The 60,948-nt window shown below is 43.5% G+C and overlaps 1 protein-coding gene across 1 annotated transcript; it reads left to right on the forward strand.

Moving 5' to 3' along the window:
- The first annotated feature begins 10,447 nt into the window (after positions 1–10,447).
- Positions 10,448–44,994, forward strand: LOC118221695. Its single transcript, XM_035406996.1, has 2 exons — positions 10,448–10,472; positions 42,290–44,994. Exon 2 carries the CDS (start codon positions 42,432–42,434, stop codon positions 44,673–44,675), a length of 2,244 nt encoding a protein of 747 aa, XP_035262887.1. The 5' UTR covers positions 10,448–10,472; positions 42,290–42,431; the 3' UTR covers positions 44,676–44,994.
- Positions 44,995–60,948: the final 15,954 nt, after the last annotated feature.

The following is a 60,948-nucleotide window of genomic DNA, read 5'->3' on the forward strand; positions in this document are numbered from 1 at the left end:
AAGTGCACTCTTTCTATTATATTGCTTAAAAACGATGATTACATGAGACACAAAATGGGGCTAGTGCTGGGCAGCATGTGTAGCCAATGCAATTACTATATTTATTTTGGTATTTATTTGTATAGCATGCATTGATGGAAAAACATTGTGGCTCTAATAGTTTGGGTCATCTTGCTAGGTTACCACAACAAAAAATGATCAGGCAATGTAACATTGTCAAGTCATTGGAAACAGGTATCATAACTTTCGTTCAAAACGTAGCTATAGCGTATCAACTACTAGCATTGATCTAACATTTCTGTGTATAATTTATACAATGTTAGCTACGTTTAGCTAGCTAGCTAGCTACAATCAATTTAGTTAGCTAATTGTTCATAACTATTGAAGGCTTGTTACTGGTCAGCTAGCTATTAGCTATTGCTTATCATGAGTTTGTTACCTGAAACAAAGTCAGTGCTAGTGAGAGCACCTATTCGACCACCTTCGTTCGACAGACAGGAAAACGTAAACTGATTTGCAACTATATATGAAATAGGTGAAATATCGGTAACAACCTGTACCTAGTTAAGTAGGAAAAAATGTCCTTGTTATCCTCCCGTGGTTATTTTTTCAACACTTTCACGATTTTTTTCTGTGCCGGCAAATAAGTCAGAGGTGGTCCAGCGCTAGCTTTTGGTTGCTAAGGGGACGTGTATCCACAACCCTATATAAATGAATGGAACTTAACATAAATTTGCTAGCATACTGTATAAGTGTCCTGTCTTGCGTATTTGAGGTTAATATGAGAAAGGGTGATCCCTATCAGCACGTCTAGAAATCTGTACATATTCACTGTTGTAACTCAAGTCGCAGTACGCAAAATAGCCGTTGGGAAAGCAGTTTGAAAGTATGAAGCAACGTCTGCGCCATTGGCTTTAATGGGTCACGATGAGATAATTACGAGCGTGTTGCTTGTCTTAAAGTTGATATAGTAAATAAGTATTAGTATTACTAAATGTGTATGTATGAAGTTGGCTCATTTATTTATACAGTTTATTATGTGTATTTTTACAGGACTTACATTTTAATAGGTAACGATGTGCAGTTATTTCTCAAAAATACGAAGTAACAATGGGCAAGCACCAGCTATAATAATCGCAGGGATTCAAGCAATTCGTTTCACAATTCCCTAGTGGGGTTACAAAGTTAATGTATTTTTACAAATTTTCGAAATGGCATTTGTTCCAAGTTGCACCCCACAGCACAACAACCTGAGCCCAACGTCAGTCTGCTCATCAGTTTAACTTTCACTCCGTTTGTAATCGGTGCCATATTAGCCAGTAAACACAAACCCAATAATAAACAAACACAGACCGGAAGTTAATTTAGGGCCAAGCGCATAACCTTGACAACGCGCGTGCGTCCGATGAAAGCGTCTATAGCCTGTCAAGGAAACTGCGTGACTGCCTTTCTACAGCTGCTGGAATTCTTTTCCATGTTCGTGCCAGAAGTAGATGTTTTATACAACATTATCCAAAAGCCAAGCATTGATGCAGCAGGAATCAGCGACGCACTCATCATGTTCATAGAGAGTGTGGAAAATGCAAGACGTCAGATTGACACATTGACCAAAACTGTGCATGATGGAGGAAACAAGCCAGACCGAAGAGTCACAAATACAGCACAGGTGATGCATGCAATATCACCACTTCACATGTGGACCAGTGGTTTTCAGAGAGTGAACACCTTATTGCTACCAAACTGGTTTTCACCTCACTTTTCCCCCACTTTGACAAGACTTTCCCTACAGCAGAGCTTGACTGTGCTGTCAACCTATGGCCTTTAGAGCATAACTGAATTGAGCACTCTGTACCATAGTGGGAGGATGGTTCTTATCTCTCTGTTATCATCCTTCCACCAAAATCACACTACTGATGATCATTAAAACAACCCCTGTAGGAGCCGTTTATGAACTTGTGGGTTATTGTAAATGAAAATTATTTATAATGAATGAATTATAGGAAATTCTTTATTAGGAAAAATTTGGTTTCAATGCCATCTAACCCAGGACCTAACCCATCTAATTATGAAAATGTAAACATTAGATTTTGATTTTGTAAACTTATGATTTATTGTATTATAGGCATTTATGCCTTATACTTACCATTTAAGAGACCTTACCTGGCCTGGTTACGTCGTGCTTACCCATATGTCTTACCTGGATATGAATGGTTACTCATGTGGGAGGGGGCAAGACCGGGGAAAGAAAAAAGTTTTCTACCGCAAGAACGTATGCACCTGCACGGAATGAAGGGTATTCATTTGTTTTGTTTTGTAAACACCTCACAGCTAGACCAATGAGGGTTTGTAGCTGGAGGGGAAGGCACCGCGTGTTCTCCCTTGGCTGGTGTGATTCAAAACCGGAGATGTTAGTTATTTTTCCTCTGTTCGTAAGAACAGGGCACAATTATAATTAAGAATGCACTGGTTCCCTTGCCACGGGTTAGATATGAAGGCGCTGCTTCATATCCCGCTTAAAACTGGCCTGAAACGGATCAGTAGCATTCTGGTTACTCTCCGTTCGTAAACGGGGCTATGCTGTCATCAGAGATATATCCGATCTGTCGCCGGACTGTCAATATCCCAATGGGAGCATCAAAATATTCACAAATGCGTGGAACAACACATCAAATATATCCATGACCACAGCAAGAAAGCGTAACAGTTAATAGGTTTTACCCTCGTGATAATCTGACTCCATATTAATTAATAAGTTATGTTCCAAATTAGAATTTAGGCTTGATTTAGAATGGAACTCAGTTCGTCTGAAGTTCTACACCGAGGGTCAACGCAGTTTCACCCGGTACGCACCGCGGATGCGCCCGTAACGACAATTTAACTAGCTGTTTGCAGACGACACAGCGGTTGTGAGATTTCCCTCATGGGGAGTATAACCTAATTAGGGTTCAGGGACTCCGAAAGGGCCAATATTGGTCATCCCAGGATCAACTTGGTTCTGCTGACGGTCCCGCCTTAACTGAAAACTTGGTGATCAAACAAGTCCAACGGGCAGTTCCCTAGTCATAATTGGGGGAAACCGACTTAGAGGGCTGTTACAAAAACGAAACATTGACCAAGACCACACAAATCAAGTCATTAACAGTTTTAATGTCAGGTAGGTTATACACTTAAAATAGTCAATTTGTGGTTACAGAATTTAGAAAATAGTCTAACAATCAAAGATAAAGATGAGCATACCTGACAGCAGTCTACACACAGAAAGAGTCTTGTGTGGGAAGTCTGATTGCAGACTCCCAGAGGGCCCTGTTCCTCTCCTATAAGAACCCAGCGCAGGCAGGTGGATGTTGCCACAAAAGGGTCATAAAACCATAAATTTACTTGGAGGGGGGAAGATTGGAATTTGGTTCAGACAGGATCAGACAGATGGATTTACCAGGAGGAGTGTCCAAAAAATACAGTTGACTTCCAAATTTATTAAAATAGATTTTCTCTAGGTTTGCTGGTTTTAAAACCTAAACCAGAGCATCACTCGCACAGAGACCATAAAAACCATACCAAATATGAATATTTGTTCTCGTGATTGTCATGAAAACTCTGAAAAACATGAAATAACTGTACAATCTTTTACATGAACCAACTGTCAACTCTCAATGTCTTTCCACAGTGTATCAAGATTGCATAGTGTAGTGTATCAATGTATTCGACCCAAATCGGGATTTATTTCCTAACAAAAAGTGTGCGTGAGTAAATTTCTCTCCTTATGAAGGTTGGGAGACAAGTTACCCAGTGACACCAGGTGAGAGCACTGTGACTGTCCCTCAACTGTCCTGAGCAATTTGCCCCATTTCCATCATGTGATTTTATTACTTGCCATCTGAAACCTCCAGGACGTTGGGATAATTTTAGAATTGCTTTCCCATAGAAAAGAGGTGTCACCTGTTAACTGTCGCAAAACCAGATGCCAAGGTCTTATGGGTCACTCTGTCCCGACAATATCAGACTCTGCACCTGGCGAATTGCTTTACGACAGTCAGAGAGGAAATTCCACTCTATGCCTGTTCCCGTGGGCCTTACAGTTTGTTTAAACTTAAAAAAAGTAATAAATGATTGTTTCATTTTACCTTCGGATCGGAACTCTTCATTTGGAATGCACATAGACTTCTGGCTATCCCAGGTCTGAAGTGACTATTACAGTTTTAGAATACGAAGTCACTACAATCCCTATGACAACATCTGAGTCAGAGAGGAATTTTTCCACCTTGGAAAGAATAACAACTTTCACGCAAAACATCATTGGACTACAACAGCTGAACGCTCTGGCCATGCTGTCAATAGAAAATGAGCTGATGCAGCAACTGTAGGACTTCAGCACTAGAATAATCAAAAGGTTTGCCAAGACGAAGACCTGCCGTGCCAACTTTCTCTTCAAGTGAGTCTCAGCATTGGTGAGTGCATTTTTTAATTAGCCTTGCTGTCTGAACACGATGTGCATTTGTTTTCTTTAGTTTATTTTTCTGATGTTTTCTTTTATTTGGATTTTGTATTAGATGAATGAAATGTTTTGTTGTTGAATTCAGGCAAGCTTTTTGTTGTTGTCGGCAGACATTTTGCGTAATGTGATTTGTTAACCTTTTTTCCTGAAGCATTTATAAAGGCAATTTTCACCTGGGTGTACTACTTTTAAATAAAGAGTTACAACTTGACAACACACAGCAGAGAGCTTATGGCATTATTTGAAGGGCACATGTGTGCCATCAAAATTATTTATCAAAATTTAGGAAATATGTGAAAATGTACATAAAAATCCAACTGTACTGTTTATTTTACAAAATTCACATCAGCTAGAATCTAAATTATTATATAAAATTCACCCCCAAAATTTCCCACCACTGCAAAAATAATTGCGTAGATAACTAAAAGTAGTGAAATCTTATGGGTTAATCAATGGGAAACTATTCAATGTGAAATCTTAAACATCTAAAAAAAATATCTGCACTATTTGCACAAAAATCACACGCAACTAGGTGAACTACTAGCCAAACTTTGTAGGTCTTACTGAACAGCTGTTGGACAAGTGGCATCCAGAGTGCTGATGTGGAATAAGAACAAATAAGGAGAACATTTATTTTTTTAAATGCCCTCCAGAGGGGTCACGACTTTGTCTAGGACCCATCTTTCAGCAAACCTCCACTTTATAAACATAAAAATGAAGCCTCTAATTGAGATCTGCTTTTTAATGCTCTTCAAATACTTAGGTCACAGCGTAAAACCTTTTTCTCCAATCCATCATAATTATGAATACTTTTATAATAATAAGTAAATAATAAATAATTTTATTGCACAATGGCAAGGAGAACTAGCTGACTTTTTGACGGCACGCATTTACTCACCATCAGTACAAGCTTTGTGACAGAGACCCCCCTGGCAGTATGCAGTTAGATTACTTGGGAATGGACCCATCGACAGAATGAGGGCTCATTTAAAAGGTTACAATCTTGTTTACTTTCTTTTGTAAATTAATTGACTTAAAAGTAAACCTATCACTGTTCAGATAAGCAAACGTCTGCTATACAAAATCCATACTAAAAAGAACATGGGGTGGTCGGATAAACCAGCCATGTTCTAAATGGGTACTTGTCAGATTGAGTTGAAAATAGCACCTGACCTAGCTAACAGAGTTAGCTAGAATACAAGTAGAGGCATTTTGGATTATAGACACATGTACATTGACAAAAGAGCCAGTATTGTATGTACCGAAAGTGAATGCTGTCATGGTTTCGTATTCCTTTGTGCTATACAGTCTACTCATTTGGAGAGCTATTCTCTTTTCAGCAAACGAGCACGAGTAGTCAGTTGATACACGTGCAGTACTCTTCCTACTACTACGGAGCTTATTAGCGGAGCCCTAATTATGGTCAATTAGTTCCAGCTGGTGGTCATTCTATATAACTCCCCTCTAAGAGCACCTTGTTGCGTCTAATTCTCATTTTGCAAAGAGTCGGTAAGGTGCTTGGTAATTCAGAAAAGAAAAGACTTGGTAAGTCGGTATAGCTTAGAGCAAAGTTTTGAGTTAGCTGTGATACTGATAGTGGGTTTCTGGTGACTTGATTCACACTACTATCAGTCAGCCTCTTTTGTTTTGCTCCTATCTTACCTTACCTCAGTGTGAGGTGGAATTTTCTGTTCATTTATCTTACTTCATTTTGTTTGTTAATTTCCTTTCCCTGTCTCTCACGAGACCTAGTGGTTGAACATCCCCCCTGTTCAACTTAAAGAGCCCCTCTTATATTCTGAATATTTGTTTGTGTGCGGTCGTATCCTCCCCTCCCCAAACCGTTACAGAATGCAATGTAACTACATTCCATATGGACATTTAAACCTTTTTTATAAATGATTTATTTGGTGATCTGAGGTACTGCTCTGAAAGCTGAAAGGGCATTTTTCACAAAAATAAATGAGACCAGGTAACTGTAGAAAGTACAAAAAAACGTTTTATGATGTTCACCACTGTGTAATAAGTGATTGGGGGATGGGGAGACTCCTTTTATTTTACTGCCATTTATTGCCCTGAGTGCTGATAAGGGAATGAGTGGTGTTGATGGCCAGAAAAGAGTCTGCAGGTGCTGAGTCTGCAGATTCAGATTTTTTGTGGTCCATTTAAAAAAAATAAATAGTGTATATTTGCTTTATTACCATTCTGTGGCCACGGGCACCCATACCACTAGGGGGCAGGAGGGATAGGGCTACGATGGAATATAGCTTGAGAAGTTGTGGCTAATAGGCAATGACGTTATTAGAGGCTGGATCTTTAAGAACACTTCTCTAGTGCTCTCTGCTCTTCCTCCACTCTCTTCCATATTTTTCATTCATTAAATGCACAGACACACAGACACACACACATGCACACAGCCTCCTAGCTCCTCCTGCAATAGCCCAAATAAAAATATTTTTGGGAAGCCATTGAAATGTGCTCATTTTACTTACCTCCATGATGTGCAGGTAGTGCATTTGATGAAAGAAAACTCAAACATTAAAGTAAATAGCTGAAAATATTCAGTTGAATGAGAGGTTGTAATCTTGGCACCAAACTGCATTGTTATCCTGTGGTAGGCTATATAGGGGAGAGTGGGGCCAAATATAATACAGTCTTTTTATGTGATTGCATCAGAGCTTGAGTTACTAAGGTTAAACACTTGACTAATCAAGGTTAAATTAGCCTCTCTTTGTCTCCATCGGGCTGCGGGAGATTTCAATAGAAATATTGGGAGTTATTGCCAAATGTCTTGGGTATATGCAAGTAAATTTTTTTACCGGAAATTTTTTCAGCTTCTGTATTGTGTAATACAAATTTATGTCATCGTAAACAGACTTTTAGTTACTAGCAGATTGAATAGGTTTGATATAGCCTGCTAGCTTGCTGAGGTTGCTGTTGTTGTCAAAAGTGGAGACAGACGCCAGCTGGGTTATACCTAATGTAGTGTTTAATCTATGCCGCTAATGATAGAAAATACTAGTAGTAGCAGAGTGTGCTAGGCCTATCTCTCAATGTACTGTGTAGAAACACCGTGTGTGAGTGAGTGTGTGTGTGTGTGTGTGTGTGTGTGTACGTTCGTGCACTTGAGAGAGGGTGAGTCATTGAATCTGCCTCCTGCTCCATGCTTCAGTGTAATTAGTTATCAGAATGAACAGGGGTATATTAATAATTTAATTTATTCAACTCTTCCTCCCTCATATGCACACACACACACACACTCACACACACGCATTTATATATGAGCAAGTGAGCACAGACTCACAACACACACAAGCACACACACACAGTCCCCCAATAGTCCTTCTGTCACTGCCTTTCTTCCTTTGCCAAGCTGAGCTAATTCAAGTGCACACTTCAAGCAGAGCTATCCAGAGTGGCACAAAACATATGCCCACATAAAATGTCCAAAAAACCACTCCTGCCACAGCTGTGCTTGACAAACGCAGAACCCTGCTGAGCACGGGTCGAGAGTCCAGTCCACAGAGTAGAATTTTGGGTGTTGCAAGGATGGATGCACTCTAGCCTGTTAGCCTAAGCGCTTTGAGAGAGGTGGCTCACTGATTGGGCTGTACTTGGCTACCTGAGCCACGGTAATAGGAGAAGGCCTGACATGCACTGCTCTGTTCTTTCATCGACATACAAGCAGGCACATATGAATGCTTACACCTAAATGTAGACACGTGAACATGCAGCTACGTGCACACATACACACACACAAACACACATATAAGGTGTTAAATGCAACAAAAAAAGTATTGAAACAGTGACATAATTTTTGTTGTTTTTGGTTCTGTACTCCAGCATATTTAATGTGGAATAAAACAATGAATGTGAGGTTAAAGTGCAGAATGCTAACTTTAATTTGAGGGTATTTACATTACATTAAATTACATATATTTGGCAAACAAAGGCTTTTATCCAAAACGACACACAATAAGTGCATACCGAAGGTCATTGGAACAACTACAAAATGCCGGTCCAATACTCATTACATAAGAGTTATCCATAGCCATGAACATTAAGTCCAGTTCACACAGTAAGCATAGGCTAGGTCAGTAAATTACGGTACATGTCGATGAGCTACAACATCAAGATAACTATACCAGTTAAATATAGGTACTGGATGGAGATTCAAGTGTAACATGGAAGTTCTAGAGGAACAAGATAGAACGATATAAGTGATAAGAGTGATCCTAGATTGGAAGTGCCCTGCAGAGTAGTGATAGTTAGTCCAGGTATAGTCTGAAGAGATCTTCAAACCATGGTGAAATATAGGTAGGTCTGATATCAGGTGATCCATTTTTATAAATAATCCCTCCATCTTATGGTGGCAAAAATCATCTTATTTAGTGCTTGGTTGCAAATCCTTTGCATTCAATGACTGCCTGAAGTCTACGAACCATAGACACCATCAGACGGTGGGTATCTTCTCTGGTGATGCTCTGCCAGGCCTGTACTGCAGCAATCTTCAGTTCCTGCTTATTTCTGGGGTGTTTTGCCTACACTCTTGTCTTCAGTAAGTGAAATACATGTTCAGTTGTGTTCAGGATGGGTGATTGACTTAGCCAGTCAAGTCCAATGAGTTTTGATGCATTGGGTTAGATTTGAGGGATGACATGTTTCATTACACTTCATTCTGCTGCTGCCGTCAGCAGTCACATGTGAGCCAGTTCCAGGGGCAGCCATACATGCCTAAGCCATAATATTCCCTTCACCATGTTTCGTAGATGGGAAGGAAACTTTGGATCATGAACAGTTCCTTTCTTTTTCCAAACTTTGGTACAGGTTAATACTAATCTCATCTGTCCTTAAGACTTTTGTTTCAGAACTCTACAGTTTTTTTAAAATGTACTTTTTAGAAAACTGTAACCTGGCTATTCTGTTCTTTAGGCTTACTAGTGGTTTGTATCAAAACCCTCTGAGGTTTTGCTGAAGTGATCTTCTCTTTATGGTAGTCTTTGACACATCTATGCCTACTTCTTGGAGAGTTTTCTTGAAGAATGACAGTTGAGAAGGGTTTTTTCTTCACAATTGAAAGTATTCTTTGTTCAGCCACTTCAGTTGTATTTTGAGGTGAACCAGGTAATTTGCTACTGATTATCTCACGGTGAATTCCTGATATCTCACAATGTATTAAACATTGACCCACCCAATGTTTTAACTATGTCTCTGATTTATTCAGATTTTTCGAACTCATGATGTCTTACATTGCTTTACAGACAACAGTAACAGACTCCAAATGATTTCATGGGCATGAAATAATTATGTACAGACATGACACACAGCTGGCCAAGAAACAGCTGAGCAGCCAATTGCCCAATTACTTTTGCTCCCCTAAAATAGGGGGACTATCTATAAAAAGGGCTGTAATTCTTACATGGATCCCAATATGGATGTAAATACCCTCAAATTAAATCTGAAAGTCTGCACTTGAACCTCAAATTCATTGTTTTATTGAAAATTCAGTGTGCTGGATTACAGAACCAAAACAAAAACTGTGTCTGCTTATATGCCACACACACACATACAGGTGTCCTTAGTCGGCCCTTAAGCACGGAAGTGCATGGATGGAATAATGCATGGAACACACACACGCAGACACATTCTTACATTCACATCGTAATAACCATGACTTTGCATGTCATGGAAGCACTGGTGAGCCGATAGCAGCCCCCGCACATTCATGAGGAAATGGATGAGCATAACTCCCACAGGTATAGGCCTATATGTTGTGGAGCATGTAATCTGCACTGCGAATACACTAACAATACTTGTGCCGTCACTACAGTCTATCACAATGGCTGCTTTATTTCTTTTGCTGCAGAGATCAAAGTCTGTGTCGTGTTTTTCTTTTCAATCATTCGCTGCAGGTGGAAGTGATTTGACGTGGTGAATGAGCAGGACCTCGGTCACGTTCAACATTCATGGCGAGGGACAAGTAAGTCTAGGCCATGGCGCTCATGTCTGGAATCTCTGAAATAATGTGGAGTGTTCCCAGGTCTCTCTTTTCCACTAAGCCTATCTGTTTCCACGCCCCTCTGTCAGTCTTACCTCCATCTCCCAGTAGTGTGTTTGTTATTTCATAACTCCTCAGAATTTATATGAAAGCCATAAAATGAGTTTTAAAACTTCAAGGTCAAGCTGTTCTCTGTTCCCTGCATTGACTGTGTGTTTTGTACACGTAAACAAAAGCCATCTTGTAGCTGAACAGCTATGGCAACATTCCTCATGAAAGTACAAGGTACACTGAAGAATAGCTTCAAACATGAAGGATGCATTAAGAAGACCCATTTTACTTAGGCCTCTTTTGTCCCAAAAATGTCATTCAGTCTCACAAATAAACAGGGAGCTGTGAAAAAATGCAATGAATAGTCTGTGTTCATTACACGCAGTCTTGTAACAAAGTTACAGAAGCATTAAGCTTAGACTTGGAGTTTACCACATGCTCAGAACCCTTCCATGGAAACTTGCTGTAAATTGATTTGTAATACAAAAGGAAAGAGTTTGTTGCAACTAGTCCCATCATTAGTCCAATCAAGCTTTATTTTCAATAGAAGTATCTTTATATGAAGGGAAATTATATAGTTTTCACTTGAATTATAAATGAACTTCATTATATTTGTAAATATGAACTGGGAAATTATACATGGGTAAATGGAGGGTGTCCAGAAACTAACCCCAGGCCTTTGATTAAAATGAAAAAATGCATCCGACAGAATAGAAATGAGTGTGTCAAAAAGAACATAAAGTAGGACAGAGTGTGCGTTTCTTCAGCTTCCTTTCAAAGTGAAAACAAAGTAAAGCCAAGAGTCGCATGGGGGCAAATAACTCCTCCAGGAGGAACAAAATCTTGAATGCTTGTCAGTACTCATGTACAACAACACAGCACCAGATTTATGATTCTCTGCCTTGTTTTCATCGCATCATTTTTCTAGGGGGTGGCTCAAAAGTTAAGGATGGGATGAAAAAAAGGGGATTAGTGAAACAGTGCAGCTCACAAAGCCAGGAGACGCGATGTGCATGACTGTTTTTACAAATGACCTTCATCCAGTAACCGTGAACACCTTTACTCTTTATTGCAAGAGACTCTTGGGTATACAAGCAATAAATTCATTGGAGTGAGTCAACAGCCTGCTGTTTCTGACCCAAGTCACACTCACAGTGGGCATGAATGAGACCCACTAGTGCGAATAATGCAGACTCTCTCCAGAGCATAAAATGTCTGACCCACAGATATGCAATGGCTGGATTGGTCATAAATTCTATAGATTTTTACATAGCAATCACATGGAATTCTAACATCTACAAATTATCTACATAATTGCTTGGCATGAGAATGAAAGACTTCCAAAAGAACATGGCTGCCTGGGTTTTGCTTATATTCACCAGTAGCTAATAATGAATAGAACCATTCTAAGAAAAGATGCACTCTACATTGACGGTTATGCTGGATTTCAGCTGCAGGTTTGACTGTGTTGCAGTTTATCTGGACACCTGAGCAGCCTGTGCCAGCTGCATCTGGCAGCAAAAGCTCAGCTGATAGGTTGCAAAGCTAACATGTCTTTACAGCATGTTTTACTGATGTTTTGTTTTGATTAAAATAATTGTAATTTGTCCTGGAAATTCACCATTTTTTCACCTCAGTTATGTCACATTGTTCAATCAATCAATCAATCAAACTTTATTTATAAAGCATATTTCCGACAGCGGGTGCAACTCAATGTGCTGTACATAAAAAGACAGAAAAAAAACATGGTGATTGACGGATACATTTTTTAAAAAACATTTAAGACCTAGGACAAAACTAAAATCAAGATAAAAAATTAGGGTAAACGGCAGCAGTAGAGAAAGTGGTGCAGCAAACACAACAGATAAACAGGGTTGGATAAATAACTGAGTAAATAGTTTAAAATGAATAAAAATATATTTTTTTAAATGTATAAAAACAGAAGTAGTACAAATAAAAATAAAAGTATAAAAAGTAAATCAGGGAGGGTAAGAAGCCATGCTAAGAGAAATAAAAGAATTAAAAGAAATAATAATAGTAATAATAAAATAAGTAGAAAATAATAATATAAAAAATATAATAAAATATGGATAAAACAGTGCTATAAAACCTAGGTAAAAGCAATGCTAAAAAGGTGTGGCTTAAGATTTCTTTTAAAAATGTCCACAAATTCAGAGACCCGAAGGTCTTCTGGCAGGCCGTTCCAAATTCTTGGGCCATAATAGCTAAAAGCTGCCTCTCCATGGCTTTTTGTTCTGGACTTTGGAACAGTTAAGAGACCGGTGTCAGAGGACCTAAGGGCTCTGCCGGGGACATACTTAAAAAGCATTTCCGATAAATAAGTGGGTGCATTGCCATTTAGTGACTTAAAAACCAATAAAAGGATCTTAAAATCGTTGCGTCTTTACAAATGTGAAATGTTAACTATATTAAAACAGTTTTCCCACTGTCATTGGATAAGCGATTGTTTATTGAGCCACTGACTTCAGCAGACTAAAACAGATTTGTGATATTTTATAATTGGTTTAATTTTTGTCAAGTAAGTCACTTCTTGCTGTCAGCGGCAATGTGCCAAGATGTTCTTATCTCCTGTTGGAATGCATGTTACAGACTTAAGCCAGGCTTCTCAGTACAATCACATGTATTTTTGCTAGAGACCATTGTTGCCATTTATCCCAGACTAAGTCTTTCTGGTGTTATCTGTGTTTATGGACTATTGGTCTACGTTAGTGTCCCCATCTTTCCCCTCTATAACCATCCACAGCCTCACTAATCTAGTGTGTTGGAGAGGCTGGATGGCAATCGCTTTACTGCTTGGATCAGGCTTCACACGGAAGTGGGTGAGGAGTTCAGCCTCTGATCTCACACTGTGGAGGGATCACTGCAGGATTAGCTTTTGATCATTTTGTATTTTCCCCAAAGAGGAACCATGTCATTTCTTAGAAAAATCTGGAGCCACACAAATCCTGCTTGAATTTCAGTGATTTCAATGTGTGGAACAGAGGTGCAATGATAACATCATTGAATTCCTCAGCAAACAATTGGCATCATCGCTCGTCTGAATTGGTTTCTGCAGCATGTAACTTTGCTTTTGCCCTTCATGCCTTGCCCTTCATGCTTGTCTTTGGCAGTGATCTAGCCAATAAATTTGTCCAACCTTTAGAAGGCTTTGACCATCACTGTCCCCTGAATATGGTCTTGCTCCAGTAATCAACAGTTCAAGACATGATCTAAGCAAAAAAGTGAAAGCAAAGCAGGCTGGCACTGGTGCTGGTCTTCACTGGGCCTCATAATCTGGCCTGGTTAGGTCTGCCTCATTTTGTCCACCTTCCAATATATGCAGCAAAATATTTTCATGTAAGTATATTTTCTCCTTAACAGTCTACAATCTCCCCCACCCCCCACCCCTTCACCCCAAAAGCATGTAAACTGCAACAGTGCATTCTTAGAATGTCATGGCTGACATGCTTCATGACCCTTGCTTATATTCTCTTAACTCATACTGGAGAAATCCCAACACCATTCTCAGACAGATAAATCAGAGGGTCTGTCCCTGCAATGCAGGGCTTTTAAGAGCTGTATGTTCCAGGGCTCTTATCTTGGATCTAGTCCAGTTTCTGTACAGTGGGGGTACTCAGTAAATCCCAGCAATGGGCTAATAGCAGTTTATCAATCAGCGAGAGAGTATTTGGAAAAGACTCAAAATGAAGACGCAAAGAAGCTCTGTCAGTCTGGCTCCCTTTTTCCTTGCATGCACTTTGCAGTAGCTGGAGTGCCTGAGCCCCAGAGGAGTGGGCATCATAAAGAAAGGATTGCCTCAGCTTCATTGGAGATATCCCCAGGCTCCAAATCCTTCTGTCCTGTCGTGATCCTCCTTGGTGAGCTCGGTGGTAGGAGGGCCCCGCTGTATTATTAACTCTTTTTTCAGTGTTATTTTTTTCTGGGCGTATATATTCAGTCACTCTCTTTGTAGATCCATCCATCTGAGAAAATCCCCTTGACATTTTCTGTAACCACTTCTTCCATCACTATTTTTGCAGGGATGTATGTTGAAAATATTTATTTTTTTCATTGATTTGGTAGAGGTCGGGGGGATGAGGAGGAGGTCGGTGGGGCACACCAAAAGCTCCAGTCAGTGTGCAACCAAGCCCCCAGCTTCATTGTCAGAGACTAGAACATTGACAATGTAGTGCTACATTGTTGCAAAAATGAACAATGAAATCCTTGAGAATGATAACATCGGAATGTGTCCAACCTGAAAATGAAATATAAAATCAGAGAACAATATGTCCTGAAAACTAAAGGTTTGAGTTTGGAGACATGCCCTAATCCTGAACCAAACAGATTCCATTATCATCTGGAGTTTATGTCCTATAAAATACAGTACTGTGCAAAAGTCACCTGTAAAAAAATGCTGTACAGGTAAGATGCTTTCAAAAATAATGAAATGAAAGGTTATAAATATTGAAAAAATAATATAAGAGCAGTAAATAATTAAAAACTAAATAAAATCAATGTTTGGTGTGACCACCCTTCACCTTTAAAACTACATCAATTCTCTTAGGTACACTGTCCTGCAGTTTTATAAGAAAATCAGCTGGTAGGTTGTTCCAAGCATTTTGGAGAACTTGCCACAGTTCTTCTGCAGATTTTGGCTGTTTTGCTTGCTTCTGGCTCTCCAGGTAATCCCAGAGACCCTTGATCAAGTTTTTATCTGAAAAGTAGTCTATTACTTAAAATAGTACTTTATTTTACAAAATACAAAAATGTATCTGTAAAATTTCATTTTTTTGGAAAATTCATGTTTGGAAATCTCAAATTTGCTCTTTTCTACTGACACACTAATGCAGAAATTAAAGCATAGAACAAATAAACATTTGGAGATTTAAAAAAAAAAATCATGGAATCGTTCTGTTTAACACAATTTTTTTTTTACTCATCAAAGTAGCCACCTTTTGCAGATATAACAGCTGAACACACTCGTGGCATTCGTTCTACAATGGAAATCAAATATCATTCAGAAAGATCTTCCCAACACTGTTACGAAAGTTCCCACAAATGTGTTGCACTTGTAGGTTGCTTTGCTTTCACCCTTCTGTCCAGTTCAACCCAAACCAGCTCGATGGGTTTAAATCTGGAGACTGGGCTGGTCATTCCATGATTTGAAGTCTACCATCTTGTTCTTTTTTTCTAAGATAGTTCTGACATAGCCTGGAGGTATGTTCTGGGTCATTAGCTTGCTGTAGGATGAACCCCTGAGCAACTAGGCGTTGACCAGAGGGTATTGCATGGCGCTACAAAATGCTGTGGTAGACCTTTTGGTTCAGGGTGCCAGTCACTCTGTGCAAGTTGCCAACTCTGGATCCAGCTGAAGAGCCCCAGACCATCATGCTTCCTCCTCCATGTTTGACCGTTGGTGTTACACACTGAGGAACCATCCTTTCACCTACTTGACGGCATACAAAAACTCTGCATGATGAACCGAAGATTTCAAATGTTGATTCATCAGTCCATAAGACCTTCTTAAAGTCTTCAGTAGTCCACTGCAGGTGCTTCATGGCCCAGGCAAGCCTCTTTTTCTTATTTAGTCATTTTAGTAATGGCTTTCGTACTGCCACTTGACCTGTCAAACCTGCAGCTCAAAGTCTTCTCTTCTTGTTGAAACTGACACTTGCTTACTTTGACCACTGTTAAGCTGTGCTTGAAGCTGTTGTCCTGTGTGCCGCCTACCACGCAAGCTGTTGACTCTCAGAAACTTGTCTTCTGATTCTGTTGTGGCTTTGTGTCTGCCTCACCTCTTCCTGTCAGAGTTTCCTCCAGTTTTTTGATGGTGTAGGACCCTGTACTCATTGACACCTTGGCTTTCTTTACAATTTCTCTAAAGGAAACTCCTACACTGTTAAGGGTTATAATGGACTGTCTGTCTTCCTTTGTTAATTGCCTTTTTATCACCATTATGATAGCAATATACTACTTCCTGCAGTGCAATATTGTCCAAATAAAGCTTCAGAGGGTGTAGTAATGCAGTCTGTCCCAACACTGATTTTATACAGACAGAGGGTTTGTGAGTAATCGACAAAAGTTGGGAGACCTGTAGGAATTGTTTGAATCAACTTCCATGGCTTTATTTACTTACATTGCTGCAGGAAAGCTGTAAGTTGTTAAGCCATTACTTATTCCCTGAAAAAGGCCTTGAAAGGCTCTGAAATTTACATAAGTTTTCAGTTTTTGGTAACCTAAACTTTTTTTGTTAACCTCTGGCAGTTTACCACTTACCTTTGTACCATTTCAGGTCATTCACTGGACTTGAACTGCTTAAATTTCAATAAAACTGGAAAAATGGGGAGTTCTAAAACTTTTGACAGGTAGTGTAGATTTGACTTGTATTACTTACTCATAGACATTGACATGAGGAGTGAAGCAAGTCTATCCCCATGCAGCATGACTGTCACATCTACATACAGTATAGAACACACAGTACATATAGAAGGGTATTGAAGAGGAAAAACTGGTTTCCACCTCACGCATGATTAGTAACTGGCCAACAAATGATATAAAGCCAACAGAAAATCAAGATTGGCTGAACAAGGTTTCTTTACTCTTCCTTATTGACCTGACTACAAATAAGATAATAAGTGTATTAAAGCATGATGAAAACATAGCTCCAATGCCGCATATTTACCGTTGTTGGCAATAAACGAAAAATAGCATTACCTTCCTAATTGGTCACTGGTTTAAGCATCCATGCACAATATATTGTTTATAACCAACACCGTTTTTGTCCTGTGGATATTGCAGATATTAACGTTTCATGCAGTTATTTTTCATTAACTGTTATAACGGTTCCGCACATACTTTGCAGTTGAAACATCAGACTATGTTAACATTTGTTTAAATGCTCTTTATAGTGTAATTCAGCGTTTCCCAACCATTTTCCTTCCGCAGCACACTTTCCAAATTTACAGAATCTCGTGGCACACCACTCTCAAAAGGATAAAAAATATTCACCCTGCAGCCCCCCTCCACACACACATGCTTAAATGTCCTTTTGGGGTTTTAATTAAACTATATGCATTTTAATGACATTTATTTTGGCCTTTTGGCCTGTTTTTTTTTTTACTTCATTTGACCTCGCCTGACGGCACACCAGACTAGAGTGCCGCGGAAACGCTGGTGTAATTACACAGCTTTTGATCCCATACTTCTAATTCAGTGAAAAGTGAAAATTATTACAATTCTGCTGGTTTTGCTGTATATATCTTATTGACTACGAGTGGTAATGGCATACTGTGACCATCAGTAATATGAAATAAAGTATACATGCCAAAAAAATTGTTTTATCTTTGCACAAATATTATTTCCTGTAGAAAAATATTGGACAAGGCAATACATGCTCAAGCTGATTTAAAAGATCAGTTAGACTGCTCAATTATGTTGGTATGGGCTAATACATATAGGAATTTTTAATTATTATTATGTGTTTCACTCAAATGATAATTATTTATACATTTTTGTTTAATGTTGATATTAAAATGAAAAGATTGTTCAAGTTGCATTTTGTTGTAGTCTGTATTTCCCGGTCACTTGTCTCCCCAGTACTGTCTCTGTGTCTGTGTTCCCTGAGCTGCTTCACTCCCCTGTACTTGTGTGATTTCACTATTCGGGTGGTTCCGGGTTTTCGTGGTTTCCCCCCTTCTTTCCAGTCTCGCTTTACTTTCTTCCTGCTGATTTCTAGTTTTACTAATTTCTACTAATCCCTACTAACTTATAGATTGTAAAGTACTAACCTCACTAATATACTAACATGTGAATATTACTAATGGACTAACACACACTAGTTTTGGGTTTTTGATAGTTTAGATCACTATACTAATACATTAACCAGTCTCCCCTTTTCCATGCTGCGCTGTAGCTCCGCCCCTTTTCTTTCTAGCCTGCTCTAACGCTGAGTTCTGCAATTGCCTGCACCTGTCTCTTGCTCTGACTGCACCTCTCTCTCTCTGCACGTGTTTTACCTGCTTCACCCAGGCCGTCTATTATCATTGTTGTCTATGTGATTCCAGTCCGCGTTTTGTCAGTCCCCTGTCATTGAATTAGTTTTCCTAATGTTCTTCACCTGGATGTTGTTTGTTACTCCTCCCTCACTCACTTAACCCCTCCTTGATTGTTATCTTCCCCAGTGTATAAATGTCAGTCTTTTCCACCTGTTCAGTGTCAGAACGTTGATCATATTCATTGTGCCGATTATTCGTAAGCCTTTGTTTATTGAGATTCCTGCGACACCCCTTTGCCCGACTTCGAGTTTGCCTGCCCCTTTTGGTTTTGTTTGCTTCTGGTTCGACCTTCGCTTTTCTTTGACTTCTCTTTTGCCTGCCCCTTTGTACCTTCGCTATTTCTGATCTCCTGGTTTTTGACTTTTTGCCTGTCTTTTTACTATTCTTTTGGAAACTCGATTCGGCACCGCCCTCTCTCTGATCACCTGGCTTCGAACTCGGACTGAATAAAGACAACGTTTTTTGGATTTCCCTGGTCTGCGTGTGGGTCCTTACACAGAACATCACAGCATTTATTGTCATTTTTCTCATTGCAGAGGGGTGTAAGAAAAATAATGAAATACAGGACCACAAAGAACGGTGATAAGCAATTAAAAATAGAAATAAATACAGGAACTATTTTTTTATTTTTTAAAAATTAATGAACAATAAATGCAGTTGTCCTACTTCTGGAATTTATATCAAAGTCAAACTAGACAGCATATGATCCACAAAAATTATTGATTGCCTTTTGAGTAGACTGTGAATATGGGCATTGCATGACAAAGCAAAATTACCAATTCGCCATATGATGGCCTGTGCCACATGTCATACGCCATAGATGTGGTCTAGGCAGGAATGACTGGAATGTCCCAGAAATTCCAACGAGCTGCCAAAATTGGACTGCGATATTTACTGACACACCCCCTGCAGCAGTCCCCTCCCACTTCAGTGCACGCCAAGTCACGATATTACCAAACTGTTCAGGTGCGTCAAAATATATGCCGAAAATACCATTTTGCCAGAGCGACTGCTCGCAGCCCGCCGGAAAATAGAACCCTAATTCTTATCAGCAGTGAGCACAGCAAAATCTGTGTATGTACCATACGGGTGTTCGTCTGATAGGATGGGTGACAGATTAGCAAGCTTATTTTCTCCCTGCAGTGTTAATTGGCCTACCAAACACAGATTCAGGGGGTGTTCTGTTGGCATGGTGACAGCATGAGAGCAGCCCAGAAGAGGGCACTGGTCAAACCAGTTCAGGCCCTGTATAGGCACATTAACCTCTTAACGCAAAGCCCCTAGTGGTCGGCACACCGGCATGCCTAGATTGCTCAGTTCAGACACTCTGTGCTCCTGCAACCAAATTATGAGTTGAAAACACAAACTTGGTGTTCTAGCTTTATTAGTAGACGATTCAGGACAACTATGCCGAAGACGTAGTTTCAGTGTCACCATTGTCAGGCTGGTCGTGCATTTACTAAGCACCCCCTACCTGCAGTCTCATCTGTAACTACACCCCGCCCGCATGACACACTGGACAATAGTGTTGATCTGGGCATATGTAAAAACATTCTTTTACCACTAAAAATTTGTATTCCGTCGTAGCAAAAAGATAAAGCCAACAATAGCCATAGGTATGCCAGTACAGCTGTGAAGAAACGCTGCTCACTGAACACTGAAATAAACAAGATTAATTTTTCAAAAATTATACCATGTCATTCTACTGTCAATATCTGTGACTCAGTATGGAATAAATATACAACCTTATCACTGGTTTTACTCGTAGAGATGTCCCTTTCCTGACAGAGTGGTCATATATTGTCTTGGACAATCTGTTTGTGAAATATATGCTCATTTGTGACTCCTGGGTACCTTCCAAAATAGCTGGGCGTAATACCACACGTGTTGTTTTTGGTGCTGTCATCCTTTGTAGTACAAGCTGGCTTGATCGACAGTTAATCGATCCAACAGCTGACAGAATAAGCTTTCTAACAATGTATAACATTTTTAATTTAATTTTTGGAACTGAAACCGAAAGTCTTGTCTCATTACAACTGCATTACGCATTCAATCTGTGGTAACAGTAAAAGTCACTGCACCTGGCGAAATTCTATCGATGACTTTCGTTATTTCTTGGAAAACACTATTATTCTTGAGAAATTCAGAGCATGGCTAAGGCATATGTTTGCTGATAGATCTAGCTGATATACTGTTTTCTGGGCTAAGTTAGAACTGGGGAGCGACAGGATTCATTTTGTCTCTGTCTCTAGCTACTGAACACAGATACGATTTCATTGTCCAAATGTAAGTGTTACTGCTGAAAATATTTTGGTTATATATGTTATTTTTGAAATTGAGTGTCTTTAAATAGGTTAGTGGTATTTTAGAATGAGGATATTTCACACTGTAATGTAAGCGTTCGCTGGTTTGATTGTAGTTTGTGTTTAATATATGTACCGGATATGACCTCAGTTGGAACATTGCCAAACGTCGTGGACGGTTGAATATTGCTGTAATGTTGTCGCATCCCCATTCAAGAAAACATCACATACTGTGGAGTACAGAAAAACATACGCGAGTTAATAATTACACATTTAGGTACTGTATCACAGCGTGATCATGATTTTGCAGAACAGGGCGAGGCAACATGAATGTAGAAACGTGGCGTTTGCTGATAAGAAGGTTTTGTACGGTAGCCAAGTGAAGAAATATAGTTAGTAGAAATGGCACAGTGGTGAACTGGTGTAACTTTTTAATAAAAGGAATACATTTGCCGTCATGAAATGCATATGGGTGGCCGTGAGTGAGTTTTGGTAAAGAAAATATAAAAGCGTAAGAAAACGTTAGTGTAAAAGAGAAAATTATCTGCCTGAGGGCAAGGCGGGATTCATCCTTCAACCGGAGGTTTACCAGTCTGTGACTTTGTTAATGCACCACCATGACATAGCTATGCAATGCGTGAAATATCATTAGCAAACCTATCCGTGGTTTTAAAGAAGAACACAGGCCAGTAAGCACAGAAGAGCTCCCGTTGAATCCATATGGCTTTGCAATATTGTAGCCGGTTAATAACTGAACGTGCAGACGGTACGTCATAATGCAGTGTATACGTTCAGTGAACGGCGGGTAGATATGGTGCAAAAGCAATAATTGAGAAGTAGTAGACAATTATTAGTGAGGGTAAAAGAAATGTGTCCGTAGCTGGGCTTGAACTTAAGACCCCATGTACTGAAGACTGTAACCTTACCCACTAGGCCACAGGCAGATTAGCAGTTTAAACTAGAAATGTTTCAGAGTAAAAAGGTATGGGTATTTTGCGTGTGTATGCCAGTTTTTGATTGGGTCGTGAGGGTGAGGATTTGGCTGAGGTCGGTAAAATGTCCAATGGGGAGACATGTTGTTCGTGGGATAGGCAGCAGGAAAAATAAGAATGAGAAGAAGAAGAAGAAGAAGAAGAAGAAAGAGAAGAAGTAGGAGAAAACGCAAAATCTCCTTAGTTTGGGGCTTTATTGTGTGGACATGCGAACTTGTTTATGAAATCTGTCTGTTGAAATGGGGTCAGAATGTACAGAATGTAATGTTTTTAAGGGCTGAGTGTCTGTGGCTGTTGTGGTTATTTCTGTGGGGAACCCTGAAAAGTGCCAAACTCTCGGTGCTGTATGAAGTCAAAGTCAAAGTGTTTTTATTTGTCAAGTGCACAGTATAACACAAGGTCATTCTGAACAAAGAAATTCTTATGACATGGCAGGCAGCAACTACATAGAAGCAGAGCAAAAATATCAAACAATATCTAAAATATACATAATATTAAACATAATATTAAATATTAGCAGCAGTACCAGCCTGTACAGATGGGGGATATGGACAGTGAGAATTGGATTATTGAATATTTAAATATTAAACATATAAAGTGCAGGAGTGCTGATGAATATGTGCATAAGATTGTGATAATGTACATTGAACGTACATTGAACGTACATAGGAAGTGAAGGAGGTCATAGGAGGTCATGTGATCAATGTGATCCCTGAGATTAATGTTGCTGGTTGAGAAGCCTGATGGCCTGGGGAAAAAAACTGTTTGTGAGTCTGGTTGTCCGTGCTCGGATGCTCCAGTAGCGTCTACCAGACGGCAGCAGCGAGAACAGACCATAGCCTGGGTGGCTGAAGTCTTTTATGATTTTCTGTGCTTTCCTAAGGCATCGTGTGTGGTAGATGCCTTGCACAGAGGGGAGGTGGCAGCCAATGATGCGCTCCGCTGTCTTCACCACCCTCTGGAGGGCTTTGCGGTCAGCAGCGGAGCAGCTGCCATACCAGGCAGTAATGCAGCCAGTGAGGATGCTGTCAATTAAATTGATGAGGGTTTTGGCAGACATGCCAAACTTCTTGAGTCTCCTCAGGAAGTATAGGCGCTTTTGGGCAGTTTTCACTGCTGCACTTCACACCGAGGAAATTGAAGCAGGAGACTCTCTCCACTTCAGCTCTGTCGATGTGAATGGGGGCGTGACCCCCCCCCCCCCCCCGTCGCTTCCTGAAGTCCGCGATCATCTCCTTAGTCTTGCAGACGTTGAGAGAGAGGTTATTGTCCTGGCACCATGTTGCCAAGACGCTGATCTCCTCTCTGTAGGCGGTCTCATCGTTGTTGGAGATGAGACCCAGGATGGTGGTGTCATCTGCAAACTTAAAGATGGCATTGGAGCTGCGTGTGGCCACACAGTCGTGCGTGAACAGGGCGTACAGGAGGGGACTGAGTACGCAGCCCTGAGGGGCTCCGGTGCTCAGGATCAGTGCAGAAGAGGTGAGGTTACCCATTCTCACCACCTGGGGTCTGCCCGTCAGGAAGTCCAGGATCCAGTTACAGAGGGAGATGTTAAGACCCAGGTTCCTGAGCTTGGGAACGAGCTTAGCAGGCACAATTGTGTTGAATGCTGAGCTGTAGTCTATAAACAGCATCCTCACGTAAGTGTCTCCCTTATCCAGGTGGGAGAGGGCGGTGTGCACTGTCAGGGCGATGGCGTCGTCTGTAGATCTGTTGGGGCGGTATGCGAATTGAAGGGGGTCCAAGGTGTCAGGAAGAAAGGAGCAGATGTGGATCCTGACTAGCCGCTCGAAGCACTTCATGATGATGGAGGTCAGTGCTACAGGGCGGTAGTCATTCCAGCAGGAGATGGCAGGTTTCTTTGGTGCAGGAACAATGATGGTCTGTTTGAAGCAGGTGGGGACTGCAGACTGGTTCAGGGAGAGGTTGAATATAGAGGTGAATACCTCCGCTAGCTGGTCGGCGTACGCTCTGAGGACACGGCCTGGAATGCCATCTGGCCCTGGTGACTTCCGAGGGTTTACTCTTTTAAAAGCTCTCCTCACGTCAGCCGTAGATAGGGACAGAGTGCAGTCGTCCTGGTCCTCATCTAGCCTTACAGTAGGGATGGCGTTGCTTGCCTCAAACCGTGCATAGAAGGTGTTGAGCTCGTCCGGAAGAGTATAGGTATAGGTATGGGGCATGCCCCCGCCAAGGCGTAACTTGGCGGGCTGGCATACCTGCCATCCCAATCCACAACCGTTTCTTACACGGTTTTCAACATACAAAAATGCCAAGTTACTCACACATACAAGACATACACCGTCTATAACTCATTCATTCAGACTGCCAAAATCCAGGCCTGCCATTAAAAGTATTGATATCAAAACGCCAACTTACGGTACTACAAACAATATAGGCTATCTTGCCTGACCAAAATGAAATAAGATGTATTCCAAAGCAATGCTACCCAATATTTCCTCAATTCTTTAAAGTCACTTGGCCCTGTGTGTATGAGCATGCAGTACATGGACAGGCCAAACATATGTGTGGATGGCTTTCTCACAGTCAAGATTGATTGAATAGGTGTGTATATGTCCAATTTGTATTGGTATGTATGTATTTCGCTGTCCAGCCTTTCTGTTGCATGAATGATTGTATGTTTCTTGCTATAAATGTCTGTTCGTAAATATGAATGTAACATGCTGCGAGGGAAATGTCCCCATGGGGATAAAGAAGTTCTCTATGTATGTATGTACAATATGTATTTTACATGCAGTATTTATTGTACGTAGGAAATATACAATCAGTTGTACATTTACTCAAATTCAGTTCAGAAGGAAGTATAAACATATGTTTTCTGGAGAAATATGCTTCCTGTAGTTACTCACCAGAAGTTTTCTACATGAATTTCAATGTGATCCATGAGGCAATTCGAAATATTTGACACTTTGATCTGACACGAAGTTTGCATGACATTGTAAAATGGTAAGATTACAAAACACAGGGCCAAGTAACTTGAAAGAATTGAGGAAATATTGGGTAGCATTGCTTTGGAATACATCTTATTTCATTTCGGTGAGGCAAGATAACCTATATTATTTGTAGTACCGTAACTTGGCGTCATTTTGATATGAATACTTTTAATGGCAGGCCTGGATTTTGGCAGTCTGAATGAATGAGTTATAGACGGTGTATGTCTTGTATGTGTGAGTAACTTGGCATTTTTGTACGTTGAAAACGTGTTTTTTAAGAGATACTAACCGTACACTAGACAGAATGAGGCTAACTGTGTCCCACAGAATGAGGCTGTGTCCCGCTGCAGACTCCATAGCTGGCTGATGACATAGTTATCAAAATGTTGTGTTATATCCGAGTCTTGTTCAAATTTCCCACGTGTTGAAATGAGGAAATTAACTCTTTTTAGCGACAACTCTTGCACTTCTTTGGCCTGCCACTGTACATCATGAGAAGCAAAATATTTTTTATGTGTATCAACAGGTGAAGTCTTTAGCCTTTTTTCCACTGTAGGGCTGAACGGTTCTGAGCACGGAGAGGAACGGTTCCAATGGTATTTCCACCTGGAAACGCTTAGAAACCGTGCCCAGCACGATTTTCTCATTACAGTTAGACAACCGTGCTCAGTGCAGCAGAACCGTTCGGGTGGGCGGGCTTAATGATGTAGGTATTCACTGATTGGTTTCACATTTACGTCAGTTTTATGACTTGGCGCTGATCCACTGCGTAACTTGCTGTCGTCACTAGTTTTTCTTAGATACTTCCTAGTCCTGGTTTTAGCAGCCCGACAGATGGAAACAGAAACGGTAACCGTTCCCACGAGTCCTGAGCAGCGCGGAACGGCACTTAGCGCCCGTTCAGCCCTACAGTGGAAAAGAGGCTTTTTTTCACCTGTATAAATTGAACATACTTGTATTTCATGCCACTTTCAGTCAACCATTGAATAAGTTTGATGATTATGGCCATACATATGCACATTTACAGTAGCTGTTGAATTCAGCCATTTCATGACAACAACTTGACTATTGTTCAAAATTGTATACTCTTTTACAAGTACCTCATATTATTATAAAATGGAAGTTGGAAGCTCAAATTCTGTTGGACATTAACACTTTCCACACATTTGCATTTTCCACATGGCAAAATGACTGTCACTTGAATTAAAAGTAAACTCTGCAAGCCTTTGCTTTGGTGACAGCTGACATTCTGAAACTGAAATGAGGTCAGGAATATCCAGATTATAAAATGACTAATGATTGACAACACACAGTCACATTGTGCAGCACATGAAGCCTCTCTCTCTGTACCTAAAATATTACTGTCGATATTATACATACTGTACCTTACAGAAGCATCTGTTCAATGCTGACTGACATGATTTAAATCATCGTCTCTGCCTTCTGAATTTTTTGAGTGTGCATCAGTAGGGCATGGTTACATAATAATTGTGATCCTAGTGTCCTTAGTGCATTGTAAAAATGTAATAAAACGCTATGCATCAACGTGGCGTCTGAAATAATAATATTGTGCTGTCATGTAAAGCACTTACACTGCGCTTCCCATTTGACTGCATTTACTGGAAAGTATTGGAAAATATTGTAAATTTCACAAATCTATAATAATTTACATTTCACAGCAAGAATGCCCTGGGTTCAAATCCCAGCCTGGGCCTTTCTGTGTGAAGCTTTCATGTTCCCTCCCAGTATCCACGTGGGTTTCCTCAGGGTACAGTTTCTTCCCACAGTCCAAAAACATGCAGGCAGGTAATTGGAGACAAAAATTGCCCATAGGTATGAGTGTGTGAGTGAATGGTGCATGTGCTCTGCAATAGATTGGCGGCCTGTCCAAGTTGTATTCCTGCCTCTCATACAATGCACGCTGGGATAGGCTCCAGCACCCCACGCAACACTGCTCAGGATAAGCGGGTATAGGTAATGGATGGACGGACAATACTATAGAATAAGTTGATTTTACGATCTGTATTTCAGCATATAGAGTGAGAGCACAGTAAAAAGATCAAAATATTATTATATAATGCAGGACACTGTATTTTATTCTAATCTCCCACCATAAACAACTATTAAAACCATAAACATCAATTCCCTCTTATTTTGCAGTAAAGATGCATTGGGTTGGCTCAGATAATATTTTAATTTAAATCTCATATACACAACATTTACATTGTGACTCCATGTTCCAACTACAAAAATAACATTTATTTATTGATTCTTTTTGTCTGAACTAAATGTCATCAATGCCTACTATTATGAATAAAAGTAGAATGCAATGTTGGATAACAAAGTAGCTAAAAGGAAGAAGAAATAAATTGTAAAAACAGGCTAACATTTACTGTCAGGTACAACATAGGTGCAATATATGTTGTTTTGTCCAGAACAATACGGAGGTGCAGAACAAAATTGCTATCATCAATCTGAGCTTTATTTCAGACACTAAGAGAGCAGTGATTTCCCAAAGCTTGTTGATATATCTTATGAAATCGCCTGCACAGCAGGAGATCGAGATGAGAAAATAAACTTGTCAGATTTTACCTCCTGCAAAACTGGGGGAAATGCAGTGTTTTTCTACAGAACGTACCATATCATTTTGGCTCATCACAAATTCAACTGGAAAACCAATATGTTACATGTTTAGAATGACATTTTGGATGAGAGAAGCACAGAAAAAGGGGGGATGAGGCAGTGGGGGTGGGGTATGGGCCTGTGCCATATGTTAGTCGTTTCCTGTTTACTGAAGTTGCTTTGGCAAAATCTCAGTAATTTTATAAAGTCAACAAAGTCTCCATTGAATGTAAACAGTGGATGTGATATAAGCAGAGGGAGAGGGAAGGAGTCCAATGATGACGAATTGCAAAATCTGAGTTGGAGACATTTGGAAGAGAAAAACAAGTATGGGGGACTTGCTAAGCTTGAAGAGTATGACTGATCTCGGTTGCACTTAAACAGGGCAACTCTCCCACATTACCACATTACCTACAGCCAGGGGGGAGAGACAAAGGGGAGGAAGACTACCTGCAAATGAGGCAAGTTGCGGCATATACTGTATGTGGGAGAGCTCTGAGTGCAGGTTCTATGATGCAGTGAGATAATCCCTCTGCAGCAGGACGTGTGAGGGAGAGGTGACATTACAATTCGGTGTGTTCTGTGTGTGTGTGTGTGTGTGTGTTTGAGTTGGGGTGGGGGCAGGGGGGTTATTTCATGCACTCTGGGGCTCTGCCAGGACAGGAGGATTAGTGAGGAAGAATAATTTTGTATTCACAGTATCTGTGGCTTCAAAGTCTTAGGGGATAAACAGATAAAACAAATTATAGGTAAAAGATGTTCACTAAATTATCATGAAGAACAGGCAAATGTCACTTATACGATCATATCATTTTAATATTTTTTTTATAATTTTATAATATTGTTTTTATTTAATATATGATCATATAACATTCCTGCATGTTTGTGGCTCAAGAGATGGAAACAGCTGATTAATGCTAAATTCTCATGGAACTAATCATGCCAATGTCAGAAACCTCAAAGAGCGAAATACGTCTGTGCATGCACTATGGATACATTTCACATTTCTGTCTGAAATCATCTCAGAGAGATCATCTCTACAGCTCTCCTGCACTGTAGTGCACCCTCTCCCACATGTTCCTGTGGGAAAATGATCAGATCCACCATGGGCTTATGCAGCTGCACAATCAAATACTTACCAAACGTTCATCATGATGAACACATGGTAGGAATTAATCACAGCAATTCACTTGTTATAACTAACATTATAAATGTACTCTATCCAGGTTTGTTAACAAATCTGTCATATTGGGATGGCAGGTATGCCATCCCGCCAATTACGCCTAACAGCCACAGACACTCAGCCCTTAAAAACATGACATTCTGTACATTCTCACCCCATTTCAACAGACAGAATCCATAAACAACTTCACATGTCCACACAATAAAGTCCCAAACTAAGGGGATTTTGCGTTTCCTCCTTCTTCTTCTTCTTATTTTTCCTGCCGCCTATCCCACAAACAAAATGTGTCCCCATTGGAACTTTTACCGACACCAGCTAATCCTTCAACTACACGACCCAATCAAAATCTCGCATACACATGCAAAATAGCCATATCTTTTTACTCTAAAACATTTCCAGTCTCAACAGTTAGTCTGTTTGTGGCAGAGTGGTCAATGTCATATTCTATGGATCATAAGCTTCCAGGTTCTAGCCCCAACTGGAACAAGTTTATATAACCTGCTTTTTAATAATTGTCTATTACTTCTCAATTATTGCTTTTACACCACATCTACAGAACGTATACACTGCATTATGACATACCATCTGCACTTTCACTTAACCAGCTACAATATCGCCAGGCCATATGGATTCAACCAGAGCTCAGCTGTGCTTACTGGCTTGTGTTCTTCTTTATAACTATGGACAGGTTTGACCATGAAAATTCACACATTAAATAGTTATGCCATAGTTACAGACTGAGAAGCCAGAGGTCCAAGGTTTGAATCCCGCCTCGCCCTCAGGCAGATATTTTCATTTTTTATGCTAACGTTTTCTTACACATATTTGCTTTACCAAAAGTCAATCATGGTCAGCCATATGCATTTTCATGACGGCAAATGTATGAATTTTCTTAAAAAGTTGACCACTGTGCCATTTCTACTAACTACATTTCTTCACTTTGCTACTGTAGAAAACTGTTACCTCGCCCTGTTCTCTATCTACATTACATTACAGGTATTTAGCAGATGCTCTTATCCAGAACGACTTACATTGTATCCAATTATACAGCTGGACATACAATATACTACAGCAATGCAGGTTAAGTACCTTGCTCAAGAGTACAAAGGGCAGTGTCCTACCGGGAAATTGACCTTTAGGTTACAAGACCAACTCCATAGCCATTATACTACACTGCCACCGCCATTGTACTCTATCTACCCAGCACCCACATACAAACAATTACTACATAAGTACTGTCTGCAACTCCCCATTAAAACATTACATTTAAAATCATGACTCAATCATAATTATAACTACTAGTACTGAACATGAGAAAGGTACATCAGTGCAATACATTTCCTACACATTGTCACACGTTACTTCACCCATCACTCAAATGAGTGAGTCCTTATACCGTCTCTTATATATACTGTTCAATAAGGAAACTTTAGGTTACTAAAGTTTAGGTTACTACCCTACACACCAGCCAGACCTCTCCGTTCTGCCACCTCTGGACGCTTGGCACCTCCCCCTCTTCGCATCTGCACTTCCCGCTCCCGTCTGCTGTCTGTCCTGGCCCCTCGCTGGTGGAATGACCTCCCCGTGACGGTCAGAACAGCAGAGAATCTTACCACTTTCAAACGCAGACTGAAGACTCATCTCTTCAGGCTGCACCTCTCCCCACCCCTCCCTAGCCTATAGTTCAGCTCACTGTACCTAGCTAGGATAATTTGTTTGTTAGTGTATCTGGCAGGATTGTTTTTGTATGATTAGGTGTGATTCCAGTGCTAGTTTGTACTTGGTAGGATTCTTGCTTGCTGATCAAGCTTACTCTACAGGGTTGGAGTCCTGATCGATGTGGTCACTTCTGGCACTACGATCCTTACTTCACTCTAGTGTTTCTTTTGCGCCTCTACATCATGAAACCTATGCACTTGTTGTACGTCGCTCTGGATAAGAGCGTCTGCTAAATGCCTATAATGTAATGTAATATAATGTACTATCATAACCCCGGTTCTCTGAAACATCGAGTGGAGAGATCCACCTATGGGGGAATGACATCCGGTCATGACTCCTCAGAAGCATCCAATTACACCAAGTCTGGCTCTGACAGACAGTAGCGCGTCGAATGCTACAGGAGGCAACACCCTCTTGTAAGAGCATATAGGACGCTGCAGCGCTACTACTCATCAGTGAACATATTCGCTTCTCGTGCGCGGCAAGCAGGGCAGTGTTGGTGGATCTCTTCACTCGATGTTTCAGAGAACCGGGGTTACGATAGTAACCTAAAGTTCTCTTTCATCATCTCGTTTCGAGATCCACCTATGGGGAGATATGGACAACTCCCAGATTGCCCTATGCTCACAGCTGAGAACTGTCAGGGCAGCAAGGGCAGCCTCCCCCCTTGAGGGGAGGGCATGTCTGGCACATCCCATGTAAGGAAGTACTAAACACAAAGCAGGTGAGGGGAGATGCGTGAACACACACCCCCAAAACTGCGTGGGGTACCGGAGTCCTGGTGACGTCCAGGCGGTAGAACCTAGCAAAGGTATGTGGAGAAGCCCAGACTGCAGCTGAGCAAGTCTCCTTCAAGGAGACCCCATGGAATAGGGCCCACAATGCAGCCATGCCCCTCGTAGAATGAGCCTTCAGGCCCGAGGGGGGTGAGTCATATGGCCCCTTTGAATCATATGCCATAGCAATAGCTTCCACAAGTTAATGAGACAGCCGCTGCTTAGAGATGACTTTCCCTTTGCAGGGCGGGCCCCAGGCGACAAAGAGCTGGTCGATCTTTCTGAAAGCCTTAGTCCTTGTCATATACATGTGGAGAACACACACAGGACATAGCATATGCAGCCTTTGATCCTCTTGAGAGGAGTAAGGCAGTGGGTGAAAAGCAGCAAGCTCCAACACCACACACGTGAAAGCTGGGAAGCTTTTAGGCATGAAGGCTGGATTGGGATTGAGAGAAACCCTATCCATATTAGGGGAGAATATTGCGCACGAGGGATGCACTGAGAGCGCATGGAAGTCACTGACTCGCTTAGTCGATGCTAGAGCGAGCAGCAATGCTGTCTTGAGAGACAGCAATTTTAACTCGATCTCATTTATAGGTTCGAATGGCCGTAGAGACAGAGCCTCCAGCACCAGTGATAAATCCCAAGAAGGGATGTGCTTTTTAGCAACAGGCAGAGAATGGCGAGCCCCCTTCATAGACCTGTGAATGAGGGGGTGTTGCCCCACTGCATAGTCTTTGAAACAAACATGACAAGCAGTGATAGCTGCCAGCTAAACCTTAATGGTTGAAAAGGATTTCCCTTTATCCATAAAGTCCTGTAAAAAGCACAGCACGTCAGTAACAGAGCACTGGTAAGGCACTGACTGACGAGAGGCACACCATCCTTCAAATACCTGCCACTTATTTTCATAAAGTGACCTGGTAGAGGGCGCTCTCGCGCATTGGATAGTAGCAGCCACACGAGAGGGGACCCCCTAACTCAATAAGGTTACAGTATGTCTACACTGCGAGACCACAACATTTTAAAAAGCGAGACAGAGCTAGGGAGATTAATTTGATTCAGTTATGGTTTCATGCAGTTTTCTTAAATAATGTAATGACAAAAATGTCCAAAATTGGTGGTAATTGTATGGTATAAAACTAGAAGGAACTATTTTTCTCGATGGAATCGTTGTTCTCGTGGAATTAACGACCATAGGTTTTTGCTTATCAACGGTGCAAATAGAACTACCAAACAGAGTTTTTGAATAACAACGGTCCAAATAGAACTACCAACCAACGGTAAAATAATATGCCCAAACGACCGCGGAAGAATATTTCACTTTCAGCTGATTAAGTCGATAAAAATCAATAAATATAAAGTAACCATATGTAGTCATTGTTGGTAGCCCGTTGTATAAGTGGAATAAACCCCTCCAGGCTGTCCCGTTATTAGAAAATAATGTACTTCGGGGCTGGTTAAGAGACACTCGGCTTCACCTCGGGCACATCACCACCGCCGCCATACATTATTTTTCAATAACAGCACGTCATGATTTATTCCTTACGTAAAGCATCCCTTAATGGTAGAGTTCATACAGATACCGTGGGGCTACCCTCACTGGCCTGTAGGAAGCCTTGCTCTTCAGTGACAGGAAACCATTTTCTGGTACTGAAACACAGCATTCCCTATGCAATGAAAACTGCACTTATGTTTTCAGCTTGCCTTTAGGCTGTGAAAGCCAGGCGTTTCTTCTCTGTCCCTGCACTGTCCCTGATCTATTCTCCCTTTTGATTTATTTACCTCTTTTTATTTCCATTGTCCAAAGACTTTCAATATAGTCATCCTTGCAGCTCAATCCCTCTCTTTCTCCCCCCCCCCCCCTCCCCCCCAGTGGGTAGTGGGTTTCAATTCTGTGAAAGACCAAAAAGTTCTGACAGCCAGGATGATCATTACAGAGCACATTATGGCTGTGGTTAACAGCTCTTAGGTAATAACATTTTTATATCAAATTTCTATTAAGGATGCCCACCCCTGAGGCTTCCAGCCATTCACTGCAATGCCAATTGACTTGTGGCGTATGGTAGGCCCCCAGATTTGCTCTGACATTGTTGTCTCTCTCTAAAGCAAAATTCTAATGAGCCCCAGTGCAATCAGCAGCCACCATTAGTGGCTACATATTTAACCCAGTGGTGCTCGCCTTGTTTAGACTGACCACAGAAAGGCATCTAAGGGGTTTCAATGGGAATACACCTTAGGAACATGCTTGTATTTTCAAAAGATTTGACTCAGTAAAGTGCCATTGTCACTGTATGTTTTTTAGTTTTTCTTTTTCTATTAATATTTCTTTTAAGCTTAAATTAGATTCACAAGATAGAGGTTTTTACAGATGGAAATTTATAATTGTATAGTGTAAATATCTAAATGCTATTGTGAAGGTTAAAGAAATAATGGGGGTCATTAAAAGTCTCATGAAGAGGTGACTGAATAACAGTTGGGTAACTCCTGCCTTTAGAAATGATTAGGTGTAAATCTTCTGCGTACACAGCTTTATTTTGTCTGTGTGGGGCCTTAGATGGCGTTGAATGATTGTTCTTGGTCTTCTGTGGTGGGCGAAACTGTTTTATGATGAGCCCTCTCTGTTGCCCATAGCAACAAGAACATAACAGCAAGAAAGGGGGTCAGGGAGGGTCACTTTACCCTGAGATGCCTCTGCTATGTAGTTCTCCTTTCCTTTCCATGCATGGCTTTAAGCTGCCATGTTTCAAGATCTGGGTTGAAATATCTCAGATGGCATTTTTCCAGGAAGGAGCTGATATTTATTTTTGAGCCAGCCTCTCTTGGTGACCAGAAATCTCAAGCAGCTGGTGACGAAAAATCCACCGCAGCTGTAGTAGGTGAGGGGGTGGGCGGTCACAGCAAAGTAAATGAAAATTCTAAGCAGAAAGCTCTCTCTACCTGCACTAAAGAAGCAATTGAACACACCTGACTGATAATGTTAGATAGATCTGTCAAGCCATTTGTCCCAAACGCTGTGGTGCCCTATATGTGAAAAGTCCTGTAATTTCCACATGGTGAAACCAATGTATAAAAATTATATTTAATAAAAGGAGAGAATCAGCATGTTGACAATGTGTGAATTGTCTGATTACAAATCTAAAATTGTGGCGTGCCAAATCAAGAAAAAAATGCCTTTGTCCCAAACATTATGGAGTTCAAGGTATATGCTTTGAAATGGGACATTTTGCTTAACAAGCTTTGTTTTCCAAAAAGGTATTCATACTCCTGTTTTTGTCTACAATGTTTAATGAAACGGGTGAATATAGTCAGAAGGGAGGGTGTCTTTGACCAGGTCTCCATAAAGAATCTGTCAAGGTCCTTCAAATCCTTCAGTATGTGCTTGTAGGTTTCCCTCTTTAATTCAAACCACAAATTCTGGATATTGTGATGGCCATCACAAAGCAGTAATTTTGTGGTCAGTTAACCATTTATTGGATGATTTTGAGGTATGCTTGGATTAATGTCTTGATGAAAAATGTATTTGTGGCCAAGTTTCAGCTTCATAGCACAGATATACCAGGTTTCTGACCAAAATGTTTAGGTACTTGCAGGAGTTTGTGCTGCTATTGAGATCCGGTGCTGAACATTGATATGAACTGGATGTTATGGTATGGTGAGACCAAAATTCAGCTGTTTGTCCGCCAACATCGGAATCAGAAAGAGGACACAAATGTTGAAAAGGATGTCATAGCTATGATGGAATATGGTATTGGATCTTTGAAGTGATTTTCATTTACTGGTCCTGGAAAATATGGTATTATGGTATTGTGGCAATATAGAGCCAATGACGGGTGACCCCCCTATTCCCTATTTTCTTGTTTTAGTTTACATTGTTTAGATTTAAGTATAGCGGCTGTGGGAGGTATTCTTTTATTTTACTGTTAGTATTCATGTATATTTGTCATCTGGGTCAGGTATCTATGGCTATCTGAGTATGCAGTACTCGCAATGCACAGCAGAGGGCAGTAGCGGAGCTGCTTGGGAAGGAAATGGGATGTCTCGGTGCGCAGAGTTCTATGTTCGCCAAAGCAGTGAAAATGAAACATGCTACTACAAAGTGATCATTCTTTTGTGCATTGTATTGTATATTGCAGGTGAGATAATGGTTTATAAGTGATGCAGCGCTACTGTATTAGGAGGGAAATGTGTATAATGTGTTTTGAGGAACTAGAGTGTATATTTGGAGTGTTATACTGTAGTTCGTGGTACTTTTTGACTAAGTTAGCTAACGTGGCGCATGTGGAGTGGAGCCTAGCAATATGATTAGCCATAGCAGGGATGTAGCTAGCTACTTCGCGGGAATATCGTTCGCCTACCTGATGTGAGTGATGAATGTATGGGATAAGATCAGTGTAAATGGGTTATTGAGATAATTATTTTAGTTAACAGGAAGCGTCAAAACGCAACGTCAGCGTGTCCGACCACGAAAGTTAACCTGAATCGCAGACAATCCGTGGCGGTAGCTCGCGACCGAGTACTAGCCCTTATAACGTATACAGTAAATGGTACTAACGTTAGCTAGTAGGTTATGTGTTGCAGGGCTATGGTAATAGCAGCTGCCAAAGTTTTAATTGTTTCTTCTGTTTGCGATGAAGGGGGCAAATTATCAAGCGAAGTGTGATGTTCTGTGTAAGGACCCACACGCAGACCAGGGAAATCCAAAAAACGTTGTCTTTAATCAGTCCGAGGTTCGAAGCCAGGTAGTCAGAGAGAGGACGGTGCCAAATCGAGTTTCCAAAAGAATAGTGAAAAGACAGGCAAAAAATCAAAAACCAGGAGATCAGAATTGCGAAGGTACAAAGGGACAGGCAAAAGAGAAGTCAAGGCAAAGCGAAGGTCAAACCAGAAGCAAACAAAACCAAAAGGGGCAGGCAAACTCGAAGTCGGGCAAAGGGGTGTCGCAGGAATCTCAATAGACAAAGGCTTACAAATAATCGGCACAATGAATATGATCAACGTTCTGACACTGAACAGGTGGAAAAGACTGACATTTATACACTGGGGAAGATAACAATCAAGGAGGGGTTAAGTGAGTGAGGGAGGAGTAACAAACAACATCCAGGTGAAGAACATTAGGAAAACTAATTCAATGACAGGGGACTGACAAAACGCGGACTGGAATCACATAGACAACAATGATAATAGACGGCCTGGGTGAAGCAGGTAAAACACGTGCAGAGAGAGAGAGGTGCAGTCAGAGCAAGAGACAGGTGCAGGCAATTGCAGAACTCAGCGTTAGAGCAGGCTAGAAAGAAAAGGGGCGGAGCTACAGCGCAGCATGGAAAAGGGGAGACTGGTTAATGTATTAGTATAGTGATCTAAACTATCAAAAACCCAAAACTAGTGTGTGTTAGTCCATTAGTAATATTCACATGTTAGTATATTAGTGAGGTTAGTACTTTACAATCTATAAATTAGTAGGGATTAGTAGAAATTAGTAAAACTAGAAATCAGCAGGAAGAAAGTAAAGCGAGACTGGAAAGAAGGGGGGAAACCACGAAAACCCGGAACCACCCGAATAGTGAAATCACACAAGTACAGGGGAGTGAAGCAGCGCAGGGAACACAGACACAGAGACAGTACTGGGGAGACAAGTGACCGGGAAATACAGACTACAACAGTACCCCCCCCCCTAGGAAACGCCTCTTGGCGTTTTCACCGGTGGCACAGGGTGTTTGACATGAAAGTCCTTAATAATTTGCTTATCCAAAATGAAGCGAGAGGGGATCCAGCTTCTTTCCTCGGGGCCGTAGCCTTCCCAGTCCACCAGGTACTGAAGGCCGCGACCCCGACGACGAACATCCAACAGTTTGTTCACGGTGTAGGCATCACCACCATCAATGAGTCGGGGGGGAGGGGGGGGGCTCAGGGCCAGGGCAGAGGGGATAGGTAACAACGGGTTTTAAGCGGGAAACATGAAAAGTGGGGTGAATTCTGCGCATGGTGGAGGGTAACTTTAATATAACAGCAGTGGGGCTGAGGATTTTAACAATAGGGAAGGGGCCAATAAAACGAGGAGCTAACTTCTGGGACTCAACACGTAGGGGAATGTCTCTGGTGGTGAGCCAAACACGCTGTCCAACTCTGTAGGAGGGGGCTTTAGAGCGGCGGCGATCGGCCGTCACCTTCATCCTGGCGCTGGCGCGAAGCAAGTTGAGGCGAGCGGTCTTCCATGTCCTTCTGCAGCGCCGGATGAAGGCTTCAGCTGAGGGGACCCCCACCTCCTCCTCCTGACTAGGGAACAGAGGCGGCTGGTACCCTAGGCAGCACTCGAATGGAGAAAGTTTGGAAGAGGAGGTGTGTGAGTTTATGGCATACTCTGCCCAGGGTAGCTGATAAGACCATGAGGAGGGATTCTTGGAGCAGAGGCATCTAAGGACAGTTTCGATAACTTGATTGGCCCGCTCGGTCTGGCCATTGGTCTGGGGGTGAAATCCTGAGGATAGACTAATGGAGGAACCCAACAGTGAGCAGAAGGCTTTCCAGAAACGTGCAGTGAACTGGGGGCCTCTATCGGAAACTATGTTAGTGGGGATGCCGTGTAGTCTAATAACGTGATGAATGAGTAGGTTGGCGGTTTCTTTAGCAGAGGGAAGCTTGGTGAGGGGAACAAAGTGAACAGCTTTAGAGAACCTATCAACTATGGTGAGGATAGTGGTGAAAGTGTTGGATGGGGGTAAGCCTGTGATGAAATCTAACGCTATGTGAGACCAGGGGCGGTGTGGGATGGGGAGGGGTTGTAACAGACCTGAGGGTGGGTGGTGAGAGGGTTTGTTCTGGGCACAGACCAAGCAGGCAGCCACAAAGTCCAAGATCTCTTGTTTCATGGAAGGCCACCAAAAACGTCTCTGAATAAATGTCCTGGTTCTGGTGGCCCCCGGGTGGCATGAGAGTTGCGACGCGTGGCCCCAAAGGAGAACTTGAGAGCGGACTTGGGCAGGAACGTAGAGACGATCCGCTGGGCAATTACTTGGACCAGCCTCATCCTCCTGGGCCTTACGAACCATCTCCTCGATGTCCAAGTGAATGGCATTGATGAAACAGCTCCGCGGGAGGATGGTGTCAGGTGAAGGATCCTTGGTGGGTGGTTCAAACCGGCGGGAGAGGGCGTCAGGCTTGGTATTCTTCGACCCGGGGCGGTAAGCAAGGGTGAAGTCAAATCTGGAGAAGAATAGTGCCCATCGGGCCTGGCGAGAGTTGAGGCGTTTGGCTGTGTGAAGGTACTCCAGGTTCTTATGATCGGTCCACACCAGAAAAGGTGTTTGAGAGCCCTCAAGCCAATGGCGCCATTCTCCCAAAGCCATCCTCACCGCCAACAGCTCACGGTTCCCAATGTCATAGTTCTGTTCCGTGGGTGTCAGGCGGTGAGAAAAGTAGGCACAGGGATGAATCTTATTGTCCCTGGATGAGCGCTGAGAGAGAATGGCTCCCACCCCAATGTTGGAGGCATCAACCTCTACGATGAACTGAACCGCAGGGTCAGGATGGACAAGGATGGGTGCAGAGGTGAAGTGGTTCTTGAGGGCTCGGAAGGCTGTTTCAGCCTGGGCGTTCCACTGAAATCGGGTCTTAATGGATGTGAGGGCGGTGAGTGGGGCTGCCAGAGAACTGTAATTTCGGATGAAACGGCGGTAAAAATTGGCGAAGCCCAGGAAACGTTGCAGTTCCCGACGACAGTCTGGCTGAGGCCATTCCACAACCGCCCGGATCTTCTGGGGGTCCATCTGAATGCTGCCGGCGGAGATGATGTATCCCAGGAAAGAAGTGGTGTTACAACTAAATTCGCATTTCTCCGCCTTGACGAATAAACGGTTCTCCAACAGTCTCTGGAGCACCTTGCGGACCTGGATGATATGTTCCTCCTTAGTTTTGGAAAAGATCAGGATGTCATCCAGGTATACAAAAACGAACTTATTTATCCAGTCCCTCAGAACATCATTCACCAGTGTCTGGAAAATAGCTGGTGCGTTCGTGAGCCCGAAGGGCATCACCAAATACTCCCAGTGTCCGGTAGGAGTGTTGAAGGCTGTCTTCCATTCATCGCCCTCTCGAATGCGCACCAGGTGATAGGCGTTGCGCAGGTCCAGCTTGGTGAATATAGTGGCTCCTTGCAGGAGTTCAAAGGCGGAAGCCATGAGGGGGAGTGGGTAACGGTTCTTGACCGTAATGTCATTGAGGGCTCGGTAGTCGACGCAAGGCCGGAGTGAGCTATCCTTCTTCCCCACGAAGAAGAATCCGGCCCCTGCTGGTGAGGATGAAGGACGGATGATGCCGGCAGTCAAGGACTCCTGGAGGTATTTATTCATAGCTTCCGTCTCCGGCCGAGACAGAGAGAACAATCGACCTCTGGTGGGAGTGGTGCCGGGCTTCAGGTCAATGGCGCAGTCGTAAGGGCGGTGAGGAGGCAGAGAGGTGGCTCGGGACTTGCTGAAGACCTCTTCTAGGTCCAGGTACTCGGGAGGAACCGCCGACAGGTCCGTCGGCTTCTCGGGAGGAGGTGACTCAGGAACAGAAGAATGGGCCTCTCGCAGACAAGATGCTAAACAGAATGGGCTCCAGCCCAAAATCTTGTGCGAGTTCCACTCCAAGGTGGGGTTGTGCTTCTCAAGCCAGGGATGCCCGAGAATGATGGGTGAGTGGGGAGATTCAATGATGTGGAGCTGAAGCTCTTCTTGATGGTTGCCGGAGAGCCGAACCTTGAGAGGAACGCTGGTGTGAGTGATATTCGCCAACCTCTGACCATTGAGCGAGTTGGCCACTAGGGGGCATGACATCTTCTCCAAGGGGATCCCCCATCTCTCGGCGACCCCAGCGTCCAGGAAGTTCTCCTCGGCCCCGGAGTCGATGAGGGCGGTGGTCCCTTTGGTTCGTCCATCCCACTCAATGGTGACAGGCAGGCAAGTCCGGTGTTTGGAGGAGGATTCGGTAGGAATCATACCCACTAGTGCTCCTCGACACACTAGCGGGCGTTGTCTTTTTAGCGGGCAGGCTGCGACATAGTGGCCTGGTTTCCTACAGTAGAGGCATGACCTGGTGTGCATCCTTCTATCCCTCTCCTCCTTGGTCAGGCGAGCACGGTTGACTTGCATCGGTTCCGGGTCCGACATCATGACTGGAGGAGGTTTGAGATTGGTAGAAGGTGCAGCAGTGGTTCTGGACCTCTCAGTGACTGCTCGGTTGTAGACCCCTTGACTGCGAGCCCGTTGGCGCTCTCGGATGCGTGAATCCACGCGGATAGCCAGGGCAATGAGATCGTTTAGGTCCTCGGGCAGGTCTCGGGTCAGCAGCTCGTCCTTCACGCTCTCAGACAGGCCATTGAGGAAGGTGTCGTACTGAGATTTCTTCTCCCAGCCACTGGCGGTAGCCAGAGTACGAAAGTCGATGGCGAAGTCCGACACCGTCATTCCCCCTTGGCGCATGCGCAGGAGTTCTTGCGCCGCATCATGGCCGTGCTTGGAGCGGTCGAAGATCCGTTTCATCTCTTCTGCGAGCAGCGTGGAGGTCTGCACGCAGGGAAGCCCCTCCTCCCAGGCAGCCGTTCCCCACTTCCTAGCTCGCCCGGTGAGCTGCGTGATGATGTAGGCAACTCGGGCCTGCTCAGTGGGGAAGGTAGCTGGCTGTAGCTGGAAGATCAGCCGGCACTGGGTAAGGAATGGGCGGCAGCCACCAGGTTCCCCGTCGTACTTCTCCGGAGGAGGAAGGTCGGGTTCACGAGCACGTACAGGTGGGATGTCAGGCGTAGCGAGAGCCGCAGGTTGCTGGGGAGCGAAGCCAGGCGAGGAAGCCCGGAGTGCAGATGTCAGCTCCGCCACGCAGGAGGTTAGGGTCTGCAGCTGGTGAGAGACCGACTCCAAGTGGGACTGGTGGCGTCCCAACATGGCTCCCTGCTGCCCAAGTACAAATTGTACCTGGGCAGGGTCCGCTGGGTCCATCCTGGTCAGAACGTACTGTGATGTTCTGTGTAAGGACCCACACGCAGACCAGGGAAATCCAAAAAACGTTGTCTTTAATCAGTCCGAGGTTCGAAGCCAGGTAGTCAGAGAGAGGACGGTGCCAAATCGAGTTTCCAAAAGAATAGTGAAAAGACAGGCAAAAAATCAAAAACCAGGAGATCAGAATTGCGAAGGTACAAAGGGACAGGCAAAAGAGAAGTCAAGGCAAAGCGAAGGTCAAACCAGAAGCAAACAAAACCAAAAGGGGCAGGCAAACTCGAAGTCGGGCAAAGGGGTGTCGCAGGAATCTCAATAGACAAAGGCTTACAAATAATCGGCACAATGAATATGATCAACGTTCTGACACTGAACAGGTGGAAAAGACTGACATTTATACACTGGGGAAGATAACAATCAAGGAGGGGTTAAGTGAGTAAGGGAGGAGTAACAAACAACATCCAGGTGAAGAACATTAGGAAAACTAATTCAATGACAGGGGACTGACAAAACGCGGACTGGAATCACATAGACAACAATGATAATAGACGGCCTGGGTGAAGCAGGTAAAACACGTGCAGAGAGAGAGAGGTGCAGTCAGAGCAAGAGACAGGTGCAGGCAATTGCAGAACTCAGCGTTAGAGCAGGCTAGAAAGAAAAGGGGCGGAGTTACAGCGCAGCATGGAAAAGGGGAGACTGGTTAATGTATTTGTATAGTGATCTAAACTATCAAAAACCCAAAACTAGTGTGTGTTAGTCCATTAGTAATATTCACATGTTAGTATATTAGTGAGGTTAGTACTTTACAATCTATAAATTAGTAGGGATTAGTAGAAATTAGTAAAACTAGAAATCAGCAGGAAGAAAGTAAAGCGAGACTGGAAAGAAGGGGGGAAACCACGAAAACCCGGAACCACCCGAATAGTGAAATCACACAAGTACAGGGGAGTGAAGCAGCGCAGGGAACACAGACACAGAGACAGTACTGGGGAGACAAGTGACCGGGAAATACAGACTACAACACGAAGTTAGTAATGTTAATGTGATGATAATATAATAACTGTGTTATTATTTTGGTGCGCAGAGTTGTATGTTCGCCAAAGCAGTGAAAATGAAACATGCTACTACGAAGTGATCATTCTTTTGTGCATTGTATTGTATATTGCAGAGTTTGATAAAGAACCCTCAACAACATGCGCGCTTGAAGAGTCATCTTTATGAGTGTGCAACAAAAATGGTGGCCCGTACGTGGATTAACAGCTGTGAGTGACGACCCCCCCCCAACGTGGTGAGACGACAGCACGGGCAAGATGGAGCTGGAAGAGTTGGCCGAGGCCGTGTCACAGAAGCTATGGCTACTACAACTCACGCAGCTCAAGGAGGTTGGTGCTGAAGTAAAAATCCAAAGTGGAGGGGTCATGAGCAAAAGACTGTTAATCAAAATAATTTCAGAAACAATGGACAATGTGATTGATGATGAAGATGAGGAAGCGGCTAAGGCTTTTCTATGGAAATTGCTGCTCTTAGCCCAGGAGAAGTTAGATAATCTTGAAAGCCTTGTAATCGAGATAAAGCCGGAGAGAGTAGAAACAGTCAGTCCTGCACTACTTAAGGAGGAGAGCGTAGCTGAATTAGCTGAAAAGAATGCACAGCTCCAAGAGGAAAATAGGAGACTGAAAATGAACATCACAGCTTCGGGTCAGGTGTTCGCTCCTCAAAATGCACTGTCTGCAGCAACAGCTAGCAGGCTCCCAGAAGTGACAATAAGGAAGGAGTTCAAAATATCAGGTCAGATCGGAGAAAAAGGGCAAAAAGACAGGCTTTCATACGTCAACCTGATGCACCAAATAGACAGGGGCCTGAATAAAAGACACAGCGAAGCTGAAGTGACGGAGGCGGTGATCAGGTCCATCAGTCCAGGATTGAGTCTCCGGGATATGCTGGAGATAAAGAGAGACCTGACCCTCCCCCAGTTAAAGACAATGCTCAGGGCACACTTCAAAGAGGACAGCTCGACCGATCTGTACGACAGACTCAAAAATCTAACCCAGGACGCCAAAGAGTCACCCCAGAAATTTCTCTTCGGGGCAATAGAGATAAAGGAGAGGCTGCTAGCTGCGTCACAAGAAGTCGGGTCTGAGGAGCAGTACAGTCCCGAGCTTATCCAGAGGAAGTTTTTGAGGTCAATTAGCACAGGTCTGAGCAGTGACCATCTCAAATTCCAGCTCAAGTCATATCTGGATGATGAGCAAGTGACAGATGAAGTACTCATTGACAGGATGAATAAAGCCGCTAGTGTTGTGGAGGAGAGACAGTCTAAGCAGAGGAAGAGCCTAGGTGGCAAGATAGCAAAGGTCAACAAACTCCAGACAGAGCCTCAGACTAGTCAGCATGGTCAAGATGCAGGTGAGGAGAGAGTGAGGGTTCAGGAACAGTCCGCCGAGGTGGTAAAGCAGAAGAACCGTAAACCACCACCACCAGCCAGCAGTCCAAGAGAGTCAGATTTCAGGGAAGATCTCAGACTTCTTAGAGAAGAGGTAGCTGAAATCAGGAAGAGCCTCACCAACCCTCCCCCTCAGTATCGCCAAGCAAAACCAGGTGGCAGGAGAGCATGTACAGCCTGTCAGCAGCAGGGAACAGCTGAGCAGTGTAGACATTGTTTTAAGTGCGGACAAACAGGACATTTGTCTCGGGGTTGTTTAGTACAAAAGAGGCCGGCAGCGAACCCTGATAGTGCAAAAGTAACCATTGAGACCAACATCCCACCAACATCACCTGTATCAAGCCAATCTGCAACAGCAGAGGAGATGCACAAGCTCCTACGTAACCGCATCCGGCAGCTAGAGATGGAAGTGGAGAGGAACATGAAAACAGGGTCGACTGAGGTTGCCACCTATGCCAGCCACCTCTCACTACCCCGTCAAGCCAAACTGACTGCTCTTATTGGCAAGAAGTGCATGGTGGACTGTTCCTTGGAGGGAGTGGCAACGCAAGCGCTATGGGATACGGGTTCCCAAGTCACGATTATCAATGAGAAGTGGAGAAAGTCCCACCTCCCACACATCCAGCTGAGGAGCACTGATGAGATCCTGGGTGAGAACGGAACCATAGTTGGGAGAGCAGTGAATGATACGCCGATCCCATTTGCGGGCTGGGTGGAGCTCCAGTTCAAGTTGAGAGCAGACGGGAGTCCTCAGCCAGAGTTACTTGTACCGGTACTGGTCTCCAGTGAGCCAGGGGTGGCAGAACTGCCAATCATTGGCTACAACGTGATAGAGCACCTGGTGATGGATGGGATGGAGCAGCATCCAGAGGTTACCCCACGGGTGGTCAGAGAAGCCTTCTTCATAGACTGTAACAGAGCAAGTGTGTTGATCCGTCTGGTGCAGAGCTGTGACCACAATGAGAAGGAAGGCATCGTGAGAGTGGCGAGGCAAAAGACAGTGATCCCGGCAGGGCAGACTAGGGAAGTTACGTGTAGTGTGAGAACAGGGCCCCTATCCACAAAACAAGAAGTTTTGGATGAACGCCACGACGCACCGGTGGATTGCTGAGCTGGCGGATTTCAACTTCACGATCAAGTACCGACTGGGAAAAGTGAATGGAGATGCGGATGGGCTATCCAGGATGCCCCTGGACATGGAGCGCTACATGCAAACATGTTCGCAGGAGATGGAGCCAGACGTAATTACAGCAGTCACGCAGAGCCTCCAAGTGAAATCACATGAATGGGAGCCCTGGATGTGCCCAATCACAATCATGTCCGCCTGTAATGAACCTCAGAATGATCGAGTAACCTCCACAGTTAAACAGCTTCCCCTAGAAGACATTAAAAAAACACAGGAAAATGACCCAGTCATCGGAAGGGTAAGAGAGTACCTACCTCCGGACAGGTCGGTGGACCCCGCAGAAAGATCGACGTAGCGCCACCGCCGTCCTGGCGCGAGAGAGAAGCAAGCTGTGCATCAAAGACGGAGTCCTGTACAGGAAGTCAGCAGCTCGGACTCAGTTAGTCCTACCTACCTGTTTGAACCAGTGCGGTTCCCAAAGTGTCCAGAGGGGGTGCAAATGGCCCAAACAGTCACCTGTCTGCAGAAAGGAAACTGGTCCAAGGTAACTATCCCTGTCACTAATGATAGCAACCATGACATAGCTTTCCCTCCCCGCACTGTACTGGGACAGTTGCAACAGATTAAGACAATCTACCCAGCAAATGTCAAGCCCGCCAGTAGCCGTGTCGAGGCCGCCAAGTCAGCTAGTGAGGATGAAGACACAGCTAGCACGCTCTACACTCCTGAAAAAGAGAAAGAGGAACAGAGACAGCTGGACGCGTCTCAAGCCGAGACATGGGACCCCCCAGTGTCCGTGGACCATCTGACCCCAGACCAGCAGGAGAAAGTGAGGCAGGTCCTACGTGAGGAGTGTGCCGCATTTTCAAAAGATGAAAATGACATCGGATGCATCCCCTCACTGCAGTTAAAGATCAAACTGAGCGACACGACTCCGGTGAGACGCACGTACACCTCAGTGCCCAAACCTCTCCACAAGGAGGTGAAGGAGTATTTGGAAGATCTACTGAACCAAGGATGGATAAGAAAATCCCGGTCTCCCTACTCATCACCGATTGTCTGCGTGCGTAAGAAGGATGGGAGCCTCCGTCTCTGTGTGGATTACAGAGAGCTGAACAGCAAGTCCATCCCCGACCGACACCACATCCCTCGAGTGCAGGACATGCTGAATAGCCTCAGTGGGAGTGCATACTTCTCGGTGTTGGATCAAGGCAAGGCTTACCATCAGGGGTTTGTGGAGGAGAGCAGCCGACCACTCACAGCCTTTATAACACCGTGGGGTCTGTACGAGTGGGTCCGTATCCCCTTTAGCCTGTCCTCCGCTCCCACCGAATTTCAACGCAGCATGGAGGAGTGCCTCAGTGGTCTGAGGGATGAGACATCACAGCCATACCTGGATGACAATCTCGTCCACAGCAAGACATTTGAGGACCATCTACGTGACATAAGGGAGGTGCTGCGTCGCTACCAGGCACATGGAGTAAAGCTGACAGCGAAGAAGTGCGAGGTGTTTAAGGATAGAGTGAAATTCCTGGGAAAGGTTGTATCCAAGGACGGCTACAGCATGGACCCAGCCGAGCTGGCACCTGTACAAGCCCTCAAAGAGCGCAGGCCCAAGACTGTGGGAGAACTGAGGAAGCTGCTGGGGTTTGTATCGTACTATCGGCCATACATTCCCAACTTCTCACGTATAGCCAAGCCGCTCTACAGGATGCTGTCAGCCGAGAAGTCCCCAGGGGCCAAGGTCAAAGGTCAAAGTGCAAAGAGGAGCAAGGGGAAACACAAGAAATCAGACCAGCTACCATCGAGCCAGCCGATCACCTGGACAGAACAACACCAAGGCGTGCTCTGCCAGCTCATAGAGTACCTGCTGCAGCCCCCACTCCTTGGCTACCCCGACTTTGAGAAGCCATTCGTGCTGCATTGCGACGCTTCCCAGGAAGGCCTCGGAGCTGTGCTATATCAGCGACAACAAGGCAAGCTAAGTGTCATCGGTTACGGATCCAGAACGCTGACTGCTCCAGAGACAAACTACCACCTCCACTCTGGAAAGCTAGAGTTTTTGGCTATGAAGTGGGTGATCTGTGAGAGGTTCAGATAATACCTGTATTATGCCTCTTCATTCGTCGTCTACACCGACAACAACCCTTTAACCTACGTCTTGACCACTGCAAAGCTGAACGCTACGACGCACCGGTGGATTGCTGAGCTGGCGGATTTCAACTTCACGATCAAGTACCGACCGGGAAAAGTGAATGGAGATGCGGATGGGCTATCCAGGATGCCCCTGGACATGGAGCGCTACATGCAAACATGTTCGCAGGAGATGGAGCCAGACGTAATTACAGCAGTCACGCAGAGCCTCCAAGTGAAATCACATGAATGGGAGCCCTGGATGTGCCCAGTCACAATCATGTCCGCCTGTAATGAACCTCAGAATGATCGAGTAACCTCCACAGTTAAACAGCTTCCCCTAGAAGACATTAAAAAAACACAGGAAAATGACCCAGTCATCGGAAGGGTAAGAGAGTACCTCCGGACAGGTCGGTGGCCCCCGCAGAAAGATCAACGTAGCGCCACCGCCGTCCTGGCGCGAGAGAGAAGCAAGCTGTGCATCAAAAACGGAGTCCTGTACAGGAAGTCAGCAGCTCGGACTCAGTTAGTCCTACCTACAGAATTCCATCCGCTGATATTCAAAGAGCTGCACGAGGAGATGGGACACCTCGGGGTGGAGCGGACCCTCAGCTTGATCCGCGATCGCTTCTACTGGCCCTATATGCAAAGAGATGTGGAGCACTTTGTGACCAGGGTCTGTAGCTGCCTGAAGCGTAAACGCCCAAACAAGCCCACAAGAGCACCACTGGTGAACATCGTGACCACGTATCCCTTTGAGATGGTCTCCATAGACTACCTGCACCTGGAAAGCTGCAAAGGAGGATATGAGTACATTCTCGTGGTCATGGACCATTTTACTCGCTGGGCTCAGGCATATGCCTGCACCAACAAGTCAGCAAAGACAGCAGCTGGTAAGCTCTTTGGAGACTTCTTCCTGAGGTTCGGATTTCCTGCCGAGCTACATCATGACCAGGGCAGGGAGTTCGAGAATCAGCTGTTCTCCAAGCTGCAAGAGTACAGTAGTATCCGAGCATCACACACGACACCTTACCACCCGTCTGGAAATGGTCAGGTCGAACGATTTAATCGAACACTGATTTCCATGCTAAGGAACCTGACCGAGGAAGCCAAGTCGGATTGGAAAAGCTCCCTCAACAAGGTGGTGCATGTGTACAACTGTACGCGCAGTGAAGCATCTGGTTACGCCCCGTACTACCTTATCTATGGTAGAACCCCCCAGTTACCGGTGGACATTATGTTTGGTCTGACACCGAGCGACCAGAGCTCCTCTCACAGTGAGTATGCCGCCAAGTGGAGGAAGAGGATGGCAGAGGCATACAAGTTAGCCTCTCAGACAGCCCTGCGGAAGCAGAAAAGAGGAAAAGAGCAGTATGACCAGAAGACCTATGGAGCAGAGCTACAGCCAGGAAGTAGAGTGCTGGTGAGGAATCTCCGAGACAGAGGAGGGCCTGGAAAGCTCAGGTCGTACTGGGAAGATCAAGTCCATGTCATCACCGAGAGGAAACACGAGGACAGCCCTGTCTACGCGGTCAAGCCCGAGAGAGGCCCAGGAAAGATAAGAGAACTGCACCGGAACCTGTTACTCCCGTGAGACTTCCTGCCCCTGGAAGAGAATAAGACAGCAAAGACAGGAAAGAGGGAGCCAAATAAAGGAAAGACAAACAAGCAATCTGTACGGAACGAGAACGAGAATGACAGTAGCTCAGAAGACGAACGTGAGTGGAGAGCCATAATCACATCGCCACCGACACAGCATCTCAATCGACGTGGAAGCCAGCTGAGAGTGGAAGAGGAAGAGTTCCAACCACAGGAATACAGCGGAGAGATGGAACACGACGGTGAGAAAGAGGAACATCAGGAGGAAGCTGGAAATGGAACGGATCCCGGAGGGGAAGATGAAGCGGACGAGCCCAACGCTGATGGAGGGTCGTCATCTGATGAAGTAGACGAAAGGGACGCTGAGCCAAAGCCACCTCTTCCGAGAACATGTCATTTCCGTCAGAGATACCCACCCAAAATACTCACATACAATTCATTAGGCCAACCAACAGTCACACGCACCCACCCAAACATAACACGTTAACTTACACCACACCCACACACATACACTTAATGTTTATGTTAACAATTTAGTAATAAGTTCATAGTCACAGAGTTCATGTAGTGACAGTTAAATAAGTAAAGATGATACAGCTATTTTTATAGGATGCCATTTTAGTTTACTGGGACATAGGATATAGGGTCTAAAAAAGAGTTATGGGGTAGGTATATGTTCAAACCTTTCAGTCTGAGACATATGACCGCCTAAGAGCGAGTTGCACTTTAGATATCACTTGGCCAGTGGTGTCTGCTGCGGACACTTGACATGAAAAGGGAGACACATGTCAAAGACTGTTATTGGACAGAGTATTCTCAAGAGACTGACTCCCGGTGAACCTGCGGCCATAATTCTACAGTTGAAGAAGACTGTTCATCGCTCTATAGGGAATGTCTGAGAGACATTTATTTTGGAGGGGAGAGTGTGGCAATATAGAGCAAATGACGGGTGACCCCCCTATTCCCTATTTTCTTGTTTTAGTTTACATTGTTTAGATTTAAGTATAGCGGCTGTGGGAGGTATTCTTTTATTTTACTGTTAGTATTCATGTATATTTGTCATCTGGGTCAGGTATCTATGGCTATCTGAGTATGCAGTACTCGCAATGCACAGCAGAGGGCAGTAGCGGAGCTGCTTGGGAAGGAAATGGGATGTCTCGGTGCGCAGAGTTCTATGTTCGCCAAAGCAGTGAAAATGAAACATGCTACTACGAAGTGATCATTCTTTTGTGCATTGTATTGTATATTGCAGAGTTTGATAAAGAACCCTCAACAACATGCGCGCTTGAAGAGTCATCTTTATGAGTGTGCAACAGTATCAAGGTATTAATATATCATACTGACAAGTCCTTGTCACTTTTCTTTCTCTGTGGTTTATTTTTGTGCAGAACATTAAATAAAAAGGTTACACGCCAACAAATGTAACATGGTTTCAAAAAATGGAAAAGGATAAATATAAATGCAAAAACGTGACAGACAAAAGTGAGAACATACTGTAAATAGAATGATTTCACTTAACCTGCATTCACAAGACTAATTTTTAAACATACTGTACCGACATAAGTATAATTTTAAACATATTGTACAGAAATTGTGACAAAGGTGGAATTTGTGTAATGTAAAAAATATGGGGAGAAGCCAACAGAGGGAAGTATGTAATTTCTGCAAATGCTTACTTAGTACTTACAGTATGCTTGTTGTTCCAGGTGTTAACCAAACCAGCCCTGGGCCAAATACATATTTGTTATGGATTCAAATACTTTTCTATGCTTTAATGGTCTTGTCTGGTGTATTGGAACCAATCAAATACTCTCAAAAAGTGCAAACCTCGCCTTCTGGTTATATTGGCAGGCTCAATTAGACCAGGCAAGATCAATAGAGCACAGAAAATTATTTGAATCCAAAACAAATACGCATTTGACCTAGGTCAGACACAAACCATAAGATCTACTCGCAAATCAACCAACAAGTTCATCCATCTTGGGCTTAAAATACTAAGAAAGCAAATATTTAGATGACATACACAGTTTGTATGTGGTGAGCCAAATTTGTTTTTCTTAATGGACCAACCACACTAGTACACAACCAAAAGACTTGGCCTCTTGGTGATCTGACTTAAGTGCAAAATTGACTCCAAATAGATGCTGAGAAGACCCAGTTAATGCCCTCAGTTTGAAGTAGAACCAATCATCACCTGACAAGAAAATAGCAGTGCCTTATTTTGTTACTTGTAATTAGTTTTTCTTTTTTCCAATTTAAATTAATTTCAGATATGTTTGTGCATTTCCGTCTAATTTATTTCCGCTTACTATCTTTGCAATTGTTGTCATATGACCATGTTGCAGTGTCTTAGGTTCTGTGCTTTCAATATTTTTTGCCTGCATGTTTAAATCTGACCTTTTTTCAATATACCATCATCTGCCTTTCTCCCTCTTTCTCTCCAAGCAGAAAGATAAAGACTGAGGTAACCAGACAGTCAGTGTGGGCCCTCCCTGTTTCAGATGATCACACACACTGCAGCAGCAGCAGAGGCCACAGACAGCAGCAGATCGATTACTCCCGCCTGCACAGAATGGTGTGTTTGCAGGATCCTCGCCCATTCCACTGGTCGGGTTCAGCTCATGCACTGCAACTGCCATCATTTTCAACCTACACCAGGCAGCACACAGAGGATCACACACCCTTAGTGTTACACACACACACACATACACGCACACACATTCACACACACGCACAGTACATTTACACACACATCAGAGGCAGCTGGTCTATTTTTGAGAAGCAAGAGGGAGATCAAAATATAAAAAAGAGTAATTGGTTGAAGTAAACCATTACCAAATCTCAGTATCATTTGTACAATATTTTTTATTGGAAAATAATGTAGGGTCGCTTAACCAGCCCCGAAGTAGGCTACATTATTTTCAAATAACGGGACAGCCCGGAGGGGTTTATTACACTTATACAACGGGTTACCAACAATGACTATATATTGTTACTTTTATATTTATTGATTTTTATCGATTTAATCAGCTGAAAGTGAAATATTCTTCAGCGGGCGTTTGGGCATATTATTTTACCGTTGCCAAGCAAAATTCCATTTGCACCGTTGTTAAGCAAAAACCTCTGTGTCATATCCCTCGTGTTTCTCGTGTTTTGTGTTTGCCTTACGTATCTTGTCTTTTCTCGTACAATCTCTGTTGCAGTGTAGGCGGACTCTCGCTCTCAGCCTGCAGTTAGGATAATCCCACTCACCTGTGCTCTCTGCATTCCGCACGCTTCCTCTCCTGCTTATATTCTCGGCTCTTCTACAGATCTTCGCCAGATCGTTATCCTAGCCTGTCTGTTATCCCACGTCGGTTCCATGAAAACTGTCTTGAATTAACTCTGTACTTTTCTTGTTCTCAGATCTGTGCACCTGCCTGCTTCCTCTACACTGTCTGTTACGTCTCAGGTTCTGTCTCGTTGTATGTTTGTCGCCTGTCCTGTTCGTTGTCGCGTCTTTGACATTGTTTTGTGATCCTGTCGTTGTCGTGTCAACCCCCTCGAGTTTCCAGCTCACCGAATCCAGCTCGCCCTTCGCCGGCCTTCCAGTCCAGTCCAGTCCAGTCCAGTCCAGTCCGGTCCAGCCCAGTCCGGTCAAGCCCCACCATGTCAGTCCAGCTCCACCCTGTCCAGTCATCGTCTTGCCAGCTCCGTGACAGCTCCACCTCCGGTCCGACTCCAGTCAACTCCCTGCCACGATTCAACCCTCGCCGTCACAATGAACAGCTTTTGCACCTGGCTACGCCTACAACCCACCTCCACGTCAGCAGCTCCAGTTTCCTCTTTCTCTATTCGTTCCTGTAACGTGCTAATAAATTTCACTGTTGTGAATCACAGAAGTTGTCTGCATCCGAGTCCTGCATTTGGGTTCCCCGTGTCGTGAACGTAACACTCTGGTCGTTAATTCTATGTAAACAATGATTCTATAAAGAAAAAATAGTTCCTTCTCATTTTACACCATACAGTTGGCACCAATTTTTGTCATTACATTATTTAATAAAACTGCATGAAATCATAAGTCAATCAAATTCATCTCCCTAGCACTGTCTTACTTTTTAAATGATGTGGTCGCGCAATGGAGACATAACATTTTTCTAAGACCCTCTGAAACGGGTTCTGAATGCCAGGTAGCTTTATGACAGTTTCGCCGTCACTCACCTAGCCAATATTAAAATTTGTGGTTTTAGGTCAGAATGGTCTCACGGCATGCTTGTTAACTAGTTAACTATTGAATTGTATTCAAAACAGCGGCTACTATAAACGCAACTATTCACAAACGTGGATGAAAATGTGTCCCGTAGCCATGAGTTAAATGTGGAACCTATTCTACTGTCCAAATAAGGGACGATTCCAATTTGCGCGATGGCTGGCAACCGTAAATGAAGCTAGCAAATGCGATTCAACATTGTCATTAATTGTGAAATTGGACGTTGAAAAGGGGACGGGATGTAACAACAATTCAAAAGCGAAAGAATAATGTTGCTGTTTAAACTGCTTTAGAATGCTGGATTTTGTAGCGCATTGATTTTAGAACTGTTAAAAGGCCGAGGTGTCCCTTTACTGAGAAGTAATGCCCACCCTTGGACCAATCAGAATCGAGTATTCAGCCAAGCCATTGTATAAATGATAATATATTTGTTCTTTATGGAAGATGGGGATAAACTTTGGATGCATTACTTACCTTAGTTGTATAGTAAGTTTGCATTAGGTTGCTAGTTGAAGTATTGCTACATTTGAACATAATAACATAACATAACTTGAACATAAGAAAGTACAGATAAGTAGCCAACTAGTGTAAAATAACATGATGCCATGGGTTGGTTTTCTTCCTGTCCTCCACAATTTTTTGAGTCACCAGCCGCCACTGACACATATACACAGCAGCAGAAAACAAGCACATAAACTAGCATATACAAAAATACAAGTATACAGGATGAGTGTGCACAGATATGCACTGGCATGAAACCCACACACATCCTTGCAGGCACATTGATTATAATATATGCACATGCACACACACGCACACCTATGTATGTTCCGAAACCTCCATGATGCAGCCTGTCAGTTTTTTTTTTTTTGAGTAAAACAACAATTTGTCACTTGTGTCAATTGTGAAAGTTTTATTTCTGGTGGTGGTATGAAACATTGACATGCACCCATGCGTGGGATGAGAGCAACAACATGAATCATAGCTTCTGTAAATTAAGCACAGTGCACCAATGCTCACTACAGTAAAACATCTGAGGCCTTTTGTTTTTTTTTTCAAGTAGAAAAGTACCTGTAGTAACACATTTCTGTCTAGCCATCTGGATTTTTTCAAGACATATTGAAAATTAAGCAATAATCATCCCAGCTTTTGACATTTGATAAGGAGCTCTCTATTTTATGAACCCAGCATTTATGTGAAAATGGTACTCATCTTGGTTGGCTCCTTTATAATACAATTCCACACTTGCAATGAAAACAAGTCATGGACATGCTCGATAGTTGTGAAAACACTACTCATTAGATTAGAAACACCTCATTGATGAATTATGTCCCTTGGCTGACAAACGAACATTGACCCAAAGTGAAAGTGGCAAACACCATGCGACTACAAGTATACAAGTACTCAAATGGCTTAATCAACCAGACACCATCTGATCATATTGTTTAAATCACTCATAGATTATTATTTGTGTAAAGAACTCATGTCAAGGATAAATTACGGAGATTTATACTTGGAAAAAAAATCTATCTATCTGACTTGTTATAGGCTTATGTGACCTGAGAACTGGACTGTCTCAAAGCTTAAAGGATGACATATCTGAATAGACTTCTCAGCGATAACAACAGTGGGCATACATGGTCCTATTCATGAAACATTCCATTGCAGCCCTTGTCCTTACACCAGGCACACTGCCACACAGAGCTGTGTTCCCGCGACATGGACAGACACTGGACGAGCAGCCTTGGCTGGGTTTATCTGAGGCAGGGGGAGACCTAAGGTGATTCGGCACCTCACCTCACCACAACCCCCCTTGAATACTAAGCGGAAATTTAATCAAAGCACAAGAGGAAGGCATTTCAGCAAGAGGTGCTGGGAAATAAAGACCACAGAGCCCTGTCACCTCGCCTTCACTTCATTAAAGAGAAAAGACGGCGGAGAAGCAAGCAAAAAACAGAACTTCGATGGAAAGGATTAAAGTCTGAATGGTGGGGAGGTGAGAGAAATTGGTTGGGGGGGGGGGCAATGATGAAGGCGGTGCCTGTGGTAAATGTCGTACACACTGATTTCAACAAGAAAATATCAAAGCAACTGCAGGGGAAAGGCCTGGGAGAAGGAGGAACATGTCTGGACAACAGAAAACAGAATGATAAATGTAATCACCTTAATGTCATCTGGAAGAGAATGGGAATGTATGTAGCAGTGATGTGCAGTGAGGTCAGTGTCTGGGTAGGCATTGGTTCATATGAAAGTCAGGTTTATTCAAAACCCAAACCTTAATAATAACAAAATGATTTGGGAATATAATTCTACCTTCTATAGGCTACAGCAGAACTTGCTGATGACTAGACTCAAGCAAGTGTATGCGCATAATACGCAAGTAGCATACTGGCATAATTTCAGTAATTTATTTTAGCTTGCACTCCATTCAGTTCAGAGGCCATTACGGACGCCCCATCGTATGTCTGTGCCACTAGCTTATCAACATAGTCATATTTCTGTAATGCAATCAAAACATACTCTGAAATCACAGCTGCTCGTCGGTCACTGCTCACATCATCAAAACCTAAAAATGCCTCCTTTACCTCCCCCTTAGATACATAGCACAAAGCAACGGAAATTTGGGCTTTATTGGTGATGTCAGTTGACTCGTCCACTTCAACAGCAACAAACGGTGATGCGTTGATCTCGTTTCTAATGTCATTTAGGATAACATCCCCCACCGACTCAATCAAATCATTCTGTATTCTATTTGACAGACCAGAAAACACAAGTGGGGTCCTTAAATGTCCAGCCAACCTCTCATCTTTCTCTGCCATAAAATTCAGAAGCTCCACATAATTACCACAATTGCTAGACCTGGCGCTTTCATCATAGCCACGGAATGCTAGTTCATGTTTGGCCAGAAAACATGTTGCGTTGATCAGATCTAATATTTCTCGGTTTTCTTTTACCTGCTCATTGTGACGGGTGATGTTGAACCTTCTCTGTTTGTTTAATGCAAGGTCAATCCGGGACATACCAAAAGTTTTGATGGTTATTTGACTCTGTATGTGCACAGAGGACTTCTCATTGGACAGTGCAGCCGGCAAGTTGTTCAGATCGCAGTATCCAGCTCCTGTCCACACGCTGTCACTGGTGGAAAACAGTAGGCAAGGGAAGCAGAAAAGCCTGCTGCTGCTAGCACAGCCACACAACCAGTCCTTCTTTGTATACCACTGCGTATTAAATGTTCTGACAATTTTCTGCCCCTTTCTTTGCTGAAGATTGACCATCTCTGGCGTGGGTCTCTCCTTCTCCAAAACTTCCCTTTTCGCTGGGAAATCTAGCTTCGAAAACGACTTAATTAGCTGTATTTCCATTTTCTCAGCAGTTCTCAGCTAGCTACAGTAGGCCTAACTGACGTGAGGGCAAGGCATGACGTATGATGCAAGTTCAAAATGAGATTCAAATTTATACAGCCGCATAATACGTAAATGTGGCAGTTGCATTTTCTGCAATATATACACATTTACGCTTAAAGGCAGTCAACAGCTCTGCCTTTTGACGTTACCTGTGTCATATATATTAATCAAAGAGCACATGCGCGAAAGAGCTCTGAGACTTGCCTTTAGATTGAATGGGGGAAAGAAGCAGAGACGGGCTGCCTATCCTCCAGCATTCTCTTCATATTTGAAGCAGCATTAGTGGATATTTTCTAATGAAAAATCTTAAAACCATTGCAAATATACAGAGAAAGAACATAAAAAGCACAAAATATATGTCGGGAGTCAGGAGCAGCCCCGCGCTGCCTCCCGCCACCTAACAATGTTTTTTTTTTTTTTTTTCCCAGGAACCCACCCACCACCAGGAGATCAGGACAAGGCAGGTAAAAGGGAAACTTTTATTTAATGGTCAATTCATAAAAAAAACAGAGCACGCCACAATCTCGCACCTGCGTGCGTGCGTGCGTGCGTGCGTGCGTGCGGCTCCCCCTGTGAGACGGCAGGGTGAGGTCTCCCCCCCCTCTCCGGAAGCGGGGCTGAGGCGCAGGGGGGCCAGAGTGGGTGCACTGTTTTTTTTTTTTTTTTGCTGAGGCACGGCTCCCCCTGTGACACACACACACACACACACACACACACACACACAGTCAGTCAGTCAGTCAGTCAGTCAGTCAGTCAGTCAGTCTCTGGGCTGCTGGGCGGCGCCCCGGACCACTCTGCCGTCCGCTACGCGTTATTGAAGTCCCACTGTTTGCCATGCAGAGTCCCTGCTGCGCCCTGCAGCTGGAGAGCGAGTCGGCGCCGGCTGCGGTCCTGGTCCGCGCTTTACAGTCTCAGAGTGGGAGACTCGCTGTTCCTCCACCCTCATCAGCGCTGGTCTAGAGTCTACCCTCGCAGCGATGGTCCTTGCCAAAGTAGCGCAGTGTCCTTGCCACAGGACCAGTCCGGCTCTGCACAGCGCCGCTCCTCCCCGAATCCCACCACGTTTGCCACTTGGTATGGGCGCAGCTCGCTCCTCGTGGCACCAGTGCAGCGTCCGGGACCGCCAGCCCGGCACCACCAGGATGGGAGACAGCTCAAACAACAAAGAGAAACAGAAATAACAATAACAAAAGGAAAGAAAACCCACCCTCAACAAAAATTAAACTAACTTAAAGCTAAAAAAAAAAAAAAGAAAAATCCTCATCTGAGGAACCCAACATCCACCCCAGCGTCTCTCTCGTTCTCCCTCTCACCTGCCTCCTTATCCCTGCAAGCTTGTTAGGGCAAACACGAAACAGCTGCGCTATGCCCCCAACTCCCGCGACCGGCGAATCGGCTTACGCTCCGATCTGCATGTGCACCCAGACTCCAATAATCAATCCCCCATTGAATCCGGCACAGCTGTCAGGCTACCTCCTGACATATACATACAAGTTTTTTAAATGACTTTATTTCAGAAAAGCTCAATTCAGTGATTTTCACAGGGTAGGAACTGCCTACCTAGCCTACCCTGACTGCACGTCACTGGTGTGTAGGAAGCTGGTGTGTGAATTTTGTGTGATTCACACAGCTGTCACCTCTGTTTTCTCCAGGGGTCAAGAAGGGAAAAACCAGAAAATTCTCAGATACCATGGGGTAAGCAGCTAGCCAAGATTTACAATGAAATAAAGTATGTGCCCATTAGAAGATTAGATCAGGGTAAGAATCAGAACAACTGCAAATTCAGGTTTCACTGTCCATTGAAGTAGTGGCAAATTTGAAGGGTTAAAATGGTGTCAAGTTTGCTCCTTGAAAATCCATATGTTCTGCTCTCCTTCAAGCAACATTTCTTACCCAATGCTCACAATTTACATGCTTGGGGGAAAATAGAACAATGTGTACATTTAATCCTTGGACACCATGCTGTAGAAAGGATGGTGTCATTTTGACAGAATGCCTTTAGAACACAGCTGAACTGGGGCTCTGGGGATATAGATGGATTCATACCACGCTGAATAAATATGTGAACTTGCTTTGTTATCCTGACTGAGCTGAACATCAAAGAGGCACAATCATGTATTAATTCATACAGATTTTTTCCCCTGTTCCCAAAGGGCACTGTGCCTTATCGCCTCAATAATACAATAATATTATAAATATGCAATGAACTCTATTGACATTGTCTGTAAAATGGGGTATTACAATGATTTAAATGTGTAAGATCTCTACATTTTGCCACTTATAAACAAGTCCTGATGAAATAATGTTCTTCAGTCAAAAAGGCTATATGGTTTGCTTAGAGCCATTCAGCTGCATGCTCGTAATCTGGCTGTTTTCCTGATGTGAGTCATCACTCGCAATATTTTCTTTTTTCACCTTCAGGGCATGTGGCGGGTTGAAATAGGCCATGCTTCCACATCCGTGAGAAGTTCTTGGATCATGACACCACATGACCCCACCTCATAGCAAGAGCAGTTAGACCACACTGCTTCTGGGAGCAGACCTCACTGTGGTTCCTACCTCCATACTGTCCTCTGTGAGTTCAAACAAATCAATGAGGATCTGAAGAGGGCAGTTTCTACTGCAGACCCATGTCCTCTGTCACCCACATTGGGGGATAATTGAGGAACTGTGAGGCACAGGAGACATCCTGGACAACCCATCCTTCTCTCAAAGTTTTACTTTTCCTCCCACAGGCACCCACCACACCCTATGGACAGCAGGGACCATGCCTTCTCTATTCACAACCCACTGTGGAGTTGCTAGGGGTTCTGCTATTAGCTGTCAACAACAAAGCTGCTGGAGCCCATTGTCATCAAGTCAACCTGCTGGCCCTGCAACTTGGCATTAAATATGTATTAGGGCATATATTAAAGAAGCACTGTAAGGGTGGGTGGACAGGCAGGGGGGCACAGGTTTGGACTTGCTCACATTCATGGAGAGGAACAGTAGCAGTAGCCACAGGGAGGGAGATGCAAAGGGAAGGAGTGCATGTGGTGATATAGAGGGATGACCATATTAATTGAGAATAAGGGAGAGGAAGAGCTCAGAGGACAAAATCACAAAATGTTCATGACCACGCCAGGCTACAGTTGCACTGCTGGTATTTCCTAGACAGGACGAAACATTATCTGAATGTCAGGTGCCACCTGAAGCGGAGTGATGAGCATGAAAATTGGGTCAGAAAAGGTTTACTGCATGCGATGGGGCACTGATTGTGTTTTCCTGGAGACGCTCGTCCCATGAGTCGAGTTTATGGCATTCTGACCCTCCCCTGAGCTATATGTGCAGGACCAGATGTGCTGTCCGTGTGTCTCTCTGAAAGTGCATTTACAGCAAACGACCTGGTAGAAGCTAAAAGCTCTTTTCAACTGTCGAACAGATCAAGAACACTCCCCTGGATGTAGGCATAGGTGAATCAAAGACTCCCATAAAGAGAAGACTACACTAACATAACCTCAGGGGGTTCACTCCAAGAGGCAAACCACTGTTATGCCTCAAGATCAGAACAGCCGGGTTAAAGTCTGCAAAAAAAAAAAAAAGGGACATATTAAACAGTCTTATAGGCATATGAGATGAATATTAACCTGTAAAGAGGAAATTGAGGTGAAAGAAAGGAGCTGATCCAAAGCAGCCCCACCCCCACTCCCCCTCATGATCCTAAGCACCTCCCGCACCTACAGTATGAAGCATAGTGGAGGAAATGTTATGGCTTAGGCATGTACGGTTGCCACTGGAACTGGGTCACTTGTCTGCATTAATGATGTGATGGCTGATGGCAACTGCAGGATGAATTCTTAAGTGTACAGAAACTTATGCTCAGATCCAACCAAATGCCTCAAAACCCATTGGACAGCGCTTCACCTTGCAGCAGGACAATGACCCCAGACATACTATTAAAGCAACAAAGGAGTTTTTTCAGGGCCAAATAGTGGAATGTTCTTGACTGGCTTAGTCAATCACCCTCCTGAAACTAACTGCACATTCAACATCAAACTCCACATTAGACTCATTGTAAGCACACAACCCTGCTTCTCATGACTGATATTGTCCTTCTAATGAATGTGTCGCCCTTCATTAGAAGGACAATATCAGTCATAAGAAGCAGGGACGTGTGTTTACAATGAGTCTAACGTGGAGTTTGATGTTGAATGGGCTTCTATTGGGGGGGGGGGTTGCTCACACGGGTATGAAATAACTAAATATTGAAGCAAGCAACCTAAAAACTGTCTGGGGTACACACAAAAGTCTGGGTAGGTGTGAAAATGACCCCAGAAGTGTTATAAAGTGAAATTCCCCTTTAATTTGTCTAAATATCTAATTTGCTCCCCTAAAATGAGGAGACTATGTATAAAAAGGGCTGTAGTTCCTGGACTGACCACCCGATATGGATGCAAAACATGCAAGGTAGTAAACTGTGCCTTCACTTAATTTTAGATCTTCCAAGCACACATCACACACATTAGACCAGCAAATCTAGCAAACAGGCTGCTGGTTATCATTGGCAGTTACAACAAAGACACTTTTTTTAAACATTTGCTTAGCCTTTGTTTCCCTAAATATGGGTAGAGCACCGTTACAACTATATCCATTTGTTCTTCCAAGTCTGATGTTATCGGCCGGCTCCACTGCTCCAGTTGCCTGGTGAGCTTACTATAATGCTAACAATCACATCCAAGTGACCTGGTGAACAACCCTTAACACTGACAATTCAAGCTGTGAATGTGCCATTTTAAGTAAAATGCCACTTTCCCTAGGCATGTAATAATACAACAATCTTCTTTCAACCCATGACCCAGAATGCTTTCAAAAAGAAGTTTTCATTCATGCCTGA

The sequence above is a fragment of the Anguilla anguilla genome, chromosome 2 (genome assembly GCF_013347855.1).
Source record: "Anguilla anguilla isolate fAngAng1 chromosome 2, fAngAng1.pri, whole genome shotgun sequence".
NCBI classification, from domain to species: Eukaryota; Metazoa; Chordata; class Actinopteri; order Anguilliformes; family Anguillidae; genus Anguilla; species Anguilla anguilla.

What these genes read in the sequence shown, in the direction of transcription:
- LOC118221695 (XM_035406996.1), top strand. Translation starts at nt 42,432, where the DNA reads ATGGAGCTGGAAGAGTTGGCCGAGGCCGTGTCACAGAAGCTATGGCTA.